The sequence below is a fragment of the Pseudorca crassidens genome, chromosome 2, assembly GCF_039906515.1.
Source record: "Pseudorca crassidens isolate mPseCra1 chromosome 2, mPseCra1.hap1, whole genome shotgun sequence".
In the NCBI taxonomy this organism is placed as follows: domain Eukaryota; kingdom Metazoa; phylum Chordata; class Mammalia; order Artiodactyla; family Delphinidae; genus Pseudorca; species Pseudorca crassidens.
In genome coordinates, this window is record NC_090297.1 from 96058176 (window position 1) to 96129773 (window position 71598).

The window sequence follows — 71598 nt, forward strand, 5'->3', positions numbered from 1 at the left end:
GTACTGACTAACCTGCAGGGACTTAGTAGAGATCAAAAACTTGAAGGTTACAGAAGGAAACTGCTAGAAACCTTTTGAGGTGTGATTCACCACGTATTTATTGAGCACGTACTCTGTGCCAGGCCGTGCACTGGATTTTAGGAATACAGTTCCCAGGAAGACAGACAAAGTTCTTACCTGCATGGGGCTTAGAGTCTACAGGGGAGGCGGGCGTGAAGTAGTGGCCCAGATAAATACGTTAAGTACAAAATGAATCGTGCCCTACAAGATGGTTTAACCGGGACCAAACGTGGGGTCAGGGAAGTTTTCCTGAGGAAATGGGATTTAAGCTTAAGCTGAAGAAGGATGGGGGTGGTCAGCCATGTACAGGGCAGGGCAGGGCCCTCAGGTACAGGGCGTGAATGCAAAGCCCTGGAATGGGGAGCGAGCCAGAGGCTTGTGACAGGACATGAGGGGGAGGGAGGACCGACAGCTGGGTTAGGCACGGCCTTGCAAAAGGGAGCTAGCGAAGGAGTTTAAGTGACCTAACAACAATAAACCTGATCTCCAACCCTCGTCTCCTTGTCCTGGGCCCCTGGAGCTGCTCTCTCCCTTCTTTGCCCTTGGTGTCCACTCTGTGTGACGAGAAACTGGGCTTGGGGAGGAGGTCTCAGCCCCCGCCCCCTCCCTGAACCAAGGGGCGGCTGATTGAAAGCAGATGCCTTGCCCTGGTGCGGCCCTGGTGGGAGCGGTGAGGCTGGCTCCCCACTGCTGACCTCAGACCTGCACCGCTGGCATGTCCAGGCCGCAGACTCTCTGTCAGCAAAGCCGCATCCGTCCTGCACAGAGACGGTCACTGTGGCTGCCCACACCCTCAACCCAGCAATTTCCCTGCCACGGTGAGAAACCTCCTGTGCTTCTGGGCCAGGGCCCAGCCTCCTCTAATTGGGCCTGGAGCCCCGGCTGCAGGAGGGAGAGATGCCAAGAAGGTTCTTAGAAAGGCACGAGCCTGGGAGAGGTCCCTGTCACCCTTATCTGGTTCCTCAGCACACCTGTACCAGTGTCATGCCAACTGGGGCACCGTTTTCCTATGTGCCTCAGGCTAGGCTCTGGGCTAAATGCTTTAAGTCCTCCTACTAAATCCTCACAAACAGCTCCATGAGGTCCATACTGTTGGCAAGGTGCATGACTGGGGCTCAGAGAGGGTGCGTGTCACACAGCTGGTAGATGGCAGAGCTGGGGTTTGAACCCAGTTATTAGGTTCTAAAGGCTGGGACTCCAGTGGTCCAGTGGTCTCTGGCTGTTCCTGTACCCTCAGACACTCCCCGTGTCTGGTGCTCCTGAGGGAGCCCAGCTCAGCTCCAGGCTGCTCAAGGCCCACAGGCTCCTGGAGGTCTTAGCACAGGGCACTGAGGTAGACCCAGAGAATGCTGCAGCAGCCTCTGCGCGGTGGGAGCCCCTCTCTCGAGCAGCCTGAGCTCTGTCAAGGGCAGTGTGCTTGCTGTTGATTCAGTTTGAACCATGCCCAGTGGTCCCTTCAGAGAGGGGAGTTACAATTTTGATGGTCGCTTCTGAATCCCCCTGGGAGCACCTCTGGCACACCTCCCCTTCACTAGGTCCTGCCATCACACTCCCCAGTCCCCACGGTGCACCTGGAGGAATTCAGGGATCTCCCAGAGATGCCTCCTGGGTCTTTCAGGAAACCTAGTGCCACCCTGACTGCCCCTCGATCTTAGGCCACCCTAGAAATCTGTCCTCTTTCCTCTGCTCCCACAAGGCTGCCCACCCCTCCCGCAGACCCATCTGTTCCCCCATTACCCTGGTTTCCTTGGTCCATTTCCCCCTCTTTTGTCCAACCCAGCATCTTTGCTGGATCCACTCCTTCAGATAGGTCTTTTTGCTCTCAGTCAGTCGGTCAGTCAGTCAACAAGCATTCATTGAGCCATATGGACAAACTGACAAGAGCTCAGGTGCTGGGGCCAGCCATCAGGGATACCAGAACGCAGCCCTCTCCCGCCCTGTTCCAGGAGCTCACATCTGGTGCTCCTGGAGCATGAAGAAAAGGCTCCCCTGCTTCCCTGGCCTCAGCTTTGGCTTCTCCCTGCCGTCTAGTTACTGAGAAGAAAAATGATGCCCCGTGGAGACCACTTTTTTCTTTGTTCTGTGTGAGAGTTACCTTGGTGGTCTGTGGGCAGGTGAATCAGCACTGAGGCTAACCATGGAGGGTGGCCAAGGTGTGCTGCTTTCTGGGGACTTTCAGACACAGAGGAGTAGCGAGATCGTTTGTGCTTTAAGGTCTGGAAATGAGAAGTAGCCCCAGCCCCAGCACGGATCCTGGGGAAGGAAAAGGGACTAAACTCTAATCTGTGGAGAGTGGACCCAGGAGCCCTGCAGACTCAGCATGGGAATGGCGGTGTATGGTCATGAACAGCATGAGAGTGGGTAGTAACTCTGGGAGCAGGACTGGGGGCGCTTTGGGCCGTACCTGGAGTTATCCTCCTGGAAGATCCATGTGGCCTGTGGAGCTCTGGGTGGCACAGGACCAGCTTCTCCTTCTGACCATGTGGGAATAGTGTCAACAGGCAGCAGGACTGGTCAGAGTTCCAGGGCTCCTGGCCCCCTTTGGGAAGTTGACCACCCACTTTGGAGCACATAAAACTTGGGGTTCTTGGACAATTCAAAGGGAGAGGAAGCTTCAGGAGGAAGGTATAGATTTCCTTCAAGTATAGTAGACTGGGTCTGGATGGTTTTAATTAAAATTCCAAAATCAAAGAATTGCAATAGTATTTGTACCCCAGTTTTCTGTTGCCACTCATCAAGGTTACTAAATATAACAGCAGCTTCTATATTCCACGAACTTACTGTGTGCCACATATGCGCCAAACCCTCCGTATACATTATTCTATTTGATCCTCAAAACAAGAGACGTGCTTTGTGTCATCATTTTACACCTGAGGAGACTGAGGCACAGAGAGGTTAATCAACTTGCCCAAAGTCACACAGCTAGCAGAGCTATGAACTGGGCTTATAATCCACATTATCTCTCACTCCAGAGTCCTTCAACCACAGATCCCACCCTACATCTGCATCTAGGGGTTCCCATCTGTGGGGGTCCCAGGAGATCTGGGCCTGCAGGCAGGAGTCCTGGGGTCTGGAGGCCCCGGGGCCTAACATGGTGGGGCCACTGTCAGGTGCCTGTCTCCCACAGCTGGATTCCATTACAGTGTGGATGGCCGCCTTTAGAAAGCAACCTTCTCCTGGGCTGCAAAGGAACAGGGTGACCACAGCCAGTGAACACTGGGGCCCCTTGAGTTTCCATTGCCCGCCCGGCAGGGTTTCACAAACCCGTTGACGTTGACAGGGCAGCCTGTGTGGAGAGAGCAGGAAGCCTGGGGGCCCTGTGGTCTGCTGGCATTGCTCAGAGTTTCCTTAGCTGAGCTCTTCCTGCAGGGCCCTCTTCAGGGCTCTGCCAGGCCAGCACCCCCTGTCCTGAGGGCTGCTTTGGCCTTGTCTGGCCCTGAGAGACAAAGCCTACTGACCCCAGGGTCTCTGAAGGGCCAGGAAGGCCCTGTCCTCTGGGCGCTGAGCCTTGGGGGAGCTTTGAGATTCTGGCGATGGCCTCAGGGTGTCTGAAGGCTCCTGGGGACCAGCACTGTGAAGTGGGGCAGGGACAGTGCTACCTGCAGTCAGAATTCCCAGCCTCCACGCTCAGCTCCAATGTAGACTGGGGCTGTGACCTCTGGCAGGTGTCTTACCTCCCCGAGCCCCCTTCCCTCATCTGCCTTACAGGGGTGTAAAACCCTTGTCAAACAGGAAAATGCTCTGCAAGTATCAGTGGCCCTCACCTGGCCGTGGCCTGACCTTAGGACCCATTGGTCCTCCCTTGTGGAAACTGCCAAGTCTGAACTTACAGGTTCCCACAGAAAAGGGGAAAAGCATTCTAGGTAGAGGACAGCCTGAACAAACGCTCAGAGTCAGGAACACACACACACGTGTTGAGCTCTTTGTGCCAGGCACTGTCTTAAAACTGTCTTAAATATTTTACATACGTGAACTCATTTTTCTCTCTTAATATTCTTATAAAGTAGATACTAGCTTGCCCCCATTTTATAGCTGAGACAATGGAGGCCCAGAGAGGTAAAGTAACTTGCTCAATATCACACAGCTGGAAGTGGGGAACCAAGATTGTAACCCAAGCAGTCTGCGATGAGAACATGAGTGGAGGCAAGGGCAGTGGGCCTGGAAAAGACATCAGGGACTTGGGCACATCTACCTTGTCCTCTGTGGTAGGGCCAGTGTCTATTACGGTGCCTGGCACACTGTGGGTACTCAAAGGTGTTCCTGAAACCTAGGCTCTGCAGAAGGTGTGGTCGGCTTATTTATCTGGGGACACTGAAGTTTTGCACGATCGGGGAAGCTGGACTTACTGGGTTGGGGGAAGTATGGGCCCAGGGCTGAAGCCTAGACTGTCTCATTGCCTCTTTGGCTTGAGATTTGGTCCCTGCCCAAGCCAGTCCTGGGACAGTAGTCTCCTTCTCAGTGGGGCTGCTGGACCCCCACTGGCAGGAGGGCCCACCAGGTGGACAGGCAGGAATTTTAAATAGTTCCTCAGTCCCCCTCTGGACCCCTCCCCTTAGGCCCTGCCTCTCCCCCCTTCCCTCAGGTACTGGCACACTACCTGCTTCCCTCCCTGTGGGATGTTCTTTGCTCCCGGAGCTCAGGGTCTGGGGTGGGCTGGACTTCTGGGGGGACACACACAGACTTGGAGGAGCGTGTTTGCTGCCGGCAGAGGCTGCTGAGAGACCGGCCTGTGTGCCGGGCTGGAGAGCTGGTAGCCTGGTGAGAAAGGACGTTTCCGTGCTCTGTGGCACTCAGACCCCACCAGGAATGTGGCTTTGGGCCAGGATCTCTCTGGGCAAGAAAGGATGACTCGGCAGAAACAGCATCCTCACCCCACAGGATAACTGGAGCCGTTGCATTGGGGGTGGATGCCAGGCGGCAGGGCTGGTGAATTTATGACCCCTCCACCTCAGCCTTCATTTCCACCCTCCCCCCAGCCCGCCTTTAGATGCCCTTCTCTGGGCTGTGGTTTTCAGACTCTCCGAGTAACAACTTTCAGACAGACTGGACGGGGGGGCCCCCCGCTCTTCCCACTCCAAGGGATGGAATTAAGAAATGGTGGGGAGGAAGCAATCTGCCATTGAGGCCCCCAGGTCTGGCCAAGGGCAGGCACCCAGCATGACTCAAGGTGGGGGGCACTGGGCAGTGGAGGGAGCTGGCCTGGGCCGGGCACCGGGGAATTCCAGCTCAGCAGAGCCAATTGGAAGCACATGTGTTTAGACAGGCATGGAAACCCACAAAGCTGCTTTTCCGTTCCTTGAGTCCAGCTTCTGAAAAATGAAGCATCTATCACCAGGAACCCTGGGAAATGTGTCCCTTTGTCACCAAAAGCTTTCATGGAACAGGCCAGTCGCTACTGGGGAGTAGAATGGCACTCTAATTGGTGCTAGCCTTCTGCCCACTTGCACCCCAGGTCCTGAGCAGAAATGGATGATGGTGGTGGTGAAAATGAGGATATTGTTATAGCCCCAGCCGCTGCTGCTGTTAGAATTCATTAAGTGTTCCGCACATACACTGCTAACCATTTTTACCTATTTAATCTCACGCGCTCCTCATAAATACCCTATAAAGTACGTATGTACTGATCTCCTAATTTTAAGAAAGGAAACAGCTTTGCAGAAGATTAACTTGCCTGAGGTCGCCCAGGTACTCAGTGGCAGAATAAGCTTCCAAGTCTGGGATCTTAGTGACTGGCTTGATTCATGACCCCCTTCTTCTGCCCCTTGGGGGAAAGAGGAAGGCAGAGCGCTCATGGCTCTGCCCCCTTCCCTGGGTGCCACACGGTGACAGAGGGTCACCAGGGTTGGCCCATGGAAACACTGACCCCTTTCTGGGAGCCGTTGCAACACTTGGCGGTTTCCCGTGCAAAGCATCTTGGGCTCTTGGGGTCTGGCGAGCAGTGAGGATCCTGGGACTTGGGGCTAGACGACACGAGTCTGCCCTTGACTTACTAGCTGTGCGGCTTTGACACTTTACTCTGTCCCTCTGACCTTGGCTCCCTAACCTGTAAAATGAGAAGGAAGAACACCACGACTTGCCCTCCGTTACCTGCCCAGCGAGATAAAACGTAGACCTTAAGGCCACTGCAGCCAGCGAAGCCAGCCAGACAGCAAGCAGAGGGCCTGACGGGGCCGTCCAGAGGGGAAGAGGTAGGCGGGGCTGGCATCACACGGCTTGGCTCCCTGGTCAGGAAAAAGGCGGGCAGAGATCAGGAGTTCCTTTCTTAACAGATGACAGCTGCTTTGCATTAATTCATCTGCCTCACAGAGATCACCTGGAGGTGAGGACCCGCAGCAGGATGGCTGCATCTTCCCAGGAAAATCCCACGGGCAGAACTGGTCTAGGCACCAGATGACAGTCAGTTCCTTGCAAGGGCCCTGTTTTCTGACTTCCCTGTTGATGGAATCTCTTGTCCTGCTCTAACATGGGCTTCTGTTAGTTGACTGGTTGCTGTTGCCCCAGCAACAGAGCAATAGTGGAGGAGGTGGCTGCAAGCGGCTGTTAAGTCACTTAATCAACTGTGACACGCAGGCACCCTGCCAAACAGGGGTGGTTACAGCTATGGCAGGCTTCGTCACTGCCTGCAACTTAATGTGGCTAAGATGGTCATAAACATGCCCGGAACAGGCACATAGGCCCCCAACAAATACATCTTGGTTGATGGATTTCAGAATCATGAAGACGTTATATTATGTCGCTTACAGTTTTATCCCTGAGTTTATTTTGTTATATTCAAGACCTTGGCGAACCAGTAATTTCCATAGAAGGTGTATGGCCAGGCTATCCCCCCAGTCACCCCACTCCTGGGCTCTTCATAAGGATTTATCAATAACAACATATCCGTTCTGTTTGGGCTGTTATTATGGTTCTATTCTGAAACATCCTGTAGTGGTTATTTTTTGGAAACATCATTTGGCTCATAATTTCTTAGCAACAGAATTGAGGGCTAACAGCCTATGTAACTCCAAGCGAGATGCTTGAACCTCGTGCGTGGGCAAACAAACCCACAGCAGCCAAGTCCGAGCACTCTCTGATTATGGGTTTCATTGTTTTAGGTCATCGAACGTCACCAGCACCCACCACGAGTCAAGCTTGCTTTGTTATATGCCCGAGAGCATTTGCTGTGGCAGCCACGCACCCAGGGTGCGGGAGAAGTTTCAGTCACCAGGTGCCCAAGGCCGTCGTCACAGCCTCGTCTCCTCCCGGTACAGGTCCCAGACTGTGTGTCTGACTTGGAAGAGGAGGAGGGCGGGGCAGTGGCCCCTCACTCTGTGAGTGCCTGCACATCATGTCTTCACAACCCGCCCTGTGCAGCGGTATCAGGACTGTCCTGCCGTGTGACAGCCGAGGAAGCGGCAGTTCAAGCAGGTGAAGCCACCAGCCATGGCCACAGTTTGGCAGAGGCAGGATTGGAATCAGGACCTGTCCAAGCCCCCAGCCTCCATCCTTTCTTTGTTTCCTTCCATCCTTCCTTCCTTCATGTCTTCTTTTTCTTTTTTTAATAGTCAGTATTCTTAGTTCAAGGGCTCCTATTGCAAACATAAAACCAAACATGGGCTTTGATTCTGTGAACCTGAATTCACACATCTAGGAAGAGAAAAGGAAACTGTGATCCGTGTACGTGGATGAAAACCAAAGGGTCATGGCTAATCACATTGGAGTTTTTCTTGTTGTTGTTGTTTGTTTGTTTGTTTGTTTGGCCCCTCCGCGCAGCATGCGGGATCTTAGTTCCCCGACTGGGATGGAATCCGTGCCCCCTGCAGTGGGAGTGCAGAGTCCTAACCGCTGGACTGCCAGGGAAGTCCCTCACATTGGAGTTGTAAAATTTCTACAGCCTAGAACTCAGAAGCCACAGGTCTTATAGGTCATTCTGGCTGTCCCACGGGGTATCTGTACTTTTCTTGAGTTGAGCAAACTTATCAACCTTCAGCTTCTCGTTGATGACACTGGTTAACCCCTGAGCATTAAGGATATATGAACGGCTCTGGAAGACTTCGTTCTCAATGCCCTGCATCCCCTTCACCATTGTTGACACTGGTTGAATCCTGGATAGATTTTTCACCATGGATTCAATGAGATCAGTCACATTTCATCCAATAGACCAGCTGGTTATCCTTTTAGCTTGGTGATTTCACATGCACTTTCCACCACTGTCTTGCACGCTTCCTTCCAATTTTCATTATTTTTGTTCTTTCCCATTTCTGGACCCAGTTCCCGGAGAGAAACGCTGGCCACATATACTCCAAACAGCCACACTTGAGTTGCCATGTTCTCTCCAAATCCATCCACGACAGCTGCTGGCATGAATGCCAAGTTCTCAGCCATAAGATAGTGAGACCTACCAGAATCCACATTTGACACCCACTTTCAATCACGCAGTGCTTAAGTAATCCACTTTCCAGGTAACGTATGTGAGAATATCCACTGGGTTGGAAACCACAATTATGATGCGATCAGGACTGTACTTGATGATCTGAGGAACAATGAATTTGAAGACAACATTTCTCTGCACCAGATTAAGATGACTCTCTCCTTCTCACTGGCGCACGCTTGCAGCTACCCTCACAATCTCTGAATTGGCAATCACAGAGTAAACTGTATCTGCCACAAATTTAGGTGTCTGAAGAAAGAAGTCCCCATGCTGCAGATGCATCATTTCTACTTTGAGTTCATCTTTTCAAACATCCACAAGGGCAAGTTCATCAGCCAGGGACTTTCCCAGAATGCAGATGTCACATGCCATACCTACATGTCCAATACCCACTACAATGATTTTATTATTTGGGACTGTTGCCTCTTCTGTGACCAGCGCAATCAGTTTTTCCTTAAGAGATGCCGTTGTGCACAGGAGAGAGAAGGCTTTGAGGACAGGTGTAATGGTCATGCAAAGGATACAAGGTCAGCCATGTGTCTAGCCTCCTCTCTTTCTGTTCATCCTGTTCACGCATCCAAGTCCATAGGGACAGCTAGGCCTTCGTGAGATGTGTGATCTCCATAAGGCTGTTCCCCAGAGTGTAGCACATGAGGGCCATTGCCGCACGCCAGGTCCACAGGGGAGCCACTGACCCCAGCATTCACAGGCAGCGTGGGGCCTGCCTGCCACTGGGGCTCGTAATCCCTTTTTTATTTTGGTCCCTCCCCAAGGCTGAGACCATGGTTCTCCATGGTAGGAATGCAAATTAAAGTAATAGCGACCACTTGTTACTATGAGCCAGGAACTTGATTTATATGCCTCTATTCACTCCTTAAAACTTTATAAGGACATTTACAGATCAGGAAGCTGAGGGTCAGAGTAGTTGAATGACTTACCATAAGTGTCATAAAACAGGTTCTTTTGGTGACACCCGCAGTCATCCTCCTCCCCCTCCCACAGCTCTGTTACTCATGAGCGGAGCTGGATTTACTGAGCAACCCTGGATGCTTAAGCTCTGGGTCCCCTGACTCACAGCTGCCCCTTCCAAGCCCTAGAAGTCTACTCATATGGCCACATATCTTTGTGAAATTTGAATAAATAAGATGTTTTAAATTTTATCTTCTAGAGGAGAGCCTCCCTCAGGTTCCACAGAACCTGGATCACCTGTTCATGAGTGTACCCCTTAAACATCCTATCTAAAAGCTTGCTTCTTTCTTCTGTCTCCTTTCCCTACTTTATTTGCTCTCCTTGGCACTTTCACTAACACACCATGTACTTTATGTATTTATCTTATTGACTGCACATCGTAGGCACCACTCACTAAGTGTTTTTGGGTGAATGAGGGCAGCCATTGTCCTTACACATACAGCCATCCTGTGCAGTAGGTTGTTTCCATATTATAGAAAAGATATAAAGATGTGAGAAATGACTTGTTCAAAGGCACCCACCAACAAATCCAGTCCCCGTTCTCCTGCTCTGAGCTACCTTTGGGCTTAGCCATGTCTAGATTTCCTCTGGCTATGACATCATAACTTACTCATAGACCAGATATCTCCCTGGTATTTCATCCTTGACTCCTCCCTCTCTCAACAAGCTCCCTCTACCCTCCAAATACTATTGACCGCCTCCCAAATATTTCTCAGACCCAATCACTTCTCTCCACTGCCCCCACCACAAACAGGGTCTTCATCAGCTTCCTCCTGGTCTCCCTGCCCCTGGTCTCTTCCCCCTACAGCTTCCAGAGGCTGACCTGATCAAGTCACTCTCCTGCTGGAGAATTATCCCATGGATTCTTATTTCTTAGAGGTCAGATCTGAAATCCTCAGCCTGACCCACAAGACCCACATTGGCTTTTATTTTTTCCAGTTCCTCAAACTCACCATCTCCTTCCTGACTCAGAGCCTTTGCACATGCTCCACCCACCCTCAGCGGCTGAACATTCTTCCTCTCCTCCCTCCCTATCATCCTACTTAATTTCTACTCACCCTTTTGGTCTCAAAGCAGCATCACTTCCTCAGGGCTACCTTCCATGTCCATTCACACTGGGTGAGAGCCCCTGTGAATTGTTTTTACAGCTCCCTGTATATCTCTGCTAAGAACTGATTACAACTGTCATTAAATAAGCTGTTGCAGGGGCTTCCCTGGTGGCGCAGTGGTTGAGAGTTCGCCTGCTGATGCAGGGGACTCGGGTTCGTGCCCCGGTCTGGGAAGATCCCACATGCCGCGGAGCGGCTGGGCCCGTGAGCCATGGCCGCTGGGCCTGCGCATCCGGAGCCCGTGCTCCGCAACGGGAGAGGCCACAACAGTGAGAGGCCCGCGTACCGCAAAAACAAAAAAACCTATCGCGTTGTTTTTTTGGGGGGGTTGATCTGCTGTTGTGACGCCTCCCTCCACCCTCCTCCCCAGACCAGTGTACCTTGCTCACTACTATATCTTTGTATGGTATTGTTCGTTTGTTTGTTTCATATTGGAGTATAGTTGATTAACAATGTTGTGTTAGTTTCAGGTGTACAGTATGTATTGTTTGTTTGGCTTAAGGGATAAAGACATGTATTCCTCTCTCACGTATAACCCTCAAGGTGAGTGTTTCTTATCAGCTAGCGGCAGTGTTCCACGTGGTCCTTTGGGGACCCAAGTTCCTTCCATCCTGTGGCTCTGTCATTCCTAGGAGTCGTCATCTGCATAGTTGAGGCTGGGTCATTGCCACATCTGAGTTGGAGCCAGCAGAAAGGGGGAAGAGTTTTCTAGGCTTTGGCTTAGCTCCAATTATCTACTACAGAATAACAAACCACTCCAAAATAGTGCTATAAAATATCAACTATTCCATTATCCTCATCGGTTCTGTGGGTCTGTGAGGAATGCTGGGGATTTTGGACAGAATTCAGGGAGGATGGCTTGTCTCTCTGCTCTACAACGTCTGGGGCCTCAGCTGGGAAGACTCAGGTGACTGGGGGTGACTCAGATGGTTGGAGGCTGAATTGTCAGGAGACACCTTCACTTGCCTGGTGCTTGGCTAGAAGACTGGGCTCAGCAGGGCTTGTTCCGGGGCACTGACATGGGGCCTCTCTAACTTGGTGGCCTCAGGGGAGTTGGACTTCTTTTATGGAGGCTCAGGGCGCCAAGAGCGAGTGTTCCCACAAGGTAGAAGCTGCCTAGCCTTCTATGCTCTGGCCTCAGAAATCACATTGCTTCCCACTTTCCTCTTGGGTGAAGACTGCCCAGGTTCAAATAGAGGGGTCATAGACACCCATCACTTGGCAGGTACAGAGTCAAAGACTTTGTGTCATGTTTTAAAACCATTATATCTGGAGGGGCTCATGTCAGCTTTACTCACATTCCCCTGGTGAGAATGTAGTCATATGGTCCCTTCTAGATGCACAGGGCTGGGAAACGCTGTCCCTAGTCAGGCAGCCATGTGCCCAGCTTCAAGCCCGTTATAATGGAAGAGAGAAAATGGATTTGGGTGGACTCTTTGCAGTTGGCCACGGTCTACTCTGGCTACCAAATACGTGTGTACCCCTCTTCCCACATGCAATACACCTCTCCTCAGGAAAAAACCAAAGTTCCAGTGACTGAATCCACCACTGCCTATTTGTTGAACAACGAAGTGATTGAATGTCTGCAGAGCCTCTGTGTTTACCCATCCATTCTGGATGGTCCATTTCTTAATCTAGAGCCTTATGTCAGCTAGTTCTAAGTGGGGAGGCAAAACCACGCAGCTGTGGCCTGTTCGGAATGAAGAGAAATCTGCTTTTCCTTTCATGTCAGTACTTAATTCAATCTACTTATGGAGCAGGAATCTCAATAAATGTTCATCGAAAAGAGTATCTGTCTCACACAGCACCTAAAATTAATTCCAGGTGGATCAAAGATTCAAATGTAAAAAGTAAGGCCACAAAATGCTAGGGTTCAAAACGGGTAAGAGCAGACAGCTTACAGGAGAAAATAAACAAAAGGCCAATAGTGGTATGAAAAGTCGTGTTCTCAAGGATGTGGGGAGACAGAAATTCTCACATGTTGTTTGTTGGCATTTGAGTTGATCATATTTAGACGGAGGGTTGGCAATATCTTTCAAGGTGTCAAATGTTCAGTATTTTTACCTGGAAACTCCACTTTGAGGTATTTATTCTACAGATATACAGTATTCCCACAAGTGAGCAAAAGTATATGTCACAAATGTTCAATGTAGGCTTGTTTAGAATAGCTAAGTCTCTGGAAACCACCTAAATACCCATCTATGGGAAACTTATCAAGTAAAGTAGAATCTCATGCAGCTGTTTAAAAGAACACAGTAGATTTATGAGTACTAACAGAAAAGTGTCCAAGGAACAGTGACAGCTGGGAACTAAAGGCATGTTGGAGAACATTATGCATAGTGTAAGCTCACATGTATAAAGAAAGGAAACAAAATAATATATTCATATGCATTAAAAGATACCTGGAAAGATTCATAGAAAGTTTTTTTTTTTTTTTTTTTTTTTGGCAGTATGCGGGCCTCTCACTGTTGTGGCCTCTCCCGTTGCAGAGCACAGGCTCCGGACGCGCAGGCCCAGCGGCCATGGCTCACGGGCCCAGCCGCTCCGCGGCATGTGGGATCTTCCCAGACCGGGGCATGAACCCGTGTCCCCTGCATCGGCAGGCGGACTCTCAACTACTGCGCCACCAGGGAAGCCCCATAGAAAGTTTTAACAATGGTTTCTTCAGGGGGGAGTGACTTTAAGGCTGGCGGTAGCAGGAAGATTTTTACTTTTTGCTTTATACCCTTTTCCACTATACGGATTGTTTTACAATACCCATGTATCACTTTTATAGGGGAATCAAATTCAGAATAGTGGGTACCTCTAGGGAAGAAGGGAAGGGCGTGGGAGAGAGGTCATAGGGCCCTTTAACTGTACGTATAATGTTATGTTTCTAAAAGAAATTGAAATGGTCAAAACGGTAAATTTTGTGTCAGTGTATCTAACCACAACAAAATGAGGAAAAACTGTGGCAATCTGTTAAGAATTGATAAAACTGGTAGGTGGGTACTAGGGGGTTCATTTTGTAATTCCCTCTGCTTTTCTATATTTTAAAAACATTTCACAACTTTAAAAAAGTTTTTTTTTCTAAAAAGGATTCATTCAATACACAAGATAAAATCAATGAAAAAGAAACCAGAAAAATGAAGCAAAAGGAAAACACAGGCAGTAAAACAAACGACTTCATGGCCCACACTTTTTATGAGCAACGTGGTAGATTCAGTCACAGCCTCATCGGAGATGTGGACACAACGATTCCCACGCTGAGCTCAGGATGCACCTGAGCCGCCAGGAGCACAAGAGATGGCGTCGCTCAGCAAAAGGAAACGTGCCACCATGGCGCGAGGCTGGAGGGGGGCGAACGTTAGGGGCTGTCGCAGTGGAGGCAAGAGCTGGCCAGTGCCCTGGCCACGTGAGCTGCCCCTCTCAACCTAAAAAGCAGTGGGGCAGCCCTGCTCTCCTTTCGCTCAGCGGCCTCCCTCTCTGCCCCTTCTCCCTCTCCTGCCCTGGAGAGCTGGGAAAGCAGCGGGCTCCCCGCGCACGCATGCACACCCTTCCCTGCCCCCTGGCCCCTTCCCAGGGCCTTAATCTGCTATACCTGCAGTTCTGTGATCCTTTTTGGTTTCCTTTCTTTTGAAAATACTGACCGCAGTGCCATCCTGACTCTGAGGCTTTGAAAACCCTCTTCCTGTGAACTTGAAATGCAGGTGATAAAGAAATAAAGGGCAGAGGGCTGTGGGTTTCACCCGCCGCCTTTGTTCTGGGCACGGAAGCAATGTCACAGGCAGACAGAGGTGGGGTGGGGGCCTGGAGTCTGTCCTTGAGGCTCCGAAGACTGTCCTGGCGGGGCCTATATATCCAGGGGCAGGTGGCTGCCCGGGGTGCCCTGTGAGGTGGTGAGCTCCCTCCCTGTTGCAGCTGGGGTCCCACCTAAACGACTCGTGTCTAGGGTGCCTGGAAGGATTTCCACACAGGGAGGTGCACTTGTTCTGCCAAGTTCCCTTCTAGCTGGGCTCCACGGGCAGTTCTTCGGGGCCCGGTCCTGCTGTCTGTCCTTCCACCAACCTCAGCCATACCGAGGGCAGATCCTGGGCTGCGACAGGCCTACTGCTGCTTCTCTCCAGAGGGGCCAGGAGGCGAGGCACTGCCCTTCCTGCAGCTGCTGTGTGTGTGTGTGTGTGTGTGTGTGTGTGTTTGTGTGTGTGGGTATGTGTGCCACTCAGGCCTCTGCAGAGAGAGAGAGTTTCTGGGTTCCAGTCCTGGCAGGGCCTCCAGGACCTGCTGATCAAGCCTCTCGTAGCGCAGTGTTTGGATGCCCAGGGTTTCTGGGGTGGATGCGCAGGGTGTCTGGCTCCTCAGTGGCCTCGATTTTGTGTTCTCTTTGCTGCCTCTTAGAAACCAAGTGCTGGCAGCCAGCCAATGCCTGCGGGGCTCCAAGCTGGAATTCTTAAATCCATCACTGAATTTCAAATTCGGGACACACTCACTGTCCTTTTTACAGAGAAGGAAACTGAGGCCCAGGAAAGTTGAGTGGCTTGTCCAGACTCCCCCACTGGGAAGGAGTGGAGTTGGGTCTGGGCCTCTCCTCACTTCCGGGTCTGTTCCCCAGCTTCTCCACACTGTTCTGCAGCGCCCTGGGAGGCTGACCGGTGGGACTGCTTCAATGGTACACTTAGCTCTCTGCCTTGACCAGTGGGGAGCACCGCCAGCTTATGGGAGGCAGAGAGGGGAGAGAACAAGGGCACTTATTCCCCCTAATGCCGCCTGTGGGGTTGCCACTGTCTGGCCGCATCCCTCAACTGAGGCCTTAGATACGCTCAGGCAGCCTCTCCTCTCAGGCCCTTTCTGGTCACCTCCCCGGCCCCGTCAGGCTTAGCAGTGGAACAGACGGTTGCTGTGGGTCCAGGTTCCTGCAGTCCTTTCCTACAGCTTGCCCTTACCTTTGAAAAGAATCTCTTTATTGAATGCTCGTCAAATGGTCCAGTTTGAGTATGTGGTCTGCTTCCTGCCGGGACCCTGATACCATCCTGCAAGCTCACTGGCAAGGACTCCTGGCTCTGCTGAGTCATCACAGATTGCAGCTGGGCCCGTGGTGGGGGCGGGGGGGGGGGGCTTTCTGATTCCTTCTCTCTGCCTCTGCTCATACCCTCCCCCCTCCCCTATCTGCTTGCTTTGCCTCCAGCCCTCACCTGTCATTCTTCCCCTGCCAGATGTCTGGGGATGTTTAAGGGATGAGAGTGATGGCTAAGCAACTTTCACGCCTACCCTGTCTACCCATGATACATCCAGGAAGTAGTGCTCTGAGGTCCTGGACGTCACAGGCCAGTCAGACAGACCCTGGGTCCTTGGGACAAGGTGTCTTGGAAGCCAGTGCACAGAAACAGGGTGACTTCACATTGCTGGAAGAGGCCTCTTCCCTGGGGACCCTCGATCAGGAAAGCTCGCCCACTCACTCACTCACTTGCAATGCAGAGGCTGACTCCCTACCAAGCCCACCCCCAAGGGACCTGCATGTCACTTCCTCATGGACACTATCCCTGGCCCTTTGCTGAGGCTGGCTGTCCCACTACATGTTCCCAGCACATCCCATCCCTCCTCGTTTTGTAACCCTCATCACAGCGATATCCCTTGTCCATTGTCTACATCCTCCACTGCTCCAGCCTCCCCCTGAAAGGAGACCCTGTGTCTGCACTGCTGACCGCTGTATCCCCAACACCTGGCACAGTGCGGGGCACACAGTAAGGGTTCAACAGGCGGTTGAATTGAAATGGAAAAACAATATTTCAATCAATACCATGCAGATTATTCCTCTTGTATCTAGGTGGACACTGGGAGAACAATGACCAGCGTGGCAGGCTGGGTCCTGGAGAGAACGTCAGCCCCAGGAGGCTGGAGGCGGGGCTCTGGTCCCTGCTGTGCCTTATGCTAATTTGGGGACTCTGATCAGCCTCTGGGCTTCAGGTTTTTCATCAGTAGGATGGGGCTAATATCGCCATTAATGTTTTCTACTGCTTCATAACGAATTATCACAAACTTCCCAACTTAAAACAGCACACATTCGTTCTCCGCAGCGTCCATGGGTCAGGAGCTGGGCACAGCTTAGCTCGGTCCCCTGCAAGGCTGCGGTCAAGGTGCCTGCCAGGGCTGCATCCTCATCTGGAGATTTTAGCGAGGATGGATTCACTTCCAGGCTCACACAGGTTGTTGGCAGAATTCATCTCCTTGCGGTAAAAGATTGAAATCTTGCTGGTTGGTGAGGGGGCGGGAACTGCGCTCAATCCCTAGAGGCCACCCTTCCTTGCCATGAGACCCTCTCTGTAGGCCCTCTCAGAACATGGTAGCTTCCATCTCCAAAGTCAGCGAGAAAGGAAGTCTCTAGCACCAGTCTGCTGGTGAGACTGGGTCTTTACAACATGCAATCATGGAAAGGACATCCCATCACCTTTGCCAATATTGGTTAGATACTGGCATACTGGTTATTCCATTCATTAGAAACAAGTCCCAGGTGTTGCCCATACCCGAGGGGAGGGGATTACACAAGGGAATGAACGTGGGGATGTGGGGATCATGGGGGTAACCTTAGAATCTGTCTCCTACGATATTAATCTCTCAGAATTCGTGAGAGAGTTAAATGAAAGAAAGCACGAAAACACTTCACACAGTGCCTGGCACTTAGTGAAAACTCAGAAAATGCCATAAAAGGCAGCTAGAAGCAGCTGTTTCTTCTTTGGCCCACTTGGAAATAGGAAATGTTGATCCATAATTGGTCCCCAGGCCCCACCATGTCCTATTGGCTTCCATCGGGCTGCTTCAGCCATTTATATCATCTGTCTGGATCTTGAAGGCAGTTGAATTTGTCACGTGGTATTAGCTAGTATGATCAACAGGTGTTCTTAGTATCATAGTTTAAAGTTCTTGGAAGATAAGCTCTGTATCGTATTAACTTTTCTAGCCTCTGGTGCTCAGCTTTTGGGGTTTAGGGTGTTGAGTTTAGTCTGAATGTTTCACAAGGGTTGAACCACAGCACTAACCAGAACGATTTGAGTCCGAGCTATAGCCCCAAGGGCTCGTGGTAGTTGGTGGGAGGGAGGGAACAGGAGCAGGTTGGATGGACAAGTCAGGAAGGACAAGTAAATACATGTCAGGCCCTGCTATGGGGAGCCCCCAGTTCCTGTTGCCATGTTTGCCCACCTGCCTCCACCCCGGGCTTTCTTCCCTTCTTAGCGTTCAACTCCCCTCCCACACCTCCACCCGGCCTCACCCACTCTGAGCAGGGTCTCCCTGGGATCTGGGTGTGGTGTGCCCTGCAGGTTTTAATGGGGGAAGAAAAGAGGGATTCCTTCAGAGACATAAAGCATCTGGGCTGGGAAGAGCCTTAGACCCCTGGGAAGGGGTCAACAGCCATCTTTAGGATACGGGATGAGGACTCATGTCTGTCAAGTGCCTACTCCTGCCTCTGGGCTCCACACTTTACGTATTTCATTTCCTCTGTTTCAATCTTCAGGGTAGATAAACGGAAGCTCAGAGAGGGGAAGCGGCTTCTTCTGGTCACACAGCTGCTGCGTGGCTGAGTTAGAACAGAACCTACGTATCCTGAGCTGCTGGTCCAGGGTTTTCTCTCAACAGTGCTCCTCCCTCAGGGTCTGTGGGTCCCTGGTGTTGCTAGGGCACCCTTGGCCTTGGCCCAGTTCTCTTTACGGAGCTCTGGCTCCCCACCCTCGATTCTTCTTTCCCTCTACCACTGCTTCCAGCACTTTCTCCGCGGGGGGGGGGGGGGGGGGGGCTCCAGACTCCTGCTGACTCGGTAGCACCTCGCTCATCCTCAGCCTGGCACCAGACCAGCCGTGCAGCCCATCCAGACCCTGAGCGTAGAAATTCTTTCCAAGCAGGGGCAGAAGCAGTTTGAGACTCGCATATCTGGGCAGCTGTTGCCCAACTCGGATCTGTAGAAGACAAACCAGAGGGATCATTTGTGTCATTTCTGGGTCAAAGCCACGGCCCTCAGAGCTGGAGTCTCTTCAGAGAGGCAGAAGGCCCATCTCAGCTGCAGGAGGTGGGTGGTGGGTGGTGGGTGGTGAGTGGGGGTCCTGCTGGAGCAGGGTCACCTGCCCTGGGTCAGTCAGATGGGAGGTTCACCCACCCTCCTCAAGTAGAAAAGTGGAGGCCAGAAGCCCAGAGGCAGTGGCCCAGAGGCTAGGACTGTAAGAGCATGTAAAGGTCTGAAACATTCCTCAAACCCTAATGTAGGATGCTTTTGTTTCTCCCTCTGCTTTCCCTGAAGGAGTTAGGGGTGAACCCTTTGAAAGGCATGTCTTCAGGGTGGGAAGGGAAGGAGAGCTGGGTGCCTGTCTTCCTTTTGCACCCCGATTAGGTATGGGGAGGGTTGGGGGCAGATGTCCAGGCTAAGGGAAGCTGGCTGTGCCCCTGCACGGGGGAGGCTGCTTGGGCCTGAGCCAGGCCTGTGCTGGGACTCTGTTAGCACTGGAGCTGCTGTGAGGGCTCGGACAGGCTGGCACTACCTCGAAGCCTGGCCTGTTCCAAGAAAACGCTCTAAAACCAGTCAGTGACCCGGGGGAAGAACATCCTGCAACCTAGTTTTACTTCCTTTCAAAAGTTACAGCCTCCTCCGGGGTAGAACCTAGAAAAGAAGACAGCACACACCAGACATACACACACACACGCCTCTCCCTCACCTACCATGGAGTATGGGCTGCAGACCCCTCACCTCCCTGGGCCCGTGCTGTGGAACACACACGTGGTCTTGAAGACTCATAGGAAGCCCACCCAGTCGCACACAACCACCCACAAACACCCTGTGACTGTCAGCAGCGCGCGGCCACAGAGCCACTCATGACCACAGGTGACCACGCACCCACACGCCGGACACCCGAGCACGTGAAGCCATGCACACGGCGCCCAGTGAGACTTGGCCACACACATCCACACTCGCCCGTTCACTGCGTGTGATCACACACAGCTGGACACCGTGACACACAGGGATTCTGCATCCACACAGTCACGCACAGACCCATACCAGCCCACACACCCACAGGCACACTCAGGCATACTCATGGGTAAGTGGAACACACGGTCATAGGCAACTGCTCACAACCAGACACCGTCACGGGCAATCCCACGGAACACGGAATGACAGGGAGGCCCAGATGGTGCTTTAACACAAGCAGCAGGGGCAAGGGGCTGGGGGAGCCTTGTTCTCTGAAATAGGGGTTGGTTAGGGCCTGGCTGTGACTGAGTCGGGGACAGAGGAGTCCCCCGGTCATCCCTTCAGAGTAGCAGAAACTGGGAAGTTAGTCGGTTCCACTTCCCGCCCAGCAGGGCATTCCTGGGTCCTGATGCAGTGTCCGCAGCCTCCTCGCTCCCTCCCCTTTCGCCCCGCTGGGTTTCTGGCAGGAAGCTTGGACCAACAAGGGACTGCGGTGAGTCAGCAGGAAAGGGCTCAGGGAATGCGGGTGGGTGACCAGTGGGGCCTGCAGCTGCTGAAGCTTCTGAGGGAGGAGCGGCTGCCCTTCGTCGTCAGGGGCTGTGCACTGGAGTCACTCCTCCAGGGGAGGGAGGGTTACAGGCACGGGCTTGGGTGGTGACGGCCATTTCTCAGGCAACCCTGTGTGCAAGGAAGCAGATGAAAGGGGCCATGCTCCCCCAACAGGCTGCCCTCGGGCCTCCCTTGCCTGCTGTGGGCTCTGCCCCCGCGTGGTCCTCAGCTGGGCTTGGCCCACACGCGGCCCTGCGGCCCCAGCACCATAGCCTGCTCTCCACCATCACTGACTCATTCATTTCTTCAGCCATTCGTGGAGCACCTACCACACCAAGCTGCATGGTCTGTGCCTTCCCATGGGGAAGGTCACCTAAGAGATGATTCCAGGGCAACGTAGGGACAGAGATGTACACACACTATTGGGAAGCTGCTGGGGCTGGCTGCTTGCAGTCCTTAACCTCCAACCCCTGCAATGGAGGCCAGGATGGCTGTTGATGGCGGTGCCCTTCCCTTAGGGTGTTCTTGACCTCTGACCTCTCCCAAACCAGGATAGCCCTTTCAGGGAAGGCACGGGTGGGCACGACTGTTAATAATATGGCCCTTTGCATTTTCCCAGGAGTCAGGGAAATACTTTTCCAGATCTGAAGGACAAAATTTTAAATGCTACATCTGAAGGAAACCTTTATAAAACGACTTTCCATCTCCCGCAGCCTGGCAGAGTCCCCACAAGCATTCTCCTTGCTGTCTCAGGGTTATTATTATGAACTTCCCTTACCACCAGACCAGATATGACGATCTTTTCTTGGGCTCAGAGTAGGTGGCCAAAAACACTCATGGAAGGAACACACGCTAATGAGCCCAGACCTCTGGGCAGAAAGATTGGAAAGAGGTGGCAAAAATGCAGAATGCACCCCGGTATGGGGTATGGGGTTTGGGGAGTGGTGGATGCCGCAGGGGTCTCTCTCTTGCTCCCTGAACTCTTCTCAAGAGGCGCATAACTCTTTGTTTCCTCCTTTCTTCTTCCCTGCAGGGCTCAGCTCTTCCACTCCTCCGGGTACTACACCGCATCCTCCCCACATTGTCTGAAGGCTGCATCCCCGTCTCATTTCATCCCCCTTTCCTGGCTGTCCCTGAACTTGAAGACAAGCACCAGCCATGTTCCTTCTAATCTCTTCTAATTGCTCCATGGAAATGATAACAGCAGGAAAGTTATGAAAGTTCTGGAATCTCACAGAGTTCTTACATCCCAGTCTACTATCCATTTGAAAAAAAAGAAAATTCATCACTGCTTCACATATATAATGCAGTTTTTAAAACTCCAGATAGGTGAAATATTTAAATATAAAAAGACACCACAGACATCATGAAAAAAACCCCACAGGTGACCATTTTTTTTGTGTTATTTTAGGGTGAGTGAGACATTTTAAGCAGAAAACCAGAAAAGCCTGATATGTTGAACCATAAAAAAATTGTAAAGTTCTGACAACAAAAGCTCTATATACAAAGTCAAAACACAAAGAACAAGCTGGAGAAAATATTTACAGCAGACTGAACACGGGTTTATACCCCTAATCTACAAAGAGCTTTCATGAGTTAACAACCAAAAGATAACTCAGTAAAAAAAAGAACAAAGGACCAGCAGGTAATCCATAGAAGAGGAATTATAATTAGTTAATAAGTGTGTGTGTAAAGATGTTCACTCTACCTTACAGTTTTAAAACAAGAAATTAACTCTGTTGGGATACAAACATTAGAAAGATGGGTAATATTTTGTATGTACTGACAAGAGGGGGGTTAATGGGTCTTTTCATAGGCTGTATTGTTGGGAGGAGACGTGGGTAAATCCTTTGTGGAGGGTGCCTTAGCAATATCTATTAAAACTTGAATATGTAAGCCCTTTGTCCCAACAGCTCTATTTCTAGGAATTTATCCTAGCGTACAGGTACGTGCTCACACATAAGGATGCTCATGGTGCATTTTGGGGGAGCTGGTGTGAAGTTGCTCCTCACGTACTTGTGCTTGGGCTCTGCCCCCTTGGGACTCTACAGGCACCAGGGTGTGGGCGTTACACAGCCCAGAAAACCCACCTGATTTTCCCTAAGCTAGGCCGCTTAGAGCCCACTCACTCTTAACGATGCTCATGTACCCCTGCTGGTTACCTACTCAGCTCCCACTCCTCCCTATTTCCCCTTTCCCAACCTCCTAAAAAATCCCCTTACTTTGGGAAAGCCATCTGCTCCTCTAACTCCAGAGGTTTAAACCCTCTGGAAACTGCAGAGCTCGGGGTGGAGGGAGACATGACCTAGACTAAATCTGTCAGGACATTCCGACTCCCCACCACAGTGATTGGTTCAGTGATGAGCTCATGACCTAAGCTGGTCCAGTCAGGATGCATCTCAGGAGTTTTGCTGGACAGAGTCTAGGAGAGAGATTTTTCTTTTTCTATGAATAGTGTCATGCGTGAATGTGGGCCCTGAACTGCTCTAGGTCTTTTCACTATAAGGAAGAAAATGATTCTGTGGACAAAGCTAATCTACAGAGCAGGACTGAGCCAAAAGAACCACAGAAAAACGGAACCAGAACCTAATGATATGAAGAAGCTCTGGATCAAACTACACCTGAATCCCCACTCAGCCCCCAGGCTTTTCTGACACAGGAAGCAATACATTCTCTCTATTGTCTAAGCCAGTTGGATAGGAGATGTTTGTGTGCTTGTAGTGGAAGCTCCCCACAAACACAGAGCCCCTCCCCCTCTCTGACAACTGGCTCCTTGTCTCTGTGAGGCTCAGGCTTAGAAAACAAAGGCCTATTAATTCTGCCTAGGAGTTAGGGAAGCCCTGACTTTTTTCTACTCAAGGCTTGATTGCTTTGGCGTGAGTTGGGATGGTGGGCGAAGGAGAGAGAAAAATGCCTCCCCATCTTGTGAGCTTCCTGTAGCAGCGTGGGCAAGTCAGATATTAATATCTCACTGAATTATCTCACCATATTTGTTTCAGCTGAAAAATTAGAAACAGTTCAATTGCCCATCAATAGGGTAACTACTCATGGTCCATCCTCAGCAGCCTTTAGAAACATGGAGGAAATGGTACGTGTACTGCCATGAAAGGCACCCCAAGTATATCATTTATTGAAAAAAACAGGTTGAAGAACAGGACGAGTAGTATAATCACACTTCTGCATGCTAAAATTATAAGTATAGGGGTCTACCTGAATAGAAAAAGTTCTAGAAAGAAGATCACTTTATACAACAATTTTTTTATTATCTCTGGAGGCTGGGATTCTTGAAGGATTAGCATTTTCTATTTTTTTCCATTTCTTTATTGAGTTTTTATGGCCCTGGCATCTGGTCTATAGTTCCCTCTTTCCTTCTGTGGTGGTACCTGGAGGCCTTACAGGAGCTCTTATTGCCTGAGCGTGCAGTTCAACATCTCCACTGCTCCCAGAAACTCCAGGCCTGGCCTGTTCGTAGATCCATACAAGACACCTCCAGGATGGGCAGGACAATCAGATCAGTGCTGAGTTTTCAATTGTTCTTACCCTGGTGTATGGTGCCAAGCAGAGAGTGATAGGGTAGCACGCCAAGGCTGAGCGGTGACCTGCTGTTCGATTTTGTTGGAGGGAGACATTGGCTTGGTTAGTAGGCTGAATAATGATCCTCGAAGATATCAGATCCTCATCCCTTGAAAACTATAGATATTACCTTCTATGGAAAAAAGTTCTTAGCAGACGTAAGGTTAAGCTGGGGCTCCTGACACGGAGGGATGCTTTTGGATTATCCAGATAGGTTCTAAATGCAATCACAAGTGTCCTTACATGAGAGAGGCAGAGGGAAATTTGACACAGATAGAAGAGGAGAAGGCAATGTGACCTGGAGTGATGCAGCCACAAGCCAAGGAATGCCAGCAGCCATGAGGAGCTACAAGAGGCAAAGAACAGATTCTCTCTTAAAGTCTCTGGAGAGAGGATAGCCCTACGGACACCTTGATTTGGGCCCAGTGATAATGATTTTGGACTTCTGGCCTCCAGGACTATAAGAGAATAAATTTCTGTTGTTTTAAACCACCAAGTTCATGATGATTTGTTACAGTAGCCATAGGAAACTAACATAGCTTTAGAAAGTGAGGCATAAGTGTAGCTCTACAAAATACTCTTCGCTGCTGATATGCCTGCCTAATTAGACACCGCTGAGGCTGAAAAGAAAAGAAGGTTGCTTTCTCTGGATACCCTTGAGAGAGTCCCAGAGACATCTAAGGGGCTCTGGCACTTGGGATGAGGAATCGTGGGGTTCTGTGGAGCCCACCCTTGGCTCTCTACTAGGACTCAGCTGGGGTGGGAGGCCAGAGGGTTTGCCTAGCAACCACAGAAGCATAGCAAGACACCCCACTGTGCCCTGGTTTCTCTTCAGAGCCCCTGTGTGTCTGTATTGTTAGAGTGCAGAGGCTATTAAAAATGTAACAAACATCAACCCTCTGCTCAAAATAACTTCCCACTTTCTAAAAATGGAATTTACCCAGTAGTAACATTTCTCACTCCCACAATAGTAAAATTTCTCACCCCCTCGTGTTCTGTGGGTTTGTGACTGGCCCAAGAGGGAACTACTATTAATGGCAATTTCCACCTGATGTAACACCCTTGATGACCCATCTGCCCATGGAGGGTGACAGTCCCTTGCATAACAGGCCTCTTCCCTTCCTCCCATGGAACCTCTCTAAGGGCATTTCGGTTTTGCTTGCTCTGCTATCCATAGTCTCTCTTGGGACATAAAATAATGACAGTAAGATAATTGTAATAATAAATCAACTGCTTATGTAACTCTTACAATGTGTCAGGCATTGTCTTAAGCACCTTACTTGTATTAACTCATATATTTCTCATGACTATCTTATGTAGTAAGTACTATATTACTGTCCTCATTTTATTGATGAGAAAACTGAGGCACAGAGAGGTTAAGAACTTGCCCAAGGTCACACAGTTATCAGGTAGCTGAGCTGGGGTTTGAACCCAGGATGAAGGGCTCCAGGATGTGTACTCTCCCCTCCTATAGAATGCTGCTGGCTGGAGCCAGCTGGGGAGGCTAATCTGGCCAGTGGCCAAGGCCTTTTCTCTGGGCAAAGTGAGCTGTCTTGGGCAGGACTTAGGCTGAGACTTGGGGCTCACCAGCAGGGGAGCCATCCAGCTTTCTCACAGTCAGGGCCGCAGTGGCGTGTAGAGGCCAGCGCTCCCCATACTCTCTACCTTGGTGTCATCCATCTTCTCTTCCTGTTTGGGGCTTTGCAAAGGCTGTGACCGTGAGCAGGGAGGTGAAGAGGACCAGTGCCCACACTGGCTGCACCCACACAGGGCCAGCCTGGCTGGTTGAGATGAACAGAGCTTAGAACTTGAGTGAGGAGACCTGGCCCCCAGTCCTGGCTCTCCCAGGTTTGAGATGAGGCATTACTCTCTCTGCATCCCAGACTTCCCCTCTCTAAGCCAAGGGATTAGGCGTGCTTTGATATGGGAAATCCCCTCATAAATGCATAACTGCTCCACAATCCAAGTTGGTTTCCTGGGTTTCCTGAGAGAGGCAGCAAGCGCTAAACAGCAAAATCCAACCCTCGTGTTCTGCAACTCATGTGCTATCACCTCTCCCCTAGACTCTGTTCCCTCACTAGCTAAACAGGGGTTAAAAATGACCCATCTCAGAGTCGTCGCCCACCTTAAAAAGACAGGGCACCAGGCAGCGGGAAACTCCTCCGAAGGTTGGAGCCCTGTCCCCTGGGACCCGCCAGAGAGTGGTGGGTGCTGGGATCCTTGGGAGATGAAACCAGCCGAGAGGGTTGCAAACTGGACAGGCCTGACATTTTTTTGCCCTGCAAAAATAGCACATAAAAAACCTTCTGAGTGCCTTGGGAAGGAGAGGATGGGCCCCCCTCCTTTAGTTCTCTCCCCACAGAGCCCACCCTCCCCACTGTCTTAGGCAGGACTGCTTCATACACTTTGTAACTGGCTGGGTACAGCAGGCCAACGAGTTGGCCTTCAGAGAATCCGGACCAGAGGGTTTGGATGTCCCAGGGCGGCAGCAGATGCTGCTCCCATCCTCAGCCCCATCCGGGTCTTGGCAGAGCCCAAGTGGGTGTGTTGTGAGGGAAATTGATCTGACCTCATCGCTCTCCCCTCACCCCCACCCACTACCCCAGAGACCAGGGCTCCAAGTCCAGCCCCGGCAGGTCTGCTGCCTCCTCTCCTCTGTCCTGGAGTCCCTGAGCTCCTCTTTCCCCAGAGAGGGTCAGGGCAGAGGGAAGCAGCGTTCCTGCTGGGCCCATAGAGGAGGCTGAGGGCTGAGTGCACCCTGGCCAGCAGCCCAGGAAGCCTGAGCATGTAATGAAAAGATGTATCTTCTTGGGGTTGCTTCTGGGGATAAGAGCTCCCGGTGTTGTCCTCGTCCTGTGACCTCTGTCTGGGCACAGACCTGCTGTCTGGCTCTGACTGTCCCTTTAGGCAGGGTGGGCAGATCCGTTTCAGCTGGTTCTGAGCACGGAGAGGACGGACTCCCCTTCTCTCCTCCAGGCCTCCTAATAGCCACCCCACAGGGTGATGGACATGCCTCCCACCCCCATGCATCTTTGCTGTTGGTAAAGTACAGACGCATCCATTCTGCCAGGATGTCTACACAGAGCCACCCAGCCAGTCAGCGGTAAGCAGAGCCTCAGATATAACTCTGCTGCGTGTTGTACCCCGTGTTCATCCCTTCTCCACCCTGACTACCCTGCTGGGAGGACCACGGGCTATGGGGTTTGAGGGGGGAGTGCAAGAGAAGAGTCCCGTCCCACAGAACTAGCAGTGTTTTTGAGGAACCCAGGTGGTCTTGGAACACTTTGGCCTTTGAAGTGAGACCATGAGGGGTCGAGTCATCATGGCCTCGGCAGCCCCAAACCGTCCCACAGGCCCAGAGCCACCTGCCAGGAGGAAGTGAGGCAGGTAAACGTGCCCATTTGGGAAAAGGGACCAGCTTCTGGGGACACCAAGGGGAGGGTGGACAGAACAGGACAGAGGGAAAAGGTCAAGGGCTAGGAGTCTGGGCACCAGGGCAGTGGGGAGAATGTTTAAGGGGATGAACCGGGGGGCTGACCACGTGGCCCTGTCTTTCCTCTTCTCTGTGGCTGGTCAGGACCTGGGGGGGCAGGCATGTGCTTTCTGAGCCTGGTGGCCTGGGCATGGAAGCTGAGTGTGGCCATGAGTGGCGTGGGGAGAACAGTTAGGAGGTGTCAGTCAGGGCGGGGTGTCCCCACACTTCGTGGAAGAAGTCTATGATGTGTGCCCTGAGCAGCTGGGACCAGCAGGGCAGCCTTCCTGGCCTGGGTCACATGGCTCATCTTCCCCTAAGCAGGAGCAACCAGTTTGGCTGGAGAGCTGGGCAGGTGCAAAGGGCAGATGTGACGGGTGCAAGTGCGGTTGACGAGGCTGCTGTTCTTGAGGATGAGTCAGTTGCCTGCACCCTGTGCCAGCGCCGGCAGCTTCCTGGGATTGCCACGAGGATTCAGGGAAGGGTGGGTGTGACGGAGAGGAGCTGGGAGGCGCTGGGGGAGGCTGCGGCTTGAGAGGCCCCAGGCCAGCCTTGGTTCCGTCTCTGCTTGAACCCAGAAGGCCCAGGTTCGGGAGCCTCTGTCTGCACCGCGGCTGGGCAGCCCAGGTTAACCCCTCCAGTGCCAACTTTGTCTTGCCCTGCCCCCTCCCCTGGGCCCTAGCCTCCAGGGGTACCCAGAGGCAGGACTGGGAGGTCAAGCTTTCATTTCCTTTCTCTCTCAGGTCAGCATAGCACTGGCTTCCGGCTCTCCCAGCCTGAGAGTCCTGGGGCCACTCTTGATCTTGACACCATGTCCAGGAGCCAGCACCCTCCTCCAGACCTGCCTTTTCCAGTAGGCTCCACCTCTGTCAGGTGGCTCGGCAAAGAGATTAAATAACCAACCAGGATCAGCCGGCCTTCCCAGGAAGGTAGCTGAAGGCGTGGGCTCCGTCAGAGGAATGGAGTCTAACGGTAGGACCCAGGGGTGGGAGAGTGGGGAGCATGACCGTGCAGGCAGGGGCTGTCTGAGGCTCTGACACCCAGGAGGTCTGGACAGCAAGCTGGGGAAGCCTTCTCATGAGGCTCCATGGAGCTATCTTCTGAGGGTCCCCCATGGGAGTGGGCTGGCTCTGTAGAGCAGAGGGCTGGGGTGTTGGCCTTGGGCTTGAGGGAGGGAGGGCAGGAGGACTGCTGGTGCCATTGTCTTTATTAAACACGGGGCCCCAAAGGTCAGAGTGAGCCCCTGGTTCAGGCTTGGCTGCCCCCCGGCTCCATCTGAGGGTGGGAGGGAGGTCTGAGGGACCTCTCTCGGGGCTCCCCCTTTCCTCTCTGGGGGTGGGGGTACAGGGACGAGGGTGAGGGTGAGGGTGGCTTTAGGGAGATTCCACGGACAGTGGAAAAAAAGGGCTGAGGTAGGAAAGATGACTGACTGCGTGAGCTGTCCCTTCCCTGAGTAAAGCAACCAGGAGTGGGTGGAGCCGAGGGGTTTGCTGAGTAGAGTCCTCACGGGGGAAGGCCAGAAACGAGGAGGACATGTGACCCTCAGGTGGCTCGAAGTCCAGTGAAGTCACTCTTTCTCCTGGCCTCAGCTTCTCCATTCTCTCAGGATGACAGGGTGCCCTCCTGATGCAAGTTCCTTCTTACTGACACAAGACCAGTCACCCTGGACAGCCAACCTTCCTTCCTTCCCTCCTTCCTTCCTTCTCTCCCACCTTGCTTCCTTCCATAAACAGCCACTGAGGAGAATGGGGAGCAGTGCCCCTTTGCTGGAGGCGGAGGTGGAGGGCGCAGGTACACAGGTGTTTGATTCTCATGTGGTGGGTCGACATCATAACCTGCAGAGGTCCAGGGGCAGAGAGATGTGGCGGCCCTGAGAGAGGGGTTGGCTCTGCTCGGTCACGATGGGGAGGGCTTCACAGAGGAGGTGACTTTTCTTAAAGAAAGGGTAGTGGGACTTCCTGGTAGTCCAGTGGTTAAGACTTCGCTTTCCAATGCAGGGGGTGCGGGTTGAATCCCTGGTCGGGGAGCTAAATTCCCACATGCCTCAGGGCCAAAAAACCAAAGCATTAAAAAAACAGAACCAATATTGTTGCAAATTCGATAAAGACTTTAAAAATGGTCCACATCCAAAAAAAAAATCCTTAAAAAAGAAAGAAAGGATAGGGACTGGCTTCAAGGAGAAAATGGGAAAGGACCTTCTAGGCAAAAGGCAGGGACCTAAAGGAGGCACAGGGAGGGAATCCCTGCAGCGTGATGAATGCCAGGATGTAAATAAGCAGGGGTGACTGTCTTAGACGGGGAAGAAATCACCAACCCATCATCTGGACTCTTCATCGGGTGAAGAGAGAGGATGTTGGTCTAATGTAAAGAGTGTGGGGCCCGGAATGTGACAGGCCTGAGTTCCAGTCCAGGTTTTACCACTTAGCTGCCCAGGTTGGGCTGGGCAGTTAACATCCCTGAGCCTCAGTTTCCTCATCTGTACAATGGGATCATGGTGGCGCTGGGGTTTCTGTAAAGATCAGCTGTGACAGTGCTTTGCAAGCTGTCAGTAGCTCTGCAAACTCGAGGCCCTCTTGAGATAGCACCTCAGCAGTAGCCCACTCCTGCATTGACCTTTTGGGGTGCCATTTCCTGGGGAATGGCCACAGAGGGTTGCTCTCACCCAGGCAGGCTAGTGTTTTTGACTTTCACCATACTTTCTGTGGGGTCACTTTTGGGGGATCAGCCGCTGCCTGCCCAGGGTCTCAGGGGCCTGCTGTGGAGAGCTTGGAGGCAAGGGGACGGGAAGCCTGAATCTAGAACTGGAGGATGTTCTAGTGTTACTTCTGGTCTTCCGGCCATGAGTGCTGGGACAATGAGGCATGAGAGGGTAGGGCCAGTGTACCCACAGCGGGACAGGGACCCTGTGGCAATGGGGCACCAGGTGAGTGAAACCAGGGGTGGGTTAGAGACATAGTGGAACCGTGAGGATGTGGAGGAAAGGATAGAGTGAGAAACAGATGAGAGAGGCAGGCAGAGCGCCTCTTGCTCCTCCCCTACCCCACCCCTTAGTCTCAGCATCCTCAGCTTTGGGGCTGCCTCTGGGGGGAAGGAAGGAAAGGGCCTGTTTAGCTTGAGTGCCTGTTGACGCCTCTTCTCATGCCGCCTGCCCCATGGTGTGCTATGGTAGCCAGTTCAGTTCCCTCTGACCCCCCGGTTCACCCTGCCTCAACCTGGGCAGTATCCCTGGTGGTCTGTGACTCACCAGTGCTTTGCCATGGGTAGGGCCCCAGCTGGCTACTGAGTTCAGATCCCCCCAGGGCTGAGGCATTGCCCAGAGCCAGGCGAGCCTCAGCCCCAGGCCTGGCTCCTGCACCCTCTCTAAGCCCCTCATCTGTTCCGGTGGCCCTTGAGGCCCCTCTGTCAGCCACGCAGTGGCGCCAGGGCAGGGTCGTGCCCAGTGACTCAGCCTGGCCCTCTTCCTGGCACTGAGTAGGTGCTGTAAACACTTGTTGAATGGAATTCTTGCCTCTGGTTGGGATTTTCCACGGAGCCACATAGCTGTTCCCAGCTCTGCCGTGGGCCTGACCCGTTTCTGCGTCTGCCTACACACATGCCATGCCTTCTCTTCCGTACCACACCCTGTCCCTCCTCAGACACCCCTGCAGATTGCTCCCCCAAACCTCCGTCTCCCAGAGGTCCTCTCCTTCCCCACCAGCCCCAGCCTCCCCATGGGCCCCTCGATGGCCTGGGAGCGCTGGAGCCTGCACCTGCAGGTGCTTGGTGGTCTCTGCCTTCCATTCCTTCGTTGTTTGTCTTTCCTCCCTGCATGCCTCGGTGGTGTGACCAAGGAGAACAGGCCCTGGCACAGAATCTATCGTGGAGTTTTGTGTGTGCCCGTGTGTGATAGAAGGGCAGAGGGCCAGCGTCGGGCTGAGACGTGAGACCAAGACTTTGGTGTGGGGAGAAAAAGGTTCCTTCATAGGCTGGGTGACCACACATCCTGGTTGCCCAGGGCAGGTCTGGCTCAGGCCTGCTGCCCTGGACTAATTATCTAATACCACCGTAGGTTCTACAGCCACCCTAATCAGAGGGGCTGCTATGGAATCAGGGCATGGGAACTGAGCCCCTGCCATGCCTCCAGGACCCAGCAGGTTCACACATCTCCCCTCCTGAAGACCGTACTGAGCCTTCAGGCTCACCACCCAGGGGAGCACCACTCTCCTGACTGAACCAGGGTTTCAAGACAGAGGCACATTCACCAGGCACACAGTAACAGGACAGGCCATGGTTCAACGGCAGTGTGAATTGCAAGGGGATGTGTGACAAGTGTATGAGCCTCAAAGAAGGTCAGGTAAGAAAGGAAGAGAGCTTTGCAAGCCCTGAAGTTCCATATTCGTAATAACAGGTACTTAACTATATCACCAAACCACATCATGACAGGGAGCATATCATTATCTCCATCTTATAGATGCAGAACTGAGGCACAGAGAGGTTAAGTGACTTACCAGAGGTCACACAGCCAGTAAGCCAGGTTTCAAACACCAGAGCCATGTTTTTATCCACTATGTTACAGTACCTCACATCCGATGCTTCAGTAATATCTACCACAGGGATTTTGTGAAGGCAAAATAAGGCAAAATGTGTGTTTGCTTTTAAACTAGAAACACTTTTACACACATTAATGAATTGTAAAGTATTTTGGAAATAGCTAACTTGTGACAAACTGTGGAGATACAGTAGAACATAAAAGTATATGCAAACTTCTCCCAAATCCATTGTCTCAAAACTAACCGTAAAGTAAGATTATGAATTTTTGCCTTTCTTTCCCTCCTTTTCAGATGAATCAATTATAATAGAATTGCTTTGATGGTCAGTTTTAGTCATTTACTTTTATGATCAGTATCACCATCAACGCCAGTGGACTCTTATTCTAAAGTGTCTCTTAGCTGGAGCCCCCCTTCCTGTTTTCTGGGGTGTCATCCACCACGGAGCCATCTTCACGTCATAGCTAACTTACTACAAGAGCTTCCCAGCCGGCGCTCTGCTTCTGGTTATTCTTGTCTCACATCCACCCTTCCCATAGCTGCTTGAAAATTCAGCATGGATTTTACCATTCCCCAGAAGGGCCTACGTTATAGCCAGTGAGATAAGGCAGAACATAGAAATAGAAAGTAGGATAATGAAAAGAGAACTGGCCAGTTTTTCATTATTTACTGATGATACAATTGCAGACCTAGAAAACCTGAGAGAATTCACTGAAAGGCAAATATTTTAGGTGGCTAAAGACTAACAGTGGACACTTTTGTAGAACATGCCCTGTACCAGGCCCCATTCTAAGTGCCCTACATGAATTGCCTGGGAGCAGGGGACCAGTATCCTCATTTTGTTGACAAGGAAACTAAGACAGGGAAGTTCAGTGGTTTGCCCCAAACTCAGGTGGTTTGGTCCCTGGGTCTCCTTTCTTGGCTACTCTGCCATTAACAGTTTTCCTATGTACCAGCAATTACTTCATATAAGACATATTAGGAGGGCAAGGTATAGACATAATAGCCACCAGAGGTGCTGGCGTCTCCCACTTCGGTGCCTCACTTTGTCACCTATGTCCCATAGCAGCTGCATTTGTGCCCAGAGTCTCACACAGCCTCTCACAAGATAGTCATCAGCTTCTGGCCCTTATGGCCACTACCACCAGGGCCCCCAGGGAGCAAAAGGACAGGAAAACTGCCATAGCCATTCATCAGCATTGTCCCTTCCTTCGTGAGAACACATTTGTCCACGGCAGCCTTGTTCATAAAGTTGCAACTCTGCCTTCAATAGACACAGTCAGAATTTTCTTGAAATTGTAGTTCCATTTCAAGAGAGGCCATTAGGTAGTTAACAGGCCCATCTGGGGAGTTCCTCTGGAACAAAAAGAGAGCGTGCCCTAAATGAGTATTGCAGCCTCCACTTCTTATCAGAAAGCAATGCCTTGCAGCTATGCTGGCCGGGCCCCTGAGAGCAGCAGTGGTGGCCTCCGAATGTCTCAGGAGCCCAGGGAGGTGTCGGTAGCACCATCTTAGTTTGCTAGTAGAGTGCATGTATTATGGTTTCCCTCACCCATTTGGGAATTTCCCCAGGGCTGAGACGATATCTCCTCCCCACTCTAATCATTTCTACAGCACCAGATAACACTCTGAAAAGTACAGGATGCTAATTGGCCGATTGACTAAGCTATGGCCCATGACGCTCCCTCTGGAAGATGTGGGAGGAAACAATATTTATCGAGCGCCTTTTATACATACCCAGTGTGGTAGGTACTGTCACATGTCATCTGATTTAATCTCCATGGTAACCTTCTGCAGGAAGTGTCGTCAGAGTCACTATAGATGTGAGGAAACTGAGGTTCAAAGGGGTCGGAGAACTTTGAGTAAATAGCATGGCTGAGGATTGAATGCCAGCCTGTTGGCTGCAAAGCCCCCGGTCTTCCCATTGTGTTACGATACCTCCGGAGTAAGACCCTTTCTTTGCAGTCTTGCTGAGGAGATGTAAAGTTGGAGGGGGTGTGAGTTAAACATCTCCTCAAGAATATCAGCAAGGCAGCCATGGTGGGACACTCACCCCCAGGGTGAGAAAATTCCAAGGCAGTGGGACTCTGGGAGGGGCCGTAGGGGGAGGGGGCGGGGCAGGACTTCTAAGGACTAGTGACTTCCTCTGGGATGTCACCAGCGGCAGTAGCAGGAGGGTGGTGGAAGCCCCATAAGATGGCGTTTGTGCAGAATGCTCCCTGGGTGGTGTGAGCCCTGTGACGCCTGCCCCCGGCCTGCCAGCTCTCAGCTCCTCTGCTCTGAGCCTGTCTGCGGGATGGGACGGCCCCACTGGGAGACTTGGACCAGTGGCTTTCCCAGGCCAGGGTCTTTGCCGCTCCTAAGGCTGAACCCACAGCTTCTCTCCCCTGGGCCAAGTTAAATGCCAGGATGCTGATAGCGTAAACAGGAAGGAGGGAGTTTGGATTTAGGAGAGGCTGGGCCTGAGGGTCAGCCTGTCCTCCAGGAGGAGGGGGAGATGGTAGGGCCTCTCTGTCTCTGCCTGCTCCTCTCGCATTCCAGCTGGCTCTCTGGTTCTTACGCAGTTCCCTGTGGCTTTTTCAAGGGTGTGGGTTTGGCGGGGGCGGGACTGGGTGAGAAAAGAGGGACTTGCTGTGGCAATGGACGCAGGAACTTGTGGAGGGCAGGGCCGAAGCACCATGGCAGCATATACTGAGTTCCTTCCATGTGGCAGGAGTGGCACTGAGCACTTCACGTAAATACATCATTTCTCGGAACTCTCACAGCCTCCTAAGAGCTAGCTGCTCTTACTATCCCCATTGTATTGATGGGGAGGACAAGACTTAGCAGAGACTGGAGCCGGATCTGTCTGCCTCCTGAGCCAGTGACCTTGCCCACTACAGTGCAGGGGCTCTGTGGTGAGGTGTCCTGAGGAGAGAAAACAAGAGAGCCTGGGAAACTCAGGCAGGGCAGGCAGGCCCAGAGTCTTGACCACTGTAGTGCTGGGTTCCCCATTCCTTTGGCCCCTCATCTCACCACTCCTGTCTGCACTCTCCTCCAGCAGGTCTGTCTCTTTTAGGTACCTTCCTGCTGTGCTCTTAGCCCCAGTAAAACCTGGTCTCTGCAAGGGGCCTGATGGTTCACCAGTGACTCAGAAGGCAGCCGAGGTGCTCTGGGAGAAACATCATGTATGGAAGTTCTGGCTCTGAGTCCTTCCTGGGCCATTTGCGAAACAGAGGAAGATAACTTGGGAGAAAGAGCCTAGAAAATGGCCTGACATAAAGTAGGTGCTCATTAAAATGTTCATCTGTAAAAGCAGAGATGATAACCCAACCTCACAGTCTGTGATAAGTTTGGATGGATATTCTGTATGTGAAATCTCTTAGGAAACTATAAAGTTATTTAATTGTAAGAGTATTAGTATGATCTCAGGAATGTGTGTTTTATGAGAGCAAAGCCTTGAGCCAAGGGATGAGGCCTTGACTGGCTGGGGAGTTTTCCTGGGTACAGAAAGTCCCCACTGCTTCTCTTGGAACACACCGAAAATCCCACAACTTGTCTCTGGTTGCCTTCTGTGAGGCTGGAAGCCAGGCTGAGCTGGTAAAAGACTCTTACAAGGAACCCCAAGGCTGGATCCCTCAGAGCTTCAGAGAATTTCCCAAGGAGCAGAAAGTCCTGTTTTCCAAGGGTGTAACTTAGGTTTAGGTAGCAGGAGGTTGTCCCCAGAGAGAGGCTCACTGTGATTGCACCAGGAGCTCCCGGCAGTACCGCCACATCTCTGCAAACTGGCTCCGGTAGACCGAAGGACAGACAGACAGACAGACAGACAGGAGCGCAATGGGAGGGGGCCGTAGGTTGTATACTGCTCTGGAAGGCACAGCTCTTTGGACTCCCCTCAATTTCTACCAGGCACTTTACTCCCAGCTAACCCTCCTGCTGGCACTAAGAACTAGCTATTTTCCTGTTGAAAGCACTCAAGTGTCAAGGGTTGACGTCGCTCACCCAAGTCGCACAGCTCTGAAGAGGTAGAGTAAGGATTTAAATCCTGATTTGTCAATCCAGCACCCAAGTTCTGTCTGCTAAATGGTGTAGCCTCCAAGTAGCATCATCTTTAATTTTATTTTAGATTATGGTATAAAAACACATGACATAAAATTTACCATTTTAATCTTTAAGTATACAGTTCAGTAGTATTAAGTATTGTGCAACAGACCTTTAGAACTTTTTCATATTGCAAAACTGAGACTCTGTATCCATTGACTAACAGGTCCCCATTTTCCCCTCCCCTCGGCCCCTGGCCGTCATCATTCTACTTCTATCTCTATGAGTTTGAGTACTTTAGATATGTCATGTTAAGTGGAACCAGACAGGATTTGCCATTTTGTGACTGGTTTATTTCATTTAGCAGCATGTCTTCAAGTTTCATCCATACTGTAGCATGTGCCAGGAGTTCCTTTTTTTTTTTAAAGGCGGAATAACTTTCCACTGTATGTCTATATCACGTTTTCTAACCCTTCTATCCTTCAGTGGACACTTGGGTAGCTTCTACCACTTGGCTATTGTGAATAATGCTGCAATGAACATGGGTGAACAGCAGCATCTGTTGAAGCAAAGATATTTGCATGTGCACACATGTACACGTAGACATGAACACATACACAAATGAGTGGTGTGTAACATGCCTCCACCGAGGCATAACCTGCCTTTGGTAATACCGCAGAGCCAACCAACTCTTTTAAGCTATCACATTTTCGTGGAATAAAGTCAAGTTTTAAAAAACTCTTATCAAATTAACAGAACATTAAAATACAACAGAAATAGTCTTTCAAAAAATTTTTTGAAATGTTTCACTGAGTTCAAAACAGTAGATCTATTTTAGTAATTAAATTGGTTTGGGACTTAAGCCCTTTTTTATTAGTTTCATATTTTGAAGCTGCCAGTCAGATTTTCTCAGGGCTCAGGCAGTGGCACTTGGCCATGAGGTATATTTGGAAGGACAATGTCCCTCTTCAAGGATGGCCTGTGCCGTTTTACATGAATATGGATGTCAGGAAGGGATTCAAACAATAAGAAGTACAAATACATTTTATTATCTCAGTCCTGAACACATAAACACATGTATATAACCGAAACAGAAGTTTTCTGAAATAACACTTAACCTCACTCCATGTAATGCACTCACATTTTCTAGTCCAGTGTTACTTGAATTGTGGTCTGTGAACTGCTTATCAGCAGCCAGGGAGGAAATAAGTGCAGAAATTAAGTGCACAGCACATGAAAAGATGCCTGACATCATTAGCTATCAGGGAAATGCAAACACAAACCACAATGAGATGTCACTTACACCCACTAGGATGGCTACAGTAATAAGTGTTGATGAAAATGTGGAGAAATTGGAACCTCCATACACTGCTATTGAGAATGTAAAGTGGTGCAGCTGCTATCGAAAACAGTATGGCAGTTCCTTTAAAAGATAAACATAGAGTTATATGACCCAGCAATTCTACTCCTGGGTGTATAGACCCAAGAGAAATCAAAACATACCTTCCCACAAAAACTTGTACTTAAATGTTCATAGCAGCATTATTTGTAATAGCCAAAAGATGGAAACAACCCAAATATCTGTAAACTGATGAACGGATAAATAACGTGATATATTCCAATGATGGAATACTATTTGGCCATACAAAGAATTGAAGTACTGATACATGCTACAACATGCACGTACCTTGAAAACATTATGCTAAAGAAAGAAGCCAGTCACAAAAGATCACATTATTGCATGCTTCCATTTGTATGTAATGACCAGAATAAGCAAATCTATAAAGATAGAAGTAGATTAGTGACTGCCTAAGGCTGGGAAGAGGGGGTCTGGAGGAAAAAGGGGATTAACTACTAAGGGGTAGAAGGCCTCTTTCAGGAGTGATGAAAATGTTCTAAAATTGGTTGTGGTAATGGTTGCACAACTCTGTGAATATACTGAAAACATTGGCTTGTACACTTTAGATGGGTGAATTGTATGATATGTGAATTATATCTCAGTAAAGTAGGTGTTTTTAGAAACTTTTATAGCAATTTGATGTTACTGTGACATCTAAGAGCATGATCCTTTTTCTAGTAATTAATTTTTATTGTCTTGTATTTTACAAAAGTATCAGTCCATGACAGGTTGGAATTAAAAAAAAAAAAAAAGCAGGCCATCCATGCAAAAGGCACTGCTTTAGTCTATTTCATTATTTAAAAAAAATTCATTATCCACTAGGGGGGTTGTGACCTATAGTTTGAAAAATACTAAAAAGTATTGCCCCTGAGCACAGCAGCATCCAGGCAGGCAAAGTCTGCTGTGTTCAGGGTTCTCAGCAATCCATCAGAGACAAGAGGCATCTTCAGGATAAGCTAAAAGGCATAATCTGTGATCTGACTCCTACCCACCCTTCCAGCCCCATCTCTCACTGTGTTCCCACACAGACCCTCTCCTCCAATCATACCCCACAACATGCTTTCCCAAAGATGCCAAACGAGCTCAGATTCCAGTGTCTCTGCAGATGAGGTTTCCCCTGCCAGGGATGATGACACTCAGTGACACCCACCTGGAAAATACCACGTCATTCTCCAAATTGCAGCCCAGATATCATCATCCTCCCTGTACCTGGACCTGCCCCCTCTTTGCACCTCTTTTCCCAAGTCCATAAAAGTATCCATTACACAGCATGGCCATCACACGCCTGCCAGTCTGTCTGTCCCAGTAGATGGTAAGCTTCCTGAGGCCAAGTGTGACTTTTGGTTCATCTTTGTAGCCTGGCCCTCACTAAGGGGCAGATGTATGATGAGTGTCCAAAGCATAAATGTGGGATAGTTCATCCCAGTTTTTATGAAAACCAGGATACTTCCTGGCTCCGACACCAGCACAAAGAGCCAGGCAGAGCCCCCTTCAAGTAAATCCTGCGCACCCACATCCTTGGCCTGGGCTCTCCCTTTCCTTGTGCTTCTGAGCTGCATTTCCAGCACCGTGGGTTTCCATGGCGACCCTGGTTTCCTGGCTGCTTATATGTCTTTCCTTCCTTGTATCTTCCACCTTGGTACCGACTGCATCAGACTTCTCTTTCTGTTTCATACTGATCATATCTAGGGCCACAGTTTGTATCATTTCCAGGCTTCTTTGATATGACAAATTCTTACTTTGCACTGCGCCTCTCAGGGGCAAAATGTTAGCTTCTAAATTTATTACTCAAAAGAGAATCCTCCCTTTTTTCCCTCTATTTGCCCTGATTTTTTTATGCCCAGCTGGACCCAGACTGCTATTTATGATGCATGATATTATGTTAACCTTGTTTCTCTCTCTCCTGCCCTCTCTCTCTTTCAGGCATGCGAAGCATTTAGCACTATTGAAGTGTAAAAGGTCAAATTACTCCTGGCTTAGGTGAGCAGTACAAACAAATTAAGGGAGACAAGCAGACTGAAACACATAGTTGAGATGATTTTGATAAGCAGAGAAAAGCAGGTGGAACTAAGCCGCATTAGGTCAAGGTTTAGCACAAATTAGAAGTAACCTACATTTCATTACTATTCAACTTTCAAGCTGAGTTGAAACTGAATTTGTGTCTCCGCCCCAGTAATGAGGCGGCAGAGTCAAGCCCTCAGAAGCAAGCACTCTGGGACTAGGATGTGTGGGCTCGTACACTGGCTCTATTATTCACCAGCTGTGTGCTCTTGGCCAAGTTACTTAACTTCTCTGTGCTCCTCGTTCCTTTCTGTAAAATGGGGCTAGTAACTGCATAATTTCCATAGGGCTATCGTGAGAATCAAATGAAATAACACAAAAAAGGCACATAACACAGTGCCTGCTTATAGTAAGTGCTCAATTAATGTTAGCTGTTATTAACTGTTTTTGAGTTCTGCTCTGCATGTGCTCATTCAAGCTAAAGATTGAGTAAGATGGGAGGGAAGCAAGGATTGATTTCACATGTGAAGCCTGCGCCGGGCCCTGCCTCTTGGTAGACACGTGACACCTCATTTAATTTTTACGATCACCCTGTTAAGAGACATTGTGTTACCCCATTTTACATCAAAGTTAGGCTTAGAAATGTTGGGTTTAAAGAAAAAAAAGCAAAGAATGCTACTGTCTAAAATAGGACAAAACAATCGATGATTTAATGTTCTGTCAACAATTTCTCTCACCCAAGGTCAAAGTGAAAATTAGTAGGAGGTGATGCTTGATTACCCACCTAAGGATATGAAAATGCTGGCCAGAGCTGGTTCCTGAAACACACTCTTGTTCTATAACAGAGAGCCTTCCCACATAACCTCTCAATTTAGTCTTTAAACCTCTAAGCAACTCTGTTGAGAAGGGAATTATAATGTCCCCAGTTTGGGGACTTGCTAACTCAGAGGGCCAGTGAGTGACAGAGGAGTGCCTGGAACTCAGGTCCTTTGATGAACATTGGCTATTGATCACAGACAGCCCCACCCAGCTGACAGCTACAGTGGCGCCCAGCTCAGTTCCCTGCACAGGCCATGGTGGTTTTTCAAGGGAGGACACTCCTGCTCTCGGTGTCATGCCCAGCCGCCGAGAAAGCATCACTCCTGGGTTCCTACACACAGGCTCACCCTGCTAGGGCAACTGGGTCAGGAGGCGACAGTCAAGCCACCTCTTCACAGGCCCCTGCCTTCCTGGTGGCAGCTCTTGGTGGCCCTTCCCACCAGTGGTCCTTAGGTAGGAACATGTCAGCTCATCAGAGAGGTTCTCATAATCTTGAGTCTAAAAAGGGGAGGGATTGGGGTAGTGAATCCTTTCCTCCTCCTTGGCGCACAGTACATATTTATTACATTGAATTTCTTTGAATCTGATTCCAGTCCCAGGAATTTCTCGTGACTCACGTAAAATCTGAAACTGCCTGTGGAAATTCAAATAACTTTTCTGTACTCCTTACAGATGATTTTGAATCATCTTAGAAGTTGCTCAATTGGGTGAGTTTTAAATGGAAACCTAAACTTCCTTAGCTGAAGTCTGTGTTTCACCCAGTGACAGCTTCATTGTTTTATTACCTCCATCCTCCCACCTTCCGCTAAACCATAAACACCTTGGGAGCAGGAAAGATGTTTTTCATTATTATGCCCCCAGAGTCCAACACAGAACCTGGCACCTAGTGGAAGTTAGACAAATGTTGGCTTGATGGATGAAGGTATAAACGGATGGGTGGAGGGTCAGATGATGGATGAATGGCAAGACAGACATAAGACCTGTGGCTGGATAGGGGGACGTGGCCACAGCATGCCAGGGATTTGGCACCTTATCAGCACCCAGAGCACCTCAGTACCCCCAAAGAGGTGTCCCTGTACCTTTGCTCCCAACTTGGAACTCCCAGACCAAAGAACATGATTTCTGACCCTGCAGGGACCCTCCCTCTCCTGAGAGGTCAGAGAGCTTGTGAGAGTGGACAGACTAGACAGACTGGACAGATGGCCTACTGGTGGGTTTGCGGGCAATGCCTCAAGTTGCCTATTAACAGTGGACTTTGGCAGCAAACCTGATAGAGGAGGCGTTTTCTGTTCTAGCTGTTGCCTCCCCGACCTTCTCTGCTGGGCCTGCCAATCAAGCCTCTGTCTGCTCTGCTCTCTCCCCTGGGCTGACATCCTAAAGTCATGAGGGCCCTGGCCAGCTGCCCTACAGCTATTCCAGCTCTGCCACCCTACCCCTGCCCTGCCTCTACCTGGCTTCTTGTTACTTAGGCCTATCTGTCTGTCCTGATCCAGCTCAGTGCTGCCAAGGTCCAGGGTATGGTTGGTTGGTACTAACTGATAGAATGTTCTGCATGGTACCGAGCTGAAATCTTCGTATTGGTAACACCATCTCTTGGTTCTATTTCCATTCCCTGGGGCAACACAGAATAAGTCTACTCCACCTTCTGCATGAGGCTCCTCCAGTGTTTGAAGACAACTTTAAAGACAACTAACATGTCCCCTTAAGACTTCTCCTCTCTAGGCTGACAGCTCCAGTCCTGGCAAACGGTTCCTCAGGGTTCTTGCTTTCCAGATGCTCACCACTCTAGACATTTTCTGGTTTGTCAAAGTTACCCTCACATATTCTTTCAGAAGGCTGATGAACTGCTCCAGATTGAAGGAGACCAAGGAAACATGACAACTAACTGCTATGTGGGAGCCTGGCTCGGGTTCTAGAACAGAAAAGGGAGATGAGTGGGACAGATGACCTAACTTCAGTAGGATCTGCAAATGAGTTAATAGGATCAATGTTAATTTTCTGTTTTGTTTTTTTTTTAACAGAAAGCTACTTTTATTTTTATTTATTTATTTACTTGGTTGCACCGGGTCTTAGTTGCAGCAGGCAGCCTTCTTAGTTGCGGCATGTGAACTCTTAACTGCGGCACGCATGTGGGATCTAGTTCCCTGACCAGGGATCGAACCTGGGCCCCCTGCACTGGGAGCGAGGAGTCTTATCCACTGTGCCACCAGGGAAGTCTCTGTTTTCCGGTTTTGATCATTGTACTCCGCCTGCATCAGATGTTAACATAGGGGAAAGCTGGGTGAAGGGTACCCAGGAATTCTTTCGGCAATTTTTTTGTAAGTCTAATATTATTTCTAAATGAAAAGTTCAAAGATAGTCTTTCCTGTGTGGTGTGGGATTTGCATGGTATGGATGTAGCTAAGCTGAAGCTACTGTCCCCAGAATTTCCTTCTCTGCATACCTTGCGGTTGGTGTGGGACGCAAGAGCCTTTGCAGGGGAAGGGGAGTGAGGAGTGCTCAGTCTGGCAGGCCTGGGGCACTCTCGCAGTTCTGCAGGCGCCGGTTATCTTCTGGTTTACCTTGACGGGGAGGGGCAGTAGCCACACCCATATCTCCTGCCTGGTCTGCTTCAGATCCTCTGACTCCTCGGCGTGGAAGGACAGCATGGGGAAAGAACAGTTTGGAGTCTTGAGGCTGCTTGTTTCATATTTAATATATGCTGAGCATTTTCCTAGAAACCACTTACCTCCCCTCGTCAATACACTCACTTCGTTACTCCTGTGTATCACAGCAAGTCGCTAATCGTCTGGTCTTCCCAGGAAACACTCTGATGACCCATATTCAAATCATTTTCACCTATCTGTAAGGAACTTGATTAATGAGTTAGTCATTATTGGTACAGCTGTATCAATGCGATCTAAAATTTTATTACCTTTTTGAGTGACCATGTCACGTTGCTGCCTTTCAAACTAACGTCAACTGTGAATCTCCAGAATATTTCCCATGAATTGTTCTCAAACCAGGTCACCTCAGTTCATTCTTGCAACTGACTTTGGGAAACCAAAGGTTTCACTTTACATTTTTCCCCATAAAATGTCACCTCGGGGACTTTGTTTCATCATTCTAGCTATTCTGATTAATTTGAACGTGGGATCTGTCATCTATCATATTATCCCTACCAACTTTGTATTACTTATACATTTGACAAGAACACATTCAAAGTCTTATCCAAGTCATGATAAAAGCACAGAGTCATGCAATCTTCTATGGGTCAGCATTAATCAGTCCATCCCAATGAGTGTGAAGCTCTCAGACAACCCTCATACTTGTATTATCACCTAACCCACATTTCTCTAATTTAGCCCTAAAAATACTATAAGATGTCATTTCTGCATTTTCTTGTTGATCCAAATAGCTAAGACAGCTGTTTAATAAGCTGTGACTAGCCTAACTTGATTTACCAGATTGGGATTCAAATAATATTCACATCATTTCTTACTTTTCAGATTGCTCTCTTGAATCCCCACGCTACAGAATCAATTTCTTTCTAGGACCGCTGTAACCAAGTACCACAAACTTGGTAGCTTACAACAACAAAAATTTATTCTCTCATAGTCCAGGAGGCCAGAAGTCTGAAATCAAGCAGCATCTGTTCCATGCCTCTCTCCTAGATTCTTGGGTCTCCCAGCAATCTGTGGCATTCCTTGGCCTGCAGGTGCATCACTACAGTCTCTGCCTCTGTGGTCACGTGGACTTCTTCCCTAGGGGTCTTTATGTATAATCCTCTCTTCTTACAAAGATACCAGTCTTATTAAAGTTAGGGCCAGTGTGACCTCATCTTAACTAATTACAACTGCAATGACCCTATTCCAAATAAGGTCACATTCTGAGGTTTCAGATGGACATGAACTTGGGGGGGAGGTGGAGGGAACATTGTTCAGTCCAGTGCACCAAATCAGCAAAAATTTCTATCTCCCTGCTCCCTGCGTATGGTTGTACAGTTTGGGCAGTGACTTGCCAAGGTGACCCAGGCTCTCTCTGCTGCTGCCACTTATATCACTGCTGAAGGAAGAAGGCCCCACCCAGTTTGTGTGCATTAATGTCAACAACCCACCCAGCTCTCTTCACAGGCCATGGACAGTCTTCCCTGGCATCAAGCTTACATAAGAATGTGTCACACGTGGGCTCCTACTGAAACCGTGCAATTCACATGGGGCTTGAAGCCAGCCAAAACCTAGATTGGGACTTGAACCCACTCTCTCTCTTTTTTTTTTTTTCCTTAACATCTTTATTGAAGTATAATTGCTTTACAATGGTGTGTTAGTTTCTGCTTTATAACAAAGTGAATAAGCTATACATATACATATATCCCCATATCTCCTCCCTCTTGTGTCTCCCTCCCACCCTCGCTATCCCACCCCTCTAGGTGGTCACAAAGCACTGAGCTGATCTCCCTGTGCTATGCGGCTGCTTCCCACTAGCTATCTATTTTACATTTGGTAGTGTATATATGTCCATGCCACTCTCTCACTTCATCCCAGCTTACCCTTCTCCCTCCGCATATCCTCAAGGCCATTCTCTAGGTCTGTGTCTTTATTCCTGTTCTGCTCCTATGTTCTTCAGAACCGTTTTTTTTTTTTTTTAGATTCCATATGTATATATATATATATGTTAGCGTATGGTACTTATTTTTCTCTTTCTGACTTACTTCACTCTGTATGACAGACTCTAGGTCCATCCACCTCACTACAAATAACTCAATTTCGTTCCTTTTTATGGCTGAGTAATATTCCATTGTATATATGTGCCACATCTTTATCCATTCATCTGTTGATGGACACTTAGGTTGCTTCCATATCCTGCCTATTGTAAATAGAGATGCAATGAACATTGTGGTACATGACTCTTTTTGAATTATGGTTTTCTCAGGGTATATGCCCAGTAGTGGGATTGCTGGGTCGTATGGTAGTTCTAATTTTAGTTTTTTAAGGAACTTCCATACTGTTCTCCATAGTGGCTGTATCAATTTACATTCCCACCCACAGTGCAAGAGGGTTCCCTTTTCTCCACACCCTCTCCAGCATTTATTGTTTCTAGATTTTTTGATGATGGCCATTCTGACCGGTATGACGTGATACCTCATTGTAGTTTTTTTTTTTTTTGTGGTATGTGGGCCTCTCACTGTCGTGGCTTCTCCCGTTGCGGAGCACAGGCTCCGGACGCGCAGGCTCAGCAGCCATGGCTCACGGGCCCAGCTGCTCCGCGGCATGTGGGATCTTCCCGGACCGGGGCACGAACCCATGTCCCCTGCATCGGCAGGCGGACTCTCAACCACTGCGCCACCAGGGAAGCCCCTTCATTGTAGTTTTGATTTACATTTCTCTAATGATTAGTGATGTTGAGCATCCTTTCATGTTTGCTGGCAATCTGTATATCTTCTTTGGAGAAATGTTTATTTAGGTCTTCTGCCCATTTTTGGATTGGGTTGTGTGTTTTTTTCATATTGAGCTGCATGAGCTGCTTGTAAATTTTGGAGATTAATCCTTCGTCAGTTGCTTCATTTGCAAATATTGTCTTTTTGTCTTGTTTATGGTTTCCTTTGCTGTGCGAAAAATTTGAAGTTTCATTAGGTCCCATTTGTTTATTTTTGTTTTTATTTCCAGTTCTCTAGGATGTAGGTCAAAAAGGATCTTGCTGTGATTTATATCATAGAGTGTTCTGCCTATGTTTTCCTCTAAGAGTTTTATAGTGTCTGGCCTTACATTTAGGTCTTTAATCCAGTTTGAGTTTATTTTTGTGTATGGTGTTAGGGAGTATTCTAATTTCATTCTTTTACATGTAGCTGTCCAGTTTTCCCAACGCCCCTTATTGAAGAGGCTGTCTTTTCTCCATTGTATATTCTTGCCTCCTTTATCAAAAATAAGGGGACCATATGTGTGTGGGTTTTTCTCTGGGCTTTCTATCCTGTTCCATTGATCTATATTTCTGTTTTTGTGCCAGTACCATACTGTCTTGATTACTGTAGCTTTGCAGTATAGTCTGAAGTCCAGGAGCCTGATTCCTCCAGCTCCGTTTTTCTTTCTCAAGATTGCTTTGGCTATTCGGGGTCTTTTGTGTTTCCATACAAATTGTGCAATTTTTTGTTCTAATTCTGTGAAAAATGCCATTGGTAGTTTGATAGGGATTGCATTGAATCTGTAGATTGCATTGGATAGTAGAGTCATTTTCACAATGTTGATTCTTCCAGTCCAAGAACATGGTATATCTCTCCATCTGTTTGTATCATCTTTAATTTCTTTCATCCATGTCTTATAGTTTTCTGCATACAGGTCTTTTGTCTCCTTAGGTAGGTTTATTCCTAGGTATTTTATTCTTTTTTTGTAATGGTAAATGGGAGTGTTTCCTTAATTTCTTTTTCAGATTTTTCATCATTAGTGTATAGGAATGCAAGAGATATCTGTGTATTAATTTTGTATCCTGCTACTTTACCAAATTCATTGATTAGCTCTAGTAGTTTTCTGGTAGCATCTTTGCGATTCTCTGTCTATAGTATCATGTCATCTGCAAAGAGTGACAGCTTTACTTCTTCATTTCTGATTTGTATTCCTTTTATTTCTTTTTCTTCTATGATTGCTGTGGCTAAAACTTCCAAAACTATGTTGAATAATAGTGGTGAGAGTGGAACCCACTGTCTTTTAACTGAAATCACACACCTGATCTCAGGACTTAATGAAGCTCAGGTTCTTGATGTCTCATCACAGAATTCAGTGATAGGTAAGAAGTGGATTTATTTAGAGAGAAACATACTCCACAGACAGAGCGTGGCCATCTCAGAAGGCGACAGGCCCTGAAATATGGGGTGGTTAGTTTTTATGGGCTGGGTAATGTCACAGGCTAATGAATGGGAGGATTATTCCAACTATTTCGGGGATGGGGTGGAAATTTCCAGGAATTGGGCCACCACCCAATTTTTGACCTTTTATGATTGGCCTCAGAACTGTCATGGCACTGGTGAGTTTGTCATTTAGCATGCTAATGCGTTATGAGGAGTGTTTAATGAGGCTCAAGGTCCACTGGAAGTGTAATCTTCTGCCATCTTGGACCTGGTTGGTTCTAACCAGTTTTTGTCATGTCCTAAAATTGCCATTCTTTTAAAAGTTGTGCCCTGCCCCCTTACCTTCTTTTTCACTACTCCAAACTCTCTCTGCTGGGGCAGCTGGGCTGGGTGAGTGCTTTGACCTCAGCCACACACGGTGCTGGAGGAAGATCTTGTCACCATTGCACAATTCCCTTCCCCCATGGTTAGTGTCCCCCTTGTGGGGGAGGTGCTTGGTCATCTTTTCAGGTGTGACCATTTCAACCCATCAGAGAGGATCTAATATTGATAGTATTTAGCCTCAAATGAGAAGGGAATTATCCTGATTCTTTTTCTTCCTGAAGGCTCCTTGCACCTGCATAAATTTGCCCAATTCCTTCTAGCAACCCAGCTATTCATACCAAGAAATATGGAGAACAGCCTTTATCAAGCTCTACATTAGGGGAAATGTCCAGTTATATTCTATTCTGAGGATAATGGATGCCTAGCTGCCTACATTTACACAACAGAGGGTATCAATCGTGAAATTTTTCTAGGAACAAAGACTTCCTCCGAGATGATTCACTGCCTCCACCTTGCTGCCTGGTGACTTTGAAATGGTGGCTTACTGAGGTAGAAAGACAGAAAATTTTACTTTCTAGGCATCCAATTACAAATCTAGTACATACTTGTGCCATGAATCAATGTCAAGTTTGTAAGTCAGAAGTCAATAAATTCACCCGAATGCACATTCTTTCCCTGATTGAAGACTGAGAAACATTTCACATTTCCCTGGCTATTGGCTCCTTTCCCAAATTTCTCAGAAATCACGGACAGTGACTCTGCAATCATATTTCCAAGTTCTGACGAGATTCATCCAAAACCAGAGCTCACACAGTGGTGGCTAGTTACTCCCAAAACTCTTCACTGATCTTTTTTTTTTTTTTTTCTCTTCACTGATCTTGAGCTTGACATCCTTCTTCTGCAGTTTGCCTTTTACACTTTCTGGCTTGAGAATTACTCTTGAGGGAGAGAAACATTATGCATTAAAAGTTATGCCCCATTCTGCCACACTAAATGTGGGGTCTGGCTCTTCCTTGTTATTTTTCCTGCTCCAAATAAATTTCTAGAACAGTCTTTCTGTGGTCTCAGTCATTTGTTTAAGCCTCAGCTCATTTTACACGTTAGGATTCCTGACACCAGTCTTACAGGTTTGTGCTTTTTGGTTTTTCTTTTTGGCCCTCCCACTGTTACACTCGCTCTTTGAAATTCTGGACTCACTCTGTGTTTGCGATGGTTTCTTTACATGACCCCTCTTTCCTGCTCCGCCTTCTTTCTCACTGAGGTTATTAGTTTATTCCTCACTCCACAGATATTTGTGTGGCGCCCACCATGTGTTAAGCACAGCGCTGGGCACACCAACACACCAGGGAATGAAACCAGATGTGGTGTCTGCTCTTACAGACATCATTCCAATAACTAGACAAATAAATACTAAATTACAACTCTGATAACTGTGAAGAAGAGGTACACAGTGCTCTAGGAATGTATGAGTTTTGTTTTTTTTTTAATCTAGATAAAGATGCAAAGAAGAGATTACTGGGTTAAGATCTAAAAGATGAGAAGGAAGGATTTACTGAGGTCAAAAAGGGAGAAGGAAACAATCTAATTTTAAAAATGGGCAAAAGATCTGAACAGACATCTCATCAAAGATAATATACAGATGGTAAATAGCATCTGAAAAGATGCTGAACATCACAGTCATTAGGAAATTGCAAATTAAAACAACAATGAAATACCGCTATACACTAATATATATGTATACGTGAATGGCCAAAATCCAAAATACGGGCAATGCCAGATTCTGGGAAGGACCTGGAACAGCAGGAGCTCTCCCACGTTGCTGGTGGGAACGCAAAATGGAGCAGCCACTTTAGAAGACAGTTCGGTGATTTCTTACAAAACTACACGTACTCTTACCATAGGACCCAGAAATCGTACTCCTTGGTACTTACTCAAATGAGTTGAAGACTATGTCCACACAAAAAATGTTTATAGCAGCTTTATTCATAATTGCTAAAACTTGGAAGCAACCAAGATGTCCTTCAGTAGGTGTGTGGATACATAAACTGTGGTACATCCAAACAATGGAATATTATTTAGCACTAAAAAGAAATGAACTATCAAGCCAGGAAAAGACACAGAGAGACCTTACAAAAGCATATTGCTAAGTGAGAGAAGCCAATATGAAAAGGTTACATACTGTATAATTCCAACTATGGCATTCTGAAAAAAGCAAAACTATGCAGGCAATACAAAAAAAATCAGTGTTTGCCAGGGGTTTGGGAGGAAGGAGGGATGAATAGGTGGAGCACAAGGGATTTTAAGGGCAGCGAAAATACTCCGTATGATACTGTAAGATATCTGTCTTGTACATTTATCCACACCCATAGAATGTACACCACAAAGAGTGACCCGTAATGTAAACTATGGACTGGTTGATAATGATGTGTCGATGCTGGTTCATGGATTATAACAAATGCACACACTGGTGTGGGATATTCATGGTAGGGGAGGCCGTGTGTGTGTGTGTGTGTGTGTGTGTGCGTGTGTGTGTGTTGGGGTGCGGGGAGGGTGGGAAACAGGGTATATGGGAACTCTTTATACTTTCTGCTCAATTTTGCTGTGAACCTAAAAGCGCTGTAAAAAATAAAGTCTATGAGTATTTCTTTAAAGGGGGGTGGGGGGAGAAGGAGACTTCCAGGAAGAAACTAGCATGTACAAAGGCCCGGTGGCACAGGGAAGCTTGGCGATTACGAGCACTGAAGGAAGGCCGCTGTGGGTAGAGCAAACTAGGTGGAACTGATGGAACTGGAGAGACAGATGAGGACCAGGCTCTACAGGGGCTGGCAGGTTGTTAAAGCAGTTTTTCTTAATTCTGAAAGCACCAGGAAACCATTGAGTGGTTTCAGGGATGTGGAGGTGGGATAGGGACAGCAGGAATACAGTCAGATTTGTATGTCAAAGCAATCACTCTGGCTACAATGCGGAGCGTGGAAAATGCATTGGAATTCTGGAAGAGGCCAGAGCTGATGTGAGGAAGCCAGCTGGGAAGTGGACGCTCTAGCACCGTTGAAACATAAAGGCAGCCTGACAAGAGTGGGTGATGTGGGAATGGGAAGAAAGGCAAGATGAATCGAGGATGTAAAATGGACAGTCCGTCACGGGGAGGGGGAAGGGTAAGCTGGGACAAAGTGAGAGAGTGGCATGGACATATATACCAATATTGACACATGTTTTAGAATTACGTCCAACAAAAGAGCTCACCTTCTTTCTCCTGCTTTTAGAGAGTTGAAGCAAATTAAACATTCTTGGGTTGTCTGCAGGACACGTGGTCACCCTACTTAGATAGCACTCACCACGTACCAGGCGCTGCTCTGAGAGCATTTTAGCCCATTAAATCCTCTCAACAACCCAAGTAGGTGCAGTTATCATCTTCATTTTACAGATGGGGAAACTGAGTCACATAGAGGTTGACTAATTTGTCTCCGTTCACACAGCTAGGATTTGAGCTCTGGCTCTGGAGTCCATGCTCTTAGCCATTACTGGAATTGCTTCTCAAATGTGGTCTTTCTGCAGGATATTTCAAACTAGTCCTCGAGAGAGAAATCCTTTTGCCTCTTGGGTCAGAAGTGGAGGATGGAAGTCTGCAGGTGCCTATTTCATGGAGAAAAGAACAAAGCTGCAGGGTAAACTGAGATGAGAGACGGGGGAGGGACAGAGAGAGAGAGATAAAACGAGAGAGAAAGATAAAACGAGACAGAGAGATAGGCAGAGAAAAACCAGGGAGTGAAAGAGATCTAAAAGGTCTGCAGGGAACCACAGTAGCCAAAATGTCTCTCAGACACAGTTGGCCCTTTTCCTGATAGTCAGAAAGTGGATGTCAATTTGCTAGGAGGCATGAGGAAAACAAAAGATGAACATCTCCTGAAACCTGGGGCTAAAAGCCAGGTAACTGGGGAGCTGTCATTACCTTGAAGAATTTGCTGAAGACCAAAAGCAGGCATGGGCCTTGGCCAGGCATTGTCTGATGATATGGTTCTTAACCAAAAGTGTATATCTAGTCTTTGGGGGAATGCTTTAAAATTCCTGATAGCAGACTTACAGAATCTCTTGGGATGGTGTTGATTCTAGGCATCCGTAGTTTTTAAAAGCTTCTCAGGTGATTCTGATAAGGGTCCTTGGTTAAGACCTACTGGTCTGAAGACAGACAACTGATGCTCATAAGAGGTCTCTTGGTGAGATATTTACCAGGAGCTTGAGAGATAAAAATGAAATCCCTGAATTCAGAAGTCAGCCTGGGGACCCTGGGATTAGTAGGACCTTGAGGAAGCTTGGCCCAGAGGCCTTCAACTTATTCAGCTGGACTCCGCGTGGGTCAACTGTGTCCCATGAGGCAGAAATGGCCCAGAAACATCTTGAGACAAACCAGAGGGTGAGACCAAGGAAAGTGGGTCTTCCTCCGAAGTAAGCCTGGGTCCCAATGAAGCTCAAGGGCGCCTTAACACCTCCCTTCACTGGGAGTGCGGGATTTGACCACCATACGTTCAGGTGTCGAATCACAGCTTCTGAGCTGAGCGTGGCTATTACTGGAATGACCATAGAGGGTTTGAATGAAAAATAGTTAAAATGGCGTTACCATTATATCAACACTCCCTGCTTGAGTGAAGAAGAATTTCTTTTGTCTAGAAATAAACACACATCTCCCCCCTTTGCAAGAGACTCAGGAAAAAATGAGCGGAAGACATTGCAAGGGAGTGGCAATCCCACAATAGATACAATAGAACTACATAAAAAGGAAAGCAATGAAAAGATAAACATGAGATTGGGGCTCAAGGTTATTTTGAGCAGGGAGGGTCACAGGGAGGGTGAGTGTGGGAGGAATGGTTAGGGAGGCTTTTGTTTTGAGTGTTATGTTTCTGGGTACTTAATCCATTATCCAAATGACTGGCAAAACAACCAACTAAACAAACAGAAGTGGCCATGCCTGGAATAATGATAAGAGTGTGTTATGAAATAGGGATTATGGTTAACCCAATTCTGTGCACCTGAGGGCCAATTTAAAAATAAATTTAAATGTATATTTAGAGGGGAAAAAAATCACTTGCAAATGATCCCACCACCCATAGGGCAACCACTGTTAACATTTCCCTTCCCAGACGTTTTCTTACATCTTTTTTTTTTTTACATTATATTGTAACCGTAATTTTTTGTATCCTCCTCTTTTTAAAAAATTAATAGACAATTAACTGTTTTTAGAGCAGTTTTAGGTGCACAGCAAAATTGAGCAGAATGTACAGATATCCTTCTCTTTTTACTTAACATTAGGGGATATACATGTTTTCATTTCATTAAGTTTCTCAGGAACAAAAGTTTTTACTGTCAACATAATGTTTCCTTAAACGGATATAATGTGGTTTACTTAGCCTACCACCACTGGTCCCTAGGGTTGTTTCCCATTTTTTGGTGGTATAAATAAAGTAGTGATGAACATTTTAGTGCATAAATTCCACCCCGCCACACATACATACTTAGCATTATTAATTTTTATTTTTTTAAAACTGTACCCAGAAGTCTGATTATTTTTCCCTTTACCTCAATAGCCATGTGCATGATCTTTTTTCTTTCTTTGAAAGCCATTATTATCTTTTTTGACATTAATTAATTAATTTATTTTTGCTGTGTTGGGTCTTCATTTCTGTGTGAGGGCTTTCTCTAGTTGTGGCAAGCGGGGGCCACTCATCATCGCGGTGCGCGGGCCTCTCACTATCGCGGCCTCTCCCGCTGCGGAGCACAGGCTCCAGACGCGCAGGCTCAGTAGTTGTGGCTGACGGGCCTAGTCACTCCGCGGCATGTGGGATCCTCCCAGACCAGGGCTTGAACCCGTGTCCCCTGCATTAGCAGGCAGATTCTCAACCACTGCGCCACCAGGGAAGCCGCCTTAGCATTATTTTTAAGGACAGATTCTTGGAGTTATTGAATGAACAAATATGAACATTTAAAGGCTGATTTGCCAAACTACCAACTTATTTTCCAGAAATTTTATGCAAATTTACACCTTGACCAGAAGAATTTGAGATGATCTACTCACTGCCTTCTTACCAGCTGTGGTGGACATACTAAGAGCCTCCACCCCCTAATAGGTCCTAATCCCTGGAACCTATGTAGAGGTGACCTTACATGGCAAAGGGGTATTAAGGTTGCTAATCAGCTGATCTTGAGTTGGGGAGATTATCCTGGATTATCTAGATGGGCCCAAATGTAATCACAAGGGTCCTTAAGAGGAAGACAGAAGAGAACCAGAAAGGTAGCTGTGTGAGAATCACCCAGGCCCATGTTGCTGGTTTTGAAAAAGGAGGAAGGGGCCATGAGCCAGGGAATGTAGGGGATGTCTAGAAGCTGGAAAAGGCAAGGAAATGGATTCTCCCCCAGAGCCTCCAGAAGCAACACAGCCCTGCTGACACCGTGACCTTAGGCCAGCGAGACTGTGCGGGACTTCTGACTACAGAGCTGTAAGAGACTATGTTTGGGCTGTTTTAGGCCACTAAATTTGAGGTCATTTGTTGCTGCAGCAATAGAAAACTGTATTGGGTATCTTCATTTTGTTTCATTCCAATGGCATTTAATGGCTGTTTGTTTGTTTGTTTGTTGGGCCTCTCACTGTTGTGGCCTCTCCCATTGCAGAGCACAGGCTCCGGACACGCAGGCTCAGCGGCCATGGCTCACGGGCCCAACCGCTCCATGGCACGTGGGACCTTCCCGGACCGGGGCACGAACCCGTGTCCCCTGCATCGGCAGACGGGCTCTCAACCACTGCGCCACCAGGGAAGCCCTAATGGCTGTTTTAATTTGTATTTCTTTGCTATTTGGGGTAGAGCACAGCTTTCATTCTGTCCACCCAGAAAAGACTCTTCTGGGAAGTGCTCCTAGTCTTCCTTCTAAACATGTGGTCCAAGATCAAGCTGGTACCTGAGCCAAGCTAAGCCATTCAGAGCCTTTCTTTGTAATTAAAAAATTTATGGGGGCTTCCCTGGTGGCGCAGTGGTTGAGGGTCTGCCTGCCGATGCAGAGGACGCGGGTTCGTGCCCCGGTCCGGGAAGATCCCACATGCCGCAGAGCGGCTGGGCCCATGAGCCACGGCCGCTGAGCCTGCGCGTCCGGAGCCTGTGCTCCGCAGCGGGAGAGGCCACAACAGTGAGAGGTCCACGTACCGCAAAAAAAAAAAAAAAAAAATTATGATTAGAGAAAACAAGCCCCATCCTTCTGCGCTGGTGCAGAGGAGAGGTGAGTCACAGCCGCTGCCAAGGGCATGTCTCTGCCATCCACACAAAGCCTGTCAGAGTGAACAACGCTGACATGCAGAGGAAAGCAAGAAAGAGGGGCAGGGAGAAAGTCTCAGTGGTTTGGGTTGCTGAAGTCAGTTACAGCCCTGCTCTCTTCCAATGTGTGACCCTTCCAATAGATGTCTCTTTTGCAGAAATTAGTTTGAGTTGTGTTTCTGTCCCTTACCACTAAAAGAATCTTAATACAGAAACTGGAACATGAACTGGGGTGTGGAAATCGAGGAACCCCCAGATGACTGAATCAAGGTTGGTTGGCATGCCGTGAGCATCCACAGATCCTAGGCTGGGAAAATTGCCTACCCTATTTTTACGTTATCAAGGCAGTTGGTTAGACTATTTTCCAGTGGCTCTTGGGACTCAGACCATGTGCCATTCAGACTTACACTTGGCAGACACGGTATGAAATATGAGGATGATAGAATGTGGCAGTAATTTCTCGCAGCCTTAGGTAGGGTGCCGTGAGAGGAAGAGAAGACCTGGAAGCAGCAAACATTCAGGGAGCTGCTGGACAGAGAGATAGCAGCTTTAAGAGAGGTCTTTCTGTTGGTAGCCAGCAGTCCCAAATGGCTGAGGTCACAGAGTTATACCATTTGCTCAACTGCAAAAGCTGAATGCTTTGCCCCACACCAAAGGTTCTGCACTGATTAAGAAGCCACGGGATCCTGGGAGTTGGAATGGTGATACCTGGAAAGGACCACAACCAGCCCAGCGCCCCATGTTGTGCACTCCCTGCCTCATGAGGAATTGCATCCTCTTCCCACCCCACCCCAGTGTGATGTGAAAGTCGCAGAACAGGGACAATATTGAGAGCAGGCCAGCCGTGGCTTCCCTCTCCACATTTCCCGCTGAGCCCCAGGAGAAGAGCAGAGCCTCCAGATCTGTAGTAAGAGGCTGGAGTCATGTGAGCAGAGTCCAATACACCTCTCATGCCTTACAACTTTCTGGAGTTGGAAATTGGCCAACAGAGACCCCCAAAATGAAAGTCACAGTCCGATGATCATCGTTTTCAACGTTGAAATGCTAAAATAGCCCACATCTGCCAAACTGAGGTGTGTGATTTCTCAACCACTGAGGTAGTATTACTTTTTCGAACTTTCCTGATGATAAGAATCACCTGAGATGATTGTTAAAAAATGCAGATTCCCAAGATGCTCCCCCTGGAGACTCAGTGGATCTGGGGTGTGATTGAGAATTTTCATCAAATTCCCCGGGAGATTTCTATCATCCAAAAGATTTGGGAATATCTATCATGAGGTAATTCCTAGGTAGCTAGACCAATAGGAAGTGTTTCGTAAGGCAGTACAGCCCTGAGTGGAGGAAACCTCTCCACCACCCTGCTCGTGAAAGGTTTTGTGGATGTGGGCAAGGGCAATGCTCCCAACAGGCAAAACCTGGAGAGTCAGACTGGTGACCAGAGAACTCAGTCTTTGCCAAGATGCAGTGATATTCACCAGCCACAGCCCTGACCTCACCATCCCTGTCCAGCTGGATGTGGTTCAAATGCGACCACTGTGTGTTGCCTCCTTTTCACCCATTTTCAACAGTAGCATTTATAACAGTTGCCCTGTTTCCCACCAGCATTGTACATGAGGAGTGTGGGAGGTGGTTGGTAGTAATCACAAAGCCAGTGTGGGCAAGATCACGGGGAGCGATGAGAAGGCTTGACCAAGAGGAATAGACACACTCAGGAATCCTGGACTTGAACTTGCTGTCAAGTGACCCTCTAAGTTCGTCCTCTGAGCACCGTTCCTATCCACACCTGGATGCACTAATTTTCTCTAAATATGTGGGAAAATATCTGACATGTACTAAACACTCACTGTGTTCTAGGCACTGTGGAAGTGCCTTGTGTGCATCAGCTCACTAAAGCCTCCCCCAAACCCTATTAGGTAGGTGTTATTCTTATTATCCCTCAATTTACAGATGAGGATCAAGAAACCTGCCCCGAATCGTACAGCTCTTAAGTCATGGGGCCAAGATCTGAACACAGGCAGTCTCCAGATCCTGAGCTCTTAATATTACTCTACACTGCCTCTCCAGTGAAAGAAAAACATGTGAGAGAGAGGAAAATAAAAGGACACAGTCACATTTCAAAAGAAGATAAACATGTCCATGGATAGGAAACAGAAAGGAAATAAGAAGACTAATGTGAAGAAAGACTGCCAACAAAAGCAATCAGCAGGAGATAAACTCCTTTCAGAGGAAAAGAAAATAGTAGAACCAGATGAAAACGATTGTAAAACAAGCAAGTTGAGAATTCTCAAAAGATGAGGGAAAAAATGAACAAGAATAAGTGGATATGGAAGAGGAACAACTAGAAATCCTGGAAATGGAAAAATCTAGTACTTGAAATAAAAACTGAACAGATGGGGGAAGGTCTGGACCAAATACAGTTGAATAAATAATTAGAGCTTTGGAAGATGGAGCTGAGGAATTCACCCAGAACTCAGCGCAGAGGATTTTTTAAAAATCGAAAATGATGAAAGGGTAGTTATGAGACAGGGAAAAGAGTTTGAGAAGCTCCATCCAAGAGAAGATTCAAAAGAAAGGAATAGAGCAAATGGTAGAGAAGACTGAAGAGATAATGGTGAAAAATTCTCCAGAATCTTCAGACAGAAAGTGCCCACTGAACGTTGAGTAGAATAAATAATAAATCCACACTTATACATGCTGGTCTACAGCTGTAGAATGTCAAGAGTGAAACAAGAAAATCTTGAAAACTACGAGAGGAAAGAGAGATCGTCCATCTAGTGGATTCTGGACTTGGAGAGAGAAGCAGTAGCTGGATGACTTTGAGTTACATCCCACTGATAAAAGAGGATGGCTGTATTACAGTAAGAGAGGACACTTGGGGGTATTTTGTGTATGGAAAGAAAATTATGTGGGTATGCGGGGAAGACTATCAATTATTTTGCACACCTCTTCTGAGCAACAGTCTGTCCTTTCTAACCCTTTGGTTCACATGCGCGCTCCATTCTCTTCTAAAGCCTGCTCCCAAACACTGTTTATTAGCCCAGGGAAGGGTCCTTGAGCTAAGGTGACCGATCATAACAGCTCACTCTAGGCCTCAGCTGAGGCACCATGTTGGGTGAATAAGAGCCTTTCCTTGAGAGTTTTGACCTTGAGACCAGAGAGAGCAGGTCCTAGAAGCAAAGCTGTGAGAGGTGAGCCACAGGTGCTCTCAAAAGCCATGCTTCCTGCCACGTGGACAATGCCAGTCTGAGAGAGAATAAGGTTGTTCTGTAGAGAAAAACAAAGATGAAAGAGAGAGAGAGAGAGAATCCTGTCAATGTGTAAGAACGACCGGGTCCTAGTTGTATCTCTGCTCGTCCGATCTTTTATGAATCTTCCCTAAATTCTCCACTTTAACTAAACTTATAAAACTTAAATTTCTACTATTTTCAGCCAAATGAGTCTTAGTTAATGGAATGGTAAGATTGACACTGTATTATCCTTGAAGTATTTGCATGTTTTCTTTGGGGGAAACGTCTTTGTTTATTTTTCTTCTGGGTCTTATATATTTTTTTGTTTGTTTCTTTTAAATATGCAGTATTCCCAAACCAAATTTCTATTCTCCTGATCCCAATCCTCTTTCTTTTCTCCCTTTCTCCACCGAAGGCTTCCTCATCTTTACGCACACCCAAGCCAAGGACTTCAGTATCGTCAACTCCTTCTGCTTCTGATTTCATGCCCCCAGCACCGCGCAGCCATGAAATCCCATCAATTCTGCCTGTGGAAGTACCTCTCAGATCCATCTATTCACTTTAACAACGATTAACCCACCCAATGACAGGGCTCCAGGCAACTCTCTCATTTGCTGCTCAGTGTAATTTTCTGGAGGGGAATTTGGGAATGTATTTCAATAATCTTTAAAATAGTTCTATTGATACTTTTGACTCAGCAGTTGCACCCTATGAATAAGGGGGTGGTGGTAAAAGATAAGAACAAAGACATTTTTAGAAAGCAAGAACATGTACAACGACATGTTTTAAAATAATATTTAATAAGATGAAGTGTTGCTTAAGATATGATGTTAAATAAGAAATGATATGAAACATATTTGTACATAGTATGATTCTAATGTCATTAAAATATATGTCAGATTCAGTGATTATGCAAAATTTGATATGATCTATAGGCTTTCATTCCTTCCACCCTCATTCTCAAACCACGGCCCACCACGGGTCCCTTCTGAGAATGAGGTGGGTGTGGTTAGGAAGTGACAGCCTCAAAGTCATTTGAGGCTTTTCTAGTTCAGTGTACAGAATGCTGAGTGCAGTATAATTTTCAACATCTTCATACTGTACATTCTGTGACAATATAGACTCCCCTCCAGTTGCTGTCTTCCGTTACTTTCACAGGAATGCAACCCCACACTTAACACAATTTAACTTTTATCCCCACACGTAATCCCATTTTGGTGGGATTTTAATGCATTTGTATATCTAATAGGGAAAAAATAGGTAAACACACCAAAATGTTAATAGTGGCTAACCCTGCAGGATGAAGTTTGTTGATTTTAACGTACTCCTGTATCTTTAAATATTTTTTTAAAATGTAACTGTCAATAGCTGCTTAGCATTCTACCATATGGATACACTCCAACTTATTTAATCAAACCCCATTCTTGAACACTTAGAGAACTTCCCATTTCCCACTATCGTAAACAATGCTGCGGTGAACATCTTGGTATCTACATCTCTACGCCAGCTGGGTCCTGCAGAATTATACAGGCCTGAGGCAAAACAGCTCCTGTCTTCCAGGACATTTCCTCCTTTGTAGAGGAGAGCAGACACTTAGAGAAACAACTGCAATGTGAGACACAGTGTGGTTAGTGCCTTATCAGAGGAGAAGATTCAAATCCAGGCAGGGAGCAGGCTGCCTGGAGGAGGAGGCATTTGAGCCAACGTCCTTAGACACAGAGCTGGCAAGAGAGCTGATCTTCCCAGTGGTCACAGAGAGTTGATCTCAGTGAGCTACTCCAGCGGCCTTTGCACCAGAGCCTGAGAATCTGGGCCCCCGGTGTCAGGGCCTCTTGGGAACATGGCAGCTCTCATCAAGGGACAGGAGTGTCCTCTCCCCTCTACTGAAGCCTGCTAGTTTCCCCATCCTCCTTCCAGACCTATAAAGTCCACTCCACCATCAGCGCCCCTGTGTCCAGACAAGGGGAGATGTCTCCAGAGCCCTCCACTGCCTCCCTCCCTCTACCCCCCGGGGAGCAGGACAGAGGGGCTATTCCCTGACAGTCCTGAGCCACAGGGCAGGCGCACAAGGCTCCGGATCCTCAGCTCTCAGCACCTCCTGCAAAACGCCAGCTCCTGGGGTCAAAGGAATGTTGAGCAATCTTTGGAATTTTTCAGAGAGAAACAAGCACTTTCGAATTCCATTCTGGCCTCCTGAGCTGGGCACGCTGCCCACAGCCTGGAGCCCTGAGTCTTCCTGAGCAGGCATCTGGGAGCACTGGGGGACTTTTCAGTGTTTGTTTTCTCCTCCTGCTGGCGGGGCTGTAAGGACACCATTACAGTGAGGTCATGGAGCCCTGCCCCGCTGCGTCCATCCGTCAGTGGCCGAGCAGCCAGGATCTTGCAGTCGGTGCTGGCTGGATGTGCCAGGGGCTGGGTGGGGTCTGGAAAGACTGAGGAGCAGAGCCCAGGCTGCACCCCTCAGGACCGCCCTGCCCCTTCACTGCCAGGTCCTATCCCCTACACTGGCACCCGACCTCCGTCAAGGGCCTCAGGGCTGCACTCTGTCCAGCTTCCTGGGGCCTGCAGGGACACGTGGAGAGCTCAGTTTTGGCTTGGTTGAGATAATCCACTGATGTCTTGCAACTAGTTCTTAGAGCAAACAGAACCTTCAGGGAAGCCTTCCTGCCCGCCCCCCCCGCTCCCCCCGCATTGCCCCACCACCATCACATGCACGAAATGACGTTTCCCTGTTATACACTTTCATGGCACCCTGTGCCTCTCCTTCTGAGCTCTGGCCTCTGCGGTTAATAATAATTATTCGAGTATTTGCTTCACATCTGTCTCATTGATAGACACCATGTCCCTTGAGGGCAAGAGCCCTGTCTGTCGTGTTCACTGTTGTATCCCCAATACTAAGCACGGTATTTGATATGTAGTAGGTACTTTATGGACTTCATTATGCCAAGCAAAATTTCCCAAGGGGGTACAAGGATACTGCCCCCAAAGGTGCTCCTCCCAGGACATGAGCTCCCCTGGGATCCCCTTCAGATTTGATGAGACCTCAGCCCAGCCCCACTTAGAGCCTCAGTTTCCCTGGGTTCCGGCTCTCCCACTGTCAGCCTCATCTACAACCAGAGAGTCAGGAGACCAAAGGGTCCTTGCTTGTAATTAAAGCTCCTCTGTCTGTGATCAGACTGCAGGTCTCCTGGCAAGGGTGACCTGACCTGGTGAGGGTGACTTTTGCAGACACCAGCTGTTTCAACAGCCCCACTGCCCCCTATTTCAGGTTCCTTTGTCATCCTGGCTCTATATGCACACCTCCCATCTACCTTAGGTTTGTGTCAGGTTCAAAAGTTCTCCGAGCCCATCACGCCGTTATTTCATCTGTGCCTCCCAATAGGACTTGAGGGCCAAAGCATAAGCCTTCCCATTTTACGGAAGAGGAGACTGTCCCTGAGAAGTGACCTTCTCAAGGTCATGGCTGGGAAATAGCGGGTCACGTTTCTAGCTCCAGGGGCAGAAGGAGGGAGTCAGGTAGAGCGTGGGAGGTTAGGACCCAGGAAGGAGGGAACCTAGGCCAGGCATCTCAGAAGGAACTGGAAACAAGACAGCGCCTACACCCTCTAATCAGAATCCTGCACTTCATAAACCAGACCATTTTTATAATTCGTATGTTTTCTATGTTAATTTTCTCACATAGTAGGAAATAGTAAAACCTCAAGAAAGTTCCAGGTGACCTCAGCTGTGCAGAGGGAAGCCAAAGGAATGGGTTCGTATCTGTGCTTGTGCCAGAATGTTGAAAGGGACAGCAACCCAGGGCAAGAGAATCATAAAAGGGAGAGGGTTGAGGGCACAGGGGAGCCATGTTTTTCACTGTCATCCCTACCCTGACCCCAGGCACCCGCAGAAGATCACAACTTAACTATAGAAAACCTGGGTTTTTCTTGTCATTAGATGAAGTTGGTTTCCTTAACCACCTCATAAGGTTGTTGTGAGATTCCATCATTCACATGACAAGTATTCATTGAGGTCTAGGTGCCTGGGTTGCATCAGGGAACACGACAAACATCTTCACCCTTGTGCAGTTTATATTCTAATGAGAGGAGATGGAATACCGACATTAAACAAGAAATCAGTGAATTACATGGTATGCTAGAAGGTGTTAAATACTGTGGGAGCAGGGTAAAGGGTGAGGGCGTACTGGGATTGTTGGAGTAGCAATGCCAACTGCAGTGGTCAAGGCAGGCCTCATAGGGAAGGGGAGATTGAGTTGCAGGGGTGTCAGGGAATGTGTACCCCAGGCAGGGGGAGACCAGGCTCTGAGTGCTGAGGAACAGGGGTTGTTCAGTGAGGCTGGGGCTGGGAGAGTGAGGGGGAGAGTGGTGGGAGCAGAGGTCAGAGGGGTGAGGGAGTGGGCAGATCATGAGCTGCTTGCTGGCCATCGCACAGACTTGGGTGAGTGAAATAGTGAGCTATGGATGGCTTGATCCCTCTAGCTACTGTGTTGAGAAAAGAGTGAAGGGTCTAATGAGAGACATGATGGGAAGCCAATGGAATATGCCAAGGGAGGGGTCATGGCAGCTTGGACCTGGGTGCAGTGATAGGAGGTGATGAGAAGTGAGGCACTAGATAAAGGGAGAAACGACAGGATTTGCTAATAGTTTTGGTGGGGGATGTGAAAGAAAGAGAAGTCAAGGATGACTCCACAGTTTCTCTTCCAGGAGATGACTCCTGGGAGGATGGAGTTGCCATCAACTGAGATCATGCCTGTTAGTATAGCTACTGACCACCTACTCTAGGCCAGGTCCCGGGTCATCTACTTTGCTCTCTGATCCAATTCAATACTTACAACCCCATGAGGTAGGAATTAGTCCCTTCAGCCCGGAGAAGGTACCTCACTGACCACGTCACTCAGTAAGTAAGAGGCAGATCCTGGATGCCCCAGGCTGGTCTGACCTCACGGGGTGGATGTGCACATCCCGTTCCCAGAATACCAGTTCCCTTGCCTCGCATGACCTTGGCTGGCCTTGTACTTGACTCCCTCTTTCCCCTACATCAAGCTGTCTCAGAGTGACAGAGCTCCCAAGCCCTGATGTTTTATGTCTGCTGGGGACTTCTCCTGGACACACTTTAAAACTCCTTACTTGGATATCTGAAATTAAGTCGGGGGGTGGCCAAAACTAGGATGTTTGGGAACTTCCTCAGAGGCCTTGGGCTGACAGGTGGTCCATGAGTCAGGGAGGTGACAGGTGGGAGAGAGCGCAAGGGGACTCAGCAGCTGTCTCAACAAAAATGTGGGATTCTTGTAAACACAGTCATCTCTGAAACACCCGTCCTCACCATCACAGCGCCTACACTGGAAGGGCTGCTTTCTCACCCTCAGGATTTCTCTGCCCTTCTAGATCACCAGATTCACAGTTTACAGGCAAGACACGTGGACTCAGAGGGTTGACCCTGATTGCGCTCAGATATGGGGGCAGTGCGTGCATGCATGCGTGCGTGTGTGCTTGTGCATGTGTGTCTAGGGAGGGGGGATTGGAAGAGTGGAAATCTACCAGCACAGCATGATTTCAGGAGTCTGAACACCACTATCCTAGCCCAGGCACATCCTGGACCTCCTTTCAAGGGTGACTTCGAGAAGGACACAGAGGGGCTTCTCCTACATATCAGAGCAGAGCTCTGCCCATCCAGGACCGGGCCCTGTGCAAAAGTTTCAGCAAGAGGCTGCTAAGAGCCAGTTTTGCAAGGAGCCCAGACTAGGGGTTCCTGGATGGATTCTGGGTTCCTTGCTAAAGTTGTGCTAAGAAGTTGGATATAAAACCCTGCCACCTGCCCGAGTCACAAAGGAGGCCTTAAACATGTAAAAGCACTTTATGCCAGGCGCTTTCACACACACACACACACACACACACACACACACACACACACACACACATTCTCCTGACTATGGAGTAGGGATCATCCCCACTTGGACAAAACCGAAGCTCAGAGAGGTCAAGAGAGGTTCAGAGGTCACACAGCTGGAGTTCCTGATTGTACCCTCAGATGCCTGACTTCAAAGCTCCTGAGGCCCAAGGTATTTGACATCTCCAGCACCCATACCTCAGCCCTCCTCAAATCCCCTTCCTTTCTGGGCCCACAAGTCTGCTGAGGAGCAGTTCTGGGTCAATCTGGCTTTCTCACCAGAGGCCTTACCCTCTCTGGAGCCTCCCCGCCAGTCCAGGGATGGGGGTAAGCCTGCAGGGATGGCCTAAGCTTTGGGAATGGGAAGGGAGGGCGTTGTGCTGACACATCTTTGGAATTTTTCTGACTTCCCTGTCCTTTGGGGCAGAGAGCAGATAAGGATTGGGCATGTGGGCAAGGAAGGGGCATCTCTCTCCTTAGAAAGTGGTCCTGGGGCTCAGTGCAGTGACCTTTATTCCCTCCGATATCCTGAGACCTATTCTCTCCCCGTCTCACCCCCAAGCCTCTGCGCCCAAGCGAGGCATTTGTCTCCCAGGGCTCTCTTTCAGCAAGGGGGACACTGGTTGTGTTTTCCGGCCCCACTGCTGAGACTCTTTTCCCACTTGCCCTGAGTGTCTCCCCTCTGGCCAGGCCCCTGGACCCTACCCAGCATCTTAGGTCAGTTTCTCCCATCAGAGAAGAAACACATTTTGTTTCGTTGTTGGGTTGATGTGCCACACATCCCAAAGGTAGTTGCCTGCTTGATGAGGCCCTGTATAGAAGGTGCTTATCCCAAAGGATGGAATTGCTAGAACGGTGCTGTCTGATCTCATGCAGGGACACTCTGTACAGAGCCTGCCCCTTGACTTTGCCAAAAGTTCAGGCAGATCTGATCTCCTCGACTCATGGTTTCAGGACCTCGGAAGGCCAGTTCAGAGGTGCTCGGATCCCTAAATTCCCAGCACTGGTGGATGATGACCAGGGCCATCTCTATGCCTTGGCGCTGAGATTTGGACGAGATCGGGTGCGTTCAGGGTGGTATGGCCGTAGACACCCTGAGATTTGGTATGGGGGTGGAGATACTAAGCGTGGTCAGATCAGGCCTCCGGGATGTGGCAAGACAAACACCTTCCCTGCTTAACATGTGGCTGGCTCTCCCCAAAGCTGGGTGTCCCCACTTCTACATTTCTTCCTAAACTGCCCCTGACAACTCCATCGGTCTGGAGCAGAGTCTGCTCAGATTCCATCTGTGGGGAGCTGCCGTGAAGAGCCGGGGGATTTGCACGTGCAGCGGGCCCTGGTGGAGGCCAGAGACAGAGCCCGGGAAGGGGTGGGGCAGGCACACAGACAGCCTCTGTTGGCCCGGGAGGCTGGGAACAGTGACCAGTGCAAACCCCGTTGCTTTCAAATAAACAACCTCGGGCTGAGGGGGAACAGCTCATCTTTGTCCTGGTTGGTGCTGATATAGATCCTGCAGCCCCTAGCCCCCCAGCTCTCCTTTTCTTGCCCACTGCAGCCTTGGAACTGGGGCTGGGTGGGGAGGGGCAGGGGAGAGGTGAGGCCCAGGACCGAGGCACCTGGTTCCCAGAAGAGGTTGTGGTTCTGGACCCTATGGCCTCTGAGGTGTGACCCCTCTTACCTAGTGGTCATGGGTGGGCCCCACACCCATCCTTATTGTCCTGGGCCTCCACCTCCACCTCAGCGAGTTCTCAAGGCCCTTCTCTTTGTCTAGCAACTGGGCTGCAGCTCTGTGCTATGCACAGTCTGAATCTTGGAGGATCAGGGAGCCTTGGTGTATGGAGAAAGAACCCGAATCCTGAGAGGTTAAGTGACTTGCCCAAAGTCACACAGCTGGTGAGTCACTGAACTGGTTGATGTTCCGCACTCTTGGAAGACTCCTCTCTGCACTTTTTCATCTTGGTCCTTCCCAGACCCCAACCCACCCAAGAGAGCCCAGGCTTGGCTGGGATGAGCAGTCTTCTGCACACATGTGGTGATTATCAAGCAAGCGTTGCCTCGCAGGGTTTCGCAATGAGCCTTGCGGTCTGCTTACCCCATTGGACTTGGAGCTGTAGGAGGGCAGGCGCCTTCCGTGCTTTCCTGACCGCTGCCCAGGTCACTGCCCCACCCAGGCCCAGCACCAGGGCCCAGCAAATCCCTGCTCAATGAGAGAGGGGATGTGTGCAGGCCTGGAGAAGAACCAGGCTCAGAACGTCAGGCTTTTTCCCCTCAGAGGGAACAGAGCAACGAATTGTGCAGGAAGGAGGAGGAAATGTTTGTAGGAACAGGGACTTGTAAAACAGGGAGGTGGCCAAATTCATTCAGATTGGCCTCGGAGCAGGCTCTGCTCACAGAACCAGCTGAAATGCTCTGAACTGAAAGCCAGCGATGTCTCCCCAGAGAGGCCAAAGGGGACAGGCCAGGCGGAGCCGGCAGTGGCAGGATCACACAGAAGACATCGAGCTGGCAGAGGGTGCCAGGGAGAAGTTCGTCGGCCCTCAGGGAACAGGCAGTGGGACTTTTCTGGGAGGTCTTCCTACCAGGATTAATTAAGCCCTGCTACTCGCCACTCAGCCAGCCAATCGGCCCAGGAACTGGTGTGTATCCAGCTTTCCCATGAGCCCAGTGTGGTGCTGGGAGCCTGGGAGGGGTGGGGAGGCAGGCACCAGAAAGAGAAGCCAGTGTCTGCCTTCGGGGGGCCCGTGAGATAGTCGGGGAGAGCAAACAAGCACATACAAATCGGATCATGGTTAGAATGGTTAAATAGCTAACCATGGGCGACCAAATACAATAGGAGACTGGGGGCAGGGTGCTCTCCACTGCGGGTAAACGTCAGGCATCTGCTCTTTTATTTCCTTTCTTTCCTTCTACCATCCCCCCACGCCCACAAACACACACACACACACACACACACACACACACACACACACACACACACACACACATGCAGCGTCTCTACATAACAGGGCCAGCAGTGAAGGCTAGAGAATAACTTCCCATAAATCATAACTCTATGAGGCCTTGGCGACACCCCAGCTCCAGTCCTGAATTTACAGCTCTCAGAGTACTCACACTGCTGACCACCCACCCCAGGACACCACCAACATCTTAAATTTATTGACTGATGGACTGCTCATCAACGTGCGAGCAGCCAGTACACATGGCTAGGGGAAAGAGAGCACACAGGCAGGAAGAAACAGAGCAACTTGGCAAAGTGCAAGCAGCCTCATGTACAAGGAAGGGAAAGGATTAGAATCGTTCTTCAGTGAGACTTCCCAGAGCGGATTCTTTGGTTCCCACTTTTGAACCTTCACTCTTTCCCCACAGCTGGAACTTCCCCACCTCCTCACACCCAACATGTCCCTCCCCTATTTTGAAAGTGCCTTCCAGGGAAACAGTCCCCAGGTCCCACATCTGACTCAGGCCATCGCTTCTGCCCCCTCTCTGTATTCAAGTCAAGCACCCGACTGTCAGTCCAGAGGGGCCAGGATCTGACTGCCTGGTCTGTCTTACGGATAAGCAGTTTTTCCATTCATTAAACTCTCCGGAGCATCAATTCGAGGCCGGGCTCTGGGCTATGTCAGCTGCAGGCAAAGTGGGACAAGCTAGGCCTTGCCGCACAGAAGCTCACCATCTCCTTAGGGTGAGAACACATAAACCCACCAGCGTGAACTTAACCTTGCGAGGCAGCCTGGATTCAATGTCAAATGAGCGGAAGAGTCATCACCTTTTTTGTTTTGTTTTTTTATTTATTTTTTTGCGGTATGCGGGCCTCTCACCGCTGTGGGCTCTCCCGTTGTGGAGCACAGGCTCCGGACGCACAGGCTCAGCGGCCATGGCTCACGGGCCCAGCCGCTCCGCGGCACACGGGATCCTCCCGCACCGGGGCACAAACCCGCGTCCCCTGCATCGGCAGGCGGACTCTCAACCACTGCGCCACCAGGGAAGCCCTTATTTGTTTATTTTTGTTTATAGCAGCTCTAGAAACAAACCAAATGTCCCCCCCAAATCACTTTAAAAGGCTCAGAGGAGGAAGAGTTTTCTGAGGGCTGGAAAACTGCCCCCAGCTTCTTGAAGAAGCTGGGTCTTGAAAGAACTGGACAGGTAGCGAGGAAGGGAGGGAATTCAGGAAGGCGGAATTGCTTGAGTCAAAGGGTGGAAGAAGGGCTTCCCTGGTGGCTCACTGGTTAAGAATCCACCTTCCAATGCAGGGGAAAAAGGGTTTGATCCCTGGTCCGGGAAGATCCCACATGCCGCAGAGCAACTAAGCCTGTGCACCACAACTATTGACCCTGCGTTCTAGAGCCCTTGTGCCACAACTACTGAGCCCACGTGCCACAACTACTGAAGGCCACACACCTAGAACCCATGCTCCGCAACAAGAGAAGCCACCGCAATGAGAAGTGCGCGCACCACAAAGAAGAGTAGCCCCTGTTCACCGCGACTAGAGAAAGCCCGTGCACAGCAACAAAGACCCAACGTAGTCAAAAAAAAAAAAAAAAAACAATTGAAAAAAAAAGGGCGGAAGAGGGTAGATCAAACTTGGCAAATAGACGGCACACATGACACCGCTCTGCTATCGCTTGTCGGTGGATGACATTGTTGACTGATTGTTATGCTGCTTCCCACCAGCTCTGAGTGAAGACTCCTTCTCAATGCTGCCATCACCAACTGGTTAATGTGGGAATGAGTGTAGTGGCCCTTTCTGGCTTAGAGAAAGGGGCCTCTGAGACCTGAGAAAATGGATGAGGCTGGAGCAGGACGCTGTGTGTGGAGGAGTGGGGAGGAAAGGCAGAGTCGTGGAGTTGCAGGATGGCAGAGCTGAACGGACCGGAGGAACCAATTCCCACATTTTCACTTACAGAGTCCGAGGCTACTAGTATTTGTCCGAGGTCTGTGGGAGTACCTGGCAAAGGTGTTGGTGCTCAGGCCTCCTGACTGCCGGGTCATATGCTAGGGCCAGCTGTTCAGAAGGGCTTTGGCTGCCCAGCTGCTGAGCTTGTACCTAATCCTGTACGATCTGGAGCCGGCCGCGTAGGAGCCCAAGGCAAAGGTCTTCTGAGCTCACTCTCTACCCCAGCCCACCTTCTCTCCTCCTTTTCCAAACTCCCGTTCCTCAGGAAGCCCACAGTGGGGCAGTGCTGGGGAGAGGGCATGCCCTGGTTCGGCGGGACCTCCAAGGTGAACTTCCTCTCACCCCTCTCCCCTCAAAGGAAGGCACTCCTCCCCCTGGCGCCCTCCCGGGCTCACTGGGCACCAGCGAAAGGTTTCCCACTAGCTCCCAGGCCACAGGGAGCCACTGAAGGTTTTAGAGCATGGGAGTGTTATGATGAAAATGTTATTTATAAAATATTATTATGAAAAATTAATCTGTCCTGTGTCTTCTGGGAGAGAACGCCTCCCATTGGGTATTCCTGAATGGGTCGGAAGCTCTGCGAAACGGCTCCAATGGCTCCACAGGACAGAGGACCCACTGAAGATGGGGGCACTAGGAGGGGGGTCCTGCATATCTGGGGTGGAAAGGAGAAAGATGTTTTACTCTCAGGATCAAATTCCTGAGGTCAAGGCCCATGGAGGCTCCTGGGAGGGATAAGGAGAGGAGACTAGGAATCACGCAGAGCTGGAAGGGCTTTGGAGAGCTGTCAGACCCCATAACACCCAAGCCGGGCTAGACTGGTAGTTGTTTTGCTGTTTGTTTCCTTGAAGTGGATGTAAGTAAAGAAGTATGTTGAGGCTTGTTTGGGGGGTAGAATGAGGTGGGGAGACTGTGGCCCTTTGTGCAAGCAGCTTCTGGGGGTCTGAGAAGGGGAATGTAGGAGGCAAACTCCAAGCAAAAGAGGGCGTGGTGGCAAGGAGGGGTACAGAGACAAAAGGGGTCAGCCAGGAAGCCCCCCAGCCTGAGAAGGGGCAGAGCTGAGCAGCAGCGCCTGGACACCACCATTAGACCACCAGCCGCTAGAGGGTGGGGACCACACCCCCAACTTCCTCAGCCCATAGTCCCAGGCTCTGGAGACTGGACTCCTAGCCATGACCTTGCTGAACTAGGATTAACTTTCTCCTTTTTCCCAACCATTTCCCAAATCATAAACAGCTCTCCCACTTATAGAAAGGGGCAGGGAGGGGACAGCATTCTCCCTGCCCATGGAGGGGCCATCCGAGTGAAGGTAGAAGGGTCTGGTACCAGAGACATAAGCTAATTTTTCTCTTCAAAGGTCACCACTGTTGTCCCATTTTCCAACCCCAGCTTCCACTTAGCGCTCACCCTCTTGGGGCAGCTGTTGTTCAATCTTTGCTTCTTTAAACCTTATTGCCTGGGCTTCCAGCCTTTGCACCTTCATGGTTCTCCCTCTACAGCTCTAGTTCTTCTTTCTCTACTTCTGTGTAGTTTACTCTTCTTTCTGAATCCCTTAAGCCAGGTGTCCCCAAAATTCTGCCACTGGCCTCTTCTCCTGGACATCTCCATGGTCTCCCTGGGGACCCTCTCCACTAGTCTCAGCTTTGATGGGCAACTTGCTTGTTGGTGACTCTATAGCCCTGATCACTCCTTCAATTCTAGGCCCTCATTTGCAAGAGTCTGCTGGACAGGTGTGGTTGGAAGCCCTCCACAATCCCCAGGTACAACACATCCATTGTTGGAGAGCTTCCATGAGACTTGGGGGGAGCAAAGCCTAGAGACAGGCTGCCCTGGTGGCCGGGCCTTTGCCTCAGGTCACCAGCACCAGGCCCGCCATCATCCTGCAGGAGGCTGCCTGCCCTCCCTCTAGTCTCTGGTCACTCTGTCTCCTGACTCAGACAGTGACAGGGTCTGAGTCACTGATGTTGGACCTGGAAGACTGAGATACCCCACTGGGGAACAGAGTGGTGGGTAAATTCTAAATCCATCTGGAAACCATTCCAGTTCTGGGGAGTGCTCTGTGCTGAGAGCTCACGAGAAGATAAGAGGAGACCTCCCAGGCTGAATGGCGAAGAACGTTACTCTCTCATTCATCCCTGAAATATTAATTGGGTTTCTCCGCTGGGCTAGGGACTGTGTTAGGGCCTCAGGATACGATGGAAAAGACAGACAAGGTCCTGCTCTCGGGGAGCTCAAAGTCTACCAGAGGACTGGGCGCCGAGCAGGTGATTAGAAATTGATGAGTGCCCCGAAATAGAAGCATGGGATGGAGGGGGAGTGAAGGACAGGGGCTGAGACCCAAAGAATTATTAAGAGCTAAGAGGAGAAGTGAGAGACAAGATTGTTCCAGGCAGAGGGCAGAGCCCGTGGGAGGGCCCAGGGCAAGGTGGGCTCAACACTTTGGAGGACCTGAGAAAAGCTCAGAGTGGCTGTGGAATGCTGAGAAAGTGACCCTTAAAGAGGAGGGAGAGGTGGGCATGGGCCATGTCACACATGACGTGGGGGGCCATGGTCAGGATTTCAGACTCTGGAATTTAAATCAGTGAAAGCCATGAGAAAATGTGCATTTAAATAAGATATTCGGGACTGCCGTGTAGCAATCACATCCCAAGGCCCACAGAGGACACTGCAGCGGGTACAAGACGGTGGCAGCCTGGATTAGGGAGATGGCTTTTGCTGGAGCCGAGCAGTCAGATTTTAAGGATATTTTGGAGGATTCAGGAGCTAAAGAAGAGCAGAGGAGTCCAGGACAACTTTGCTTTTTTCACTTGTATAACCCCCTGCGTGGTCAAGTTCATTCCATGGGAAGTTTGGTCGTGGATCCATGAAGTGGAGATGCCTCTGGGGCCTTGAAGAAAGAGGTCAAGTCATGCAGGCTTTGCCAGATGCAATAAGGGTGCCCAGTTCAATTTGAATTTCAGATAAACAAAAAATAATTTCGTAGTATAAATCTGTCCTAAACATTACGTGGGCCATGGTCATATTAATTTTTTTTCATTGTTTATCTGAAATTCAAAGTGGACTGGGCATCCTGTATTTCTATTTGCTAAATCTGACCAACGGGCAATTGTGTACCTGGATCTGAAACACAAGACAGAGGTCTAGACCGTGTCAGCATAGAGCAGCACGTGCAGCATCCGCCATGTAGGGGTGGCTTAGGGTCAAACTAAGGAGGAGACAAAGCCTAGAACAGGGTCTGATTAACTCCAAAGTTTAGGGCTCGGGGAGTGGAGAAAGGAGGAGGAAAAACAGGGGAGCACCACAGAAGCTGACAGTAGTAGAA

The 71598-nt window shown here is 49.2% G+C and overlaps 1 long non-coding RNA gene and 1 pseudogene across 2 annotated transcripts; one reads left to right on the forward strand and one right to left on the reverse strand.

Annotated features, from left to right (window-relative positions):
* Nucleotides 1-7927: 7927 nt before the first annotated feature.
* Nucleotides 7928-8770, reverse strand: LOC137211122 (L-lactate dehydrogenase B chain-like; annotated as a pseudogene).
* Nucleotides 8771-27816: 19046 nt separating this feature from the next.
* On the forward strand, nt 27817-58352 carry LOC137211132 (uncharacterized). Of its 2 annotated transcripts, none has more exons than XR_010936919.1 (3): nt 27817-28040; nt 34635-34856; nt 57912-58352. It is a non-coding gene; the product is annotated as an uncharacterized lncRNA (long non-coding RNA). The 2 variants fall into 2 exon arrangements; XR_010936920.1 differs by having other exon boundaries at nt 34638-34856.
* Nucleotides 58353-71598: the final 13246 nt, after the last annotated feature.